Here is a 72,089-nt window from a genome sequence, read left to right as displayed (position 1 = left end):
TGCATTCCCCAGCTCCTTCTCCTAACCTTAGCCATCACAACTAAATGCCTAACCCTAACCCAGCATGAACCTAAATCTAACCTAACCCTTAAAACCAAGTCTGAGTCCTCAAGATGTCCAAAACATCCCCACTTTCCAAAAATGTCCTCGCTCCTTAGATCTGAATCTCAAATGTACAAGTACACACACAGGCGAGCTATTAATAACAAAAGATCTGAGCTATTTAAACATGCTGATGAAATCGTGTTTGTCCAAAAAAATCTCCGCAAGTGTCGTAACTCCAGTCGACACCCGTCGGGTTCTCGCACCGCCGCCGTGTCAGACACACGCATGACCTGATTCACATGACCTCATTGCGTCTTGTGCAGCGTGTAATGTGTGCAAACGTCTGCGCGCAGCATGAATGTCGGGAGGAGATTATGTAAGAGCGGGAGGAAGTCCTGCAAGACAAACACAAGCGTGCACACACACTGCGCATACATGCACAGACGAGCGTGGGCGCTTCAGATGGTTTGCTGAGTCAGACCGAAGCCCAGCGTGTGTGCACGTGAACCAAAACACAGGTCGCACATTTTTATCAAAACCGCATTTAAGACTGAGATTAAAGGAAATTTTCACCAGAAATTAACCCATTATTTAAAGTGTGACTCCATCAAAGTGTGTTTTCAGGTCCTCAGGGGAGCACTGCTGCATGTGTGAAAGAGTTTTAGGCCTTTAAGGCCTTTTGTGTGCAGTCTGATAAATTGCCTCAAGTGATGTCACTTGAGTCAGCCTCAGTTCGCTACCTCCGTAGCCCACTCCTCATCTCTGCTCGAGGCTACATTAGCCACTGTGAGCGCAACACTCCTAAATTCCTGACCAGACTGTCAGGTGCATTGTGGGTAAAACAACAAAAAAAAAACCCCACTTGATAATGATAATAAGGATGAAAATAAAATAAAGACAACGCCTAAAAGCAAACAATAAAATATTAAAATCTAGGTAAAAATAGAGTAGAATTAGGATGCGAATAAAAATAAGGATAAAGCATCAGATCATGGCTTAAAATTATAAAATATAGGTAAAAATAAATTACATGGAATTAGGGATGCACGATGACTGTTTTTTAAAACCGATACCGATAACCGATAACTCATTTTAAATCAATAAAATATGTTTGAATGAGTATTTTGTGGCACACCATTGAATGCTTTAGTAGTAAGCTGTGTTCTAAGCGGGATAACGTATAGTGAGCAGTTTCCTACAGAGAAGCGTTGCGTCGGGGTTCTATGTCATTCTGAAGAAAGATCGATTAAACATCGATTAAATTTGAGTGCAATGCTAAATCAGTGCTGTACTTTTTTGGATTGACGTCAGGGAGGATGTAACATTTCATCTACTTTGGCGTCAACATTCGTCTCATAGGTTGTTTTCTAAATTTGACCGTTAAAATACTGGTGTGGTCAGGGCCTGTAGAGATCTGATCACACAGATAGCTTCCATTCGCTCGTTGGCCATAAAAGGAGAGGAATGATGTAGCATTTCAAATGAACGCAGTTCAGATTTATTTGGCTTTTTTTTCTGTCCTTGGCTCGCCTTTTGGTGATAAAACATAGACGTGATAATAAAACACTGATAATATATGAAGGGAGGAATTTGCTCACATCTGCAAGTGTGTGACGAAAACACAAAGGAGGCGCCGCAGAACGCATCTCACCTCAGATCGAACCTCCAGACGCGAAGCAAACACACAGATATCTTTGATTTTTTAGACGAGAGGAACGAGACGGCGTGAAATAAGCTCAGATCAGGATACAGAGGGCAGGATGGAGGAGCGGTGAGGAAAATGAGACGGACGAGGAGCAGCGGAGAGGGAGATGAGATCTTATGGACTCAATTAGGACGGGAGTGGATACACGCACACATACATACACACAAAGGAACACACAGCCTAAAAGTATATGACCTTCAAGGCCAACCCAATCAAAGCTGGGCGCTCAAGGCTATCTCTCTGCATGGAGCCCAGATTGGAAACACACACATGTACAAAAACCATACACACACACACGCTGATGCTGGACTTTCCTCCTGACAGTGGATTAATATGAAATGTGTCGTCTCTGCTTTAATGAATCGGGGAGAGAAATACCAGCTTGTCACAAGCCGAGGGGCTCTAATATAAAACACAATGAGAGCCGAGTCTGTGGCTCTGCAACCGTTTTACCCTCAAACAAAATCTATACGAGAACAGAATTCAGAATCCTGCAAAGATTAAATGGACAGGAAGTATTCAAAGTAATAGTACTCAAAGCAGAACAATGTCCCCTGTGACTGTGTACTGTTATATACTATTATATATTAAATCATTAGAGTATTATTACTTACACATTAATGTAAAAGCTGTGTTTTTACTCTTGTGGTTGGTTGAGTTGGAGCTCATTTTGTACAATTTTGTAGGGCTGAAACTAATCATTTTGTCCATTAACTGACACGTTCACAGTGTTTATCATATCCAACCAAACCTCAAAATCATTAACAATACATTAAAAGTATTAAAGTAATTCAAACGAAAGTGTGTGAGGCTGGAATCACAACATGTTTTTGAAGGAAAACGGCCGAAGCAGCTATCAAAGTCGTTGCCAATTAATCAATCGACTAATTGAAACAAAACAGATTGTAGAAGCGCTTTGCATGCAAACATTTTAAGCTTTTTTGAGCTCGAAACTAAAGCTGTCAGATAAATGCAGTGAAGTGAAAATTAGTGGAGAAGAAGCAGAAAGGTGCATGAGAAGCCTGAAAAGTACCTCAAATGATCTGTGCAGATATTGTATAATTGTAAAGAGGCAGAGGTGGAAAGTAATTAAATACTTTAACTTGAGTGCTGCACTTTTACAATGCAATAATGAATGTAATAGAATGGATTAGCAAGCTGAGAGGACATGTTCTGCAGGTTTTGCTCTCTGCATCTGTCGGGCAGGAAAACATGGAAATAAGGAAAAAAGTAAATACTGACACGTTCTACTCTGTAAAGTCACATTTTCCATCATCAGACCAGTGGGCCAAAATACACTCAGACCAATCAATCCACACCTCAAACCCCTCCTCGACTAACATCTGATCTGTTCGTGCGTTTGAGTCGTAATCTGCTCGTTTTACACCTCCGCCGACACGCTCGCCCGGCCTCTTATTAAAGAAACAAAAAGGCTGCTTCTGTAATTGAGAGTTTAAGTACTTTATAAACAGCAGACTTGAGTCTCGGTGCATTCACCGGAAAATCCAACGCGCCCGCGAGCCGGCTGAGTAACACCTTGTGTGCGAGTGTGTGTCACGCAGTGCCCCCAATAAGTGTTTGACCTCTGCAAAGTTATGCAAGCTGCCTCCCACTCACACACACACACACACACACACACACACACACACACACACACACAAACAAGTGCGTGATTCACTCCACATGCATCACATACGTGCTGCTTGTCCTGCAAATCAGATCAAATGTGTGTGTGTGTGTGTGTGTGTGTGTGTGTGTGTGTGTGTGTGTGTTTGGCTGCAGGTCTTGAAAGGACTGTTCACGTAAACAGCTGCAGGCGTAGAAAGACGCAGAGAGACGGACTGTGCAGGATTCAGGAAGCTGACGCAGCTGGAAATAAAGCAGAGCAGGAGCAGGATCGCTTTCCCACGATGCACTTCAGTCGCGCGTTGCGTTTCACTTTGTTGTTACTGCAGACAGGACGACCCTCAGGGAACATGCATGAAGAAAAGATCTGCCCCTACCCTTTTACGTAGAGAGCTTTGAGTCCTCTTTAAACCTTTTAACTGCTGCTTTTGATGATTTGGAAACACGGCACATAAAATGGTGCATTCGTGTTTGCAGCAGTTAAATCTAAATTTTTTGGGCTTTCGTTTTGGATCTCTTCAACAGCTACATCCTTAAATATGTTCTTCTCCGTAGCACGCCTTCCCTGCTGGTGGGTACAACAGTGCCAGGAGATCCTTTTGGCCTGCTAAGCAGCCAGCTCGCTGATCAATCTCATTCATTTAACCCAGTCTAAGCGAAAGTTAACCCATTGATTTAATTCTCCCTCTGGCGAACTGCTCCCTGCTGTTTTTCTGTGAGTTACTTCAGCTGCTGTGCTGGCGTCCCAGGTGGCACGCCGGCCCGCTGCGGAGATAATCGAGACTAATTTTGCTCCCCGTGACACAAACTGCAGGGCATCTCACTGTCACTGCCTGCGACCCCCCTGTGGAGGGGGACAAAAAAAGATGGATTTCAGCCTCTGGGATCAACAGAGCATCGCAGGAAAAATGGCCGGACGCTGTCGGCGTATCTGATGTTGGCGTCTGTTTCCTGCTGCGAGTTAAATAGCCATTTTACTAACACTTGATTAACTGTTACATCATTGATTGACTCAGGCTGTCTGAGCAGCATGGATTAAAAAAAAAGAAAAAGGCACCATCTGCATGCGGTGGAGCACCAGCAGAAGGTTTTCTAGCATGTAGGGCACCTTGTATGAGACTAGAAGAGCACCTTAGAGGGCACTTCATCAGGCTTTGTCCACTAGAGGGCACTTTAGGGATGAAGTTAATGCTCTTAAGTGGAACTTGGATGCCCAACAAGCAGCTTACACAAAAGGACCACATCCCGGCAGAGGCAGTGTTATACAGGCAAGTTCTGTGGTGAGCGAGCTAATAGCTAAGAAGCTGAAACCTGATTCAGAAGGAGACTTTGAGATCCTTGAGATCCTTGAGCGTCAAAGCAACAAGCTCAGAGCGGAGTACATCAACCTCCCTCTGTTCCAGCTCTATAAACTACACTGTATGTTTGAACTTTACATCTCTGTTTGGGACAACCTGCAACTGACAGCAGCTCCTTTCCAAAACTGCCTCTTGCAAGGACTGGTTTCCACTCAAGAGAGACCCAAACGTGGAAAAAGCAGGATCATCATCATCGCCACCATCTGAAAGAGGTGGCAGTCAAAGAGAAGCAGTTCCAGTTATCGCAGGAACGTTAGTGTGATATATGTGTTCAGTCATTATGTATGGCCCTCGAAGGGTGTTGTAAAAGTTTAAATGGCCCCTCAATAGGAAAAAGGTTCCCCACCCCTGCCCTAGAGGGCACGTCATCATGTTTCCGAGCACAGTGGGCCACCTTAGAGGGCGATCCATCATCTGCCAAGAGGACACGTTTTGGTGGCGCTAGCAGGCCTGTAATCATGCATGCTCCTTGAATCTTTTTAGCGAAGCCCTTCATCTTCTCTGAATGATTTTTGTTCAGTGCATGGTGCACATCTGTATGTGACCAAAGGCGAGCCATACAGCTGTAGGTGTTTTCTGTAGAATGGTTAGAAAAACCGACAAAGAAACCAAAGTCAGATTCACATTACACTTAATTTAATGACCATGCACCCAGTGTATTATGGGAATTAATCTGTCATATCTCTATAATCAGCCTTAATCAACACTCTTATTCATTAATTCACTTTTCTCAAATCCTTCTCATTATCTTTCCAGCTTTTTATTTATGAAAGAATGAGCAGGATGCATCAAGGCTGGAGTGGGCACAGCGACCCTCAGGCGCAGCAAAGCTTTATTCTCCTGGTTCTCATCCGTCCATATGCCGCGTGTTAATTAGTTGATTGGCCCTGCACAGAGACATACAAGCACCACCTAAACCAGAGCTTCACCTCCCTGCTGGCGACACGCGAACCCAATCTTAATCTCTGATCTCTGGCTGTACAATCGTCCACGTGTCTATTCTTAATCATAATAATGAGGGTAATGCTTGTAAACCGTGTAAATGCTCAGATCAAACTATTGCTTTAACCTGATTCCACATGGGAGCTGGGTAATTTGGTGCATGCAAAGTGTGCTGCGGCTCACGCTTAGATGTGCTGTAATTGATCAAGGCTTTAGCCGGCCCCTGCATGATGCATCTCAAGCCTTCATGCCCCGCTGACCCCGGTGACGTTCGATCAGCCGGGCCCTCAGAGCAGACTGAACATGTTTACATCAGTGCTTTCAAAGAGAGAGCTGAGCATGAGCAGCTGTAGAGGGAAAAACTGAAGGCCAGTCATTCAAGAGTGGACTACATAGTAATCCTTGAAGGGAATAAAACTTTTTAGAGAAATAATGCACAATGAGACGTCAGCAGTGGTGCAAAGATATGTTGATCTTATAGAATATGATGCATTGCTGTAGATTAAACCAGCCAACAGGATATAAAGTAGTTGAAATGAGCTCAACCTGAAACATCTACAGCAGTAAAATGCAACATTAATGCAGCAGGAATATTAATCCACAAACATTTTTTTTACTTTCATTCTTTAAGTGCATTTTGCTGATAATAGTTGCTAACTTTTACTTGCGCCTCCGCCCTTCTCTCTCCCCCATCACCTCCAGACTACGCCTGGCCTCTCCCAAGCGCCCTGTGTCCGATCTGGATCTACCTAGACGTGCTGTTCTCCACCGCCTCCATCATGCACCTGTGCGCCATCTCTCTGGACCGCTACGTCGCCATCCGCAACCCCATCGAGCACAGCCGCTTCAACTCCAGAACCAAAGCCATGATGAAGATCGCCGCTGTCTGGACCATATCTATAGGTCAGAGCGCATGATACGCATATTTCATGTGTGAACCGTTTGACTCGTTGCATGAAAGATTTAAGAGTTTTGTATCTTATAGTCTGCTGACTCCTCATGGCAGCAAGCATAATCAACAGGATTATATTAGATCAATAACGTCTGGATTTGCATGAATTTGCTGCCAAGAGGAAGAAGACTATTGATTTTGGAGATATTCATGACCTTTGGTGCTATAGTGCCTCTTCAGATTCATAGCAATCCATAAAGGCAGCTGGACTCAGCTGATTAAAGGAGACAGGCGTAAGATTTATCGTCAATGAGAGACATGAGTGAGGTTTAAAGGGTCAGTTCACCCAAATCACAAAGACGTGCTTCACCTTTTCGCTCTTTTGGTGTGTGGCCATGCAGGTTATGTTCTGCGATATTTTAAGTGGTATTTCAAAGTACTTATAAAAAGTGTGTTTTATTGTAAGTGTATTATAAATTGCACTTTAGTGTACTTTTAAAAAGTGTGCTCAATTACAAATACTTATGAAGCGTGTACTTATTTTTGAGTTCATTATAAAACACTATTAGCAGCTTAGTTTCCATGTACTTTAATTTTACTTAATTTGAAGTATATTGAAGTATTTTTCCAACACATTGGTGACACTGCGAGTGTTTTTTAAATGCTTGTGAATCCTGATTTTCACTGGTGGACTTCAGTCCCTTTAAAGTTTGCAAAAAAGTTGAGCTAATTTTTACTATTTACACTTCAAGTATACTCAAGTATTACTGAAGTGGTACTCAAGGGCTACTTGAGTACACTTAAGTGTGCTTGAAGGCAACAAAACAGCATGAAGTGTACTTTTACATTCTTCAAAAGGAAGAATTTCAGGATAATATTTTTCCACCTGGGACATTTACCTCCGTTGTGTTGGTGTGGATTTGCTTTTTTTGTGTTTCTGTTAATTTGTCCACCCCTAACAGCCACAGAGGGCTGCCAGATTGATGACAGTTATTAAATTTAATGACTCTTTTGGGATCCCCCAGCAGCTCCTCCAAAGGTCCCCTCAGAACACCTGCTGACTTCCTGAGACAACGGGAACGCCGCCGTCGCTCTGTTGACGCTCAGAGCGTCTGGAAGCTTATCATTTGCATCACACACTCCTCTAATCTCCAGAGGTGATTGCAGCACTTCTCATATTCATCCGCATCAGAAGCAAAGACATGCAGATGAATGGGTTACGTCTTCTGAAAATTTATGGCAACTATTAGCTGCAGCAGCCGGAAGATATCATCTGTGGAGAAGCCTGCACACATCCAGACAGTGTGCGTAAAAACAGATATACTGAAGTCGCAGTTTTAATCTTTTGGACTGAATAACTAACGCTGTGAGTCAAACAGGATTAACCCAGATTAATGAGGTAGAATAAAGTGAGGCTTTAGTTGAATCTTATAGGAAAAGCTGTGTGAACACACTGATCAGCCCTGCAGCTCCTCAGCTGATTTTATGGCTTTCTGTTAATATTTAACAATTAAACCGGCTTCAAGAAGCAGTAACTCATCAGAATGATTTGTATTGCAGAAATAAACATATAAAATGCAGAAAAGTTAAATAATCTCACCATGACGTCAGTAGTCAGTAGCTGCTCTGCGGCTTTCAGTCACATCACATGAGCTTCATCAGCAGCTGGGTTTCACTCAGCCTTTAGATTTTCTTTTCTTTTTTTTTTTTTACATTTTCAGGGCATCTCGTCCATGTTTGCTCGATCTATAAAGTCAATTCCTGACCTTGGAGGCGGCAGTGAGCATGATAATCATATCACATGATCTTTACAGCCAGTTGAGAAAAAAGGTTTCCTCACTTTCCTCACTCCCTGATCACTCGCTCCCTCTTTCCTTCCACATCTCCCCTTGTTAGAGCGATCTTTTCAGCTGGATAATAGCCTGGGGTAATTGGTTTGTTGTGTGTGTGTGTGTGTGTGTGTGTGTGTGTGTGTGTGTGTGTGTGTTCTGGGGGGGAGTCGGGCCTCCCTCTGAGGAAAGTGTTGAGGGATCGGATGACTTTTAGAACTTTTCTTTTCCGCCCTCCCTCTGCCTGCCTGACCTCCGGCTTCTGTTGACGGTGTTTCGTGCCCTTTAAGACCCAGGAGGGCTCCCATGTCTTAACACGTACATCCACACACACACACACACACACACACACAGATTGTCTGAGCATACATAGCGTCATCCTAGCATACGCAGCTCTATCCTAAGTCATTGCATTAGCACATAAACCCCCTTGGGATACAGCAGTTTGTTCCTGCATGTAATGAATGCAAGAAGAAAATTCACATCTTATATTTAGGATATCACTTTAATCTTAATCCTCATGTGAGATTTAATGCATGTGAACTCACTGACCTTCATGATGATGTTAGGATGTATTTTTAAAACACAGAACAAACTTGCAAGGTACATATTGAGTGAGGGATTTAATATACTGTGTCTTTATTAGAATAACTCACTAAAGTGATGATTACAGTTCAAATATTTAATTTCTCCTCATTCAAACCAAAGTTTGAATTTCAAATAAAAGGTGACTAATTCGTGCTGTCAGTGTGGCACAAATTTCAGCCAATTTGCAGCACTTTTAGCTCTCAATTTTGACTTTTTTGCTTTCTTGCTAATTACTTGTAGTTTTCAAGTGCATTAAGCTGTTAGTCTGTCACAGCCGACTCAGGTCAGAGGGAAGCCGAAGCTTCTCCTCTGCAGCGCCGAGATATTTCCCTCTGAAGCACTTTTTCTCCAACTGTTAGAGCAAAGTTGCTTTTCCCAGCGAGGGGTTAGTTCTTGAAAGCAGCCTTGACAGATGGAGATGGCTGAAACCTCAAGAAACCAGCCTCAGTGTTGCTTTACTCTCCCCTCTCACTCTGCGCTCATTTTCTACTGGCTGCTTTTAAATCGGAAGAAAACTCAGTTTTCCTCCTTGGCTTTCGCTTGACGCCCCCCAAGAGGTTCTGCAACACGCCATGATTGAGGTCTGAGAGGGCTTACAGCGATCAGTGCTTAAGGATTAGTGAGGTAACATCCAACAGAAGGCGAACTGTATTAACACACCGTGACGAGCTCCCCTGCTCCTCTTTATCTTTTCAGCGTCTGGTCGCGTGATGCTTCCCTCCCTCTTCCTCTTCAGACTACTTAGAGCTGATGCACCGCCTCTCAACTGAAGTGCCAATCTGGACGCAGCGGTTTCCTCTTTTGTGATGAATCTGAAATGCAGCGGCCGTGCACTAATTACCGTGCGTTGAGCTCACCAGGGGAGCTGTTCGTAACTCTTCTGAGCTGAGGTTTCGGGTCGGGGTGAAGAGCGGGTCTGCATGCAGAAATGTGCATCTCGGATCAAGGACGAGATATTACTGGAGCACACTCATTGCTTTGCAGCCTCTAGACGCTAATCATTTTCCTCAGTCGAGTCCAAGTCTCAGTTTTCATTTGTATGATTTAATTCTGATCCTGAAGTTTTGCGCAGCAGTTCAACAGTCCTGCTTATCGGTGGCTGAATTAACCATAGTGACAGCTGGCAGGTCCCTCCAGAGCCGAGGCTGACAGCGAGGCTGACCTCAGTGGACAACGGGCAGTTATCTAGACCAGGTCTCAGCCGAGTCACCCCTGGAAATAATCTTCATTTTTCCACTTTCCCACTAATTTATTTACATCGCCCCTTCCCGACCCAGACAGTTTTTGGGGGATGTTTTCCTTTAGCTTCACCTGGCAGGTCCAGATTAGGAAAACAGCAGATGGATGTAGTTTTTGTGCATTTTAAAACTGAGCATTACTCTCTCCGGTCTGAAGCGTGCCATCACGCCCCGCAGGCATCTTTATTAGCTTGACAACATCTGTCAGCAAACCTTTGCAAAACGGCCTTAAAGCGACATTTTGTAACCTTTGAAAGAAGAAAAAACTCAAACTTCCTTTCAAAATAAAGGCAGTGAAACACACAATTCAGTACAATAAGGTGTTTTTCTGCTACGGCCCTACTTGGTCTGCTATGACCTTTAGCTTTATGTTAGCACACATTGGCTACTGTTAGCAAACTGGCTGCTGATCTTTTTTTTTTTAAATAAAGATTAGATTAGTAAATGCTTGAACAACTTTAGAAATAACATTTAATGTGATGGGGAAAAATAAATCCCTGAATCAGAGACAAGATTGTGACCTTTGCACAAATCAAAGTGCACCTTTATGCACACTAGAATCCTCATTTGCAACATTTGCATCTGATTTATTAATTATGCAGCGGAAGGCTGATATATAAAACCTTCTCTGCTGTCCCAGAAACGTCAGACCACCCTTCAGGGAAATTTAAATAAATAGCTTTTTTAAAAACTCCCCTTTTCTCACCTCCACTGTAATAATTTGTGTACAGTCCCTAACCTGCAAATTTCCCTGCAGCTCTAAACAAATATTTACACCAACTATCTCCTCTCAAGATCACATTTACTGTGTTAACCACGTATAATAAGTGTACAGGGATTCATCTGGGCGTTATCAGAGCAGAGACAAATAAAAAATGCACACAGGAAAGCCAACAAATCCACCTTTTGATACATATCGCAGTGAAAACACACAGTCACTGGATTTAACCAAAACAGAAAAGTACTTGTCTCGCTGGAAGATAAAAAGCAGCACTGACACATCAAGTTGATTGACGCCTCCAGACGCCAGAGCCTTACATCCTCTCTTCTTCCTCTGCAAGTCCTTCACAAGCGGCTGCTTTTAAATTACAAGAAATCCCCAGTTTTCCTGTTGGCATTTCCTTGACCCCTCTGAAGGTTTTTGCACCACTACACGCTGCCGTGATTGAGGTCTGAGAGGGCTTACGGCGATCGATGCTGAAGGATTAGCAACAAAACATCTGACAGGAGATCCTTGCAGCCGTTCCCTCTGGTGTAACAACACACTCTGTGTGACGTGCTTCAATCCATCAGGACTTGCAGTTACAGTACGACTGCATCTTAACTGACAGGACATCATATGACCTTATGTGGTATATTATAAACACAATATATATATATATATATATATATATATAGATAGATAGATAGATAGATAGATAGATAGATAGATAGATAGATAGACGGGTGAGGAATTAAAGGAAAAACCTGAATAAATAGAATGCTGATGCTTCCACACAGGTGCACTGCATGATACAGTTAAGTAATTAGCATCCAATCTGCTCTGTGGCAGGTATTGTAATGCTGATCAGGCCCAGATGATTCTGATTTTATAGACATAAATGTCAAGAGGAATTGATCTAACTGACTTTGAAAGAGTGTTCATTGTTGGGGCGCAGATGTTTCAACAGGAACAGTGATTAAAGTGGCATCTGCATGTCGATCTATGGGACAAACATCAGTAAGCAGGGTTGGAGGCTGGCTGGTGGCTGTGACGCTCGTGCATCAGTGAGAAAATCAGGAGAGCGGCTCCTGTGTCGATGCAGGACTGTGAGACAATTACACAGAGAGGGATATTACAGCGCATAAACCCTCATTACAAAGATGAATGCACATCTGGGAGTTCAGTGGGGCACAAACCGCCGCCGCTGGTCTGCAGAGATGTGGACAGAAGCGATGTGATCAGATGAGTCATCCTTCACCCCTGTTCTCAACGGGCGGGCGAGCGCATGTGTGGCGTTCACCAGGAGAATGGTACAGGTCTGAGCGCTGGACCCCTGCAGGGAGGGGATCCGGTGGCTCGGCTGTGCTGCGAGGAGCATTTAGCCGGGTCGCTGCAAATCAATACAAAGTTGTTCTGAGCGATCACCTTCGTTAATGACAGTGCCCCCATCTGCAGGGCACGGGGGGTCAATGAATGGTTTGATGGGTCTGAAAATGATGTGAGTCATATGTTATGGCCTTTACGGTCCACACGGGAGATTTTGTACTGGCATGTTGGATTGCTCTCCACCAATGAGAGAATATCTTTTGCAAGAATGATGCTCATCCCTCCAGTAGTTCACCGCTGAAAACCCTGTAAAAAGGCCTGTGGAGGGGGATGAAACAAGGCCTCCTGAAAAAAACAAAATGTTAGATTTAGTCTACAAAGCAGGAACTTCACACACATTTATTGCATATTTGAGCATTTGTGTGTTTATTTTCCTGACTTCCTTGTTGATTCTTGTAACAAATAGTCCCTTCAAACTATTCCAAACAGTCATCTTTCATGGGGATAAGCAATAATGCCAGTTTTTATCAATCAGTCTCGAAGTAAACAACCTTATCTCACAGTTTAAAAGCATTAACATTCCTAAATCCACAACTGCTCTGCAAAGAAAAATGATCTTGTTGTGCATCGTGTTTTTTTATTTAATGGCTTTGATTGAGGCTTTTTCCTAAGGTCTCTCTGACTCTTTATTTTGTCCCCTCTCTCTGTTCTTATCTTATTTCTTTGCTTATTCTAAGATTCCCTGCATTCCTTTTCTATGAGCTATGAAGCAATAGCATGCAAAGTCAAACATAAACCTGCTGCCTTGCACACATGTGCTGGTGTTTTCTCTTTGGGTCCACGGAGGCGTGCGGTGCTCACGAGGGAAGCATATTTTTTTTTAGGGCAGCTCGTACCGTGGTGATTTTCCAGATCTCCCTCTGCTGGTACAATAATCTTCCCCCAGCAGCGCGGCGCTCTAGCCGAGCCACGCTGCGGTCCGCCACAGAGCGGAGGGTGGGGTGCTCGTGTCGGCCGTGCGCTCTGTGGATTCGCAGAGTGGGCGAGCAGCTTTGGCTTCAGCAGATAACTGTTATCACCCGAGGGCGTGAAATCTGCTGAATTTTCGAGTTTAAACAGCGCGGCGTGAAATGCAAGCGGTGTGTGACTGCCAAAAGTTGCACTGTGAATGATGTCACAAAGTAGCCAGAAGTTACCCATGAGGCACTGCTCCGCCATGAGCTGGTCCATCTAAACTACAAATAAATACATTTTATCACTTCCCACCAGTGGCATCCAGCCATGCAGGCCGTTTTGGCTTTATTTGCTCTATTCCAATAGCCTGGAGGTGAATGTTTGTTTTGTTCATCATCCATCCATCCATTTTCCACCGTTTATCTGGGGTTGTGGTGGCAGCAGGCTGCAGGGTAGTCCAGCAGCGTTTTCCAGCTCCTCCTGGGGGTTCCTGAGGTGTTCCCAAGATAGATGAAATCTCTCCAGCATATTTGGATCTACCCTGAGGTCTCCTACTGGTTGAACGTGCCTGGAAAATCTCAAAAGGTTGATGCACGAACCACCTCAACTGGCTCGAAGAAGCACAGACTGCACTCCAAGCTCCCTCCAGACGCCTGGACTCCTCACCCCACCTCTGAGGGTGAGCCGAGCCACCACAGGAAGCTCACTTCAACCGCTTGTATGACCATCGGTGAGGGTCGGAGCGTAGACCAACCGGTAGATCCGAAGCTTTACCTTCCAGCTCGGCTCCCTCTTCACCACAGTGGTCCAGCACGGCGCCTGTAGCCCCACAAATGAACGTAAAATGGAAATTTTTGATTTTCACCAGTGACCTCGCTACTCTGGATAATCAGATGCCAAAGAAAGCGCTGCTCCCTGCTGTAGAGGCACAAATCAGAGATGCAGGTATCCTTTAACAACTTGCACAGCGTTTGGACATTCACAGAGGGAAAATGCTTAGAACTACTGCAAACAAATTCATGCTCCTGGGCTCCGCGTGTGCAGTCGAATGCAGCGATTACATCCAGGGAGCTGCCGCTGCTCCAAATTGCGTTTTGCCGTTGGCGCGGTCGCCAGCTGTGCAAGAGAAAATGATGTACCTTGGACTTAAATGGATTATGCCAGCCCGCTCTGTGGGCAGGACGCGGCTCCGAGAGGACCGAGATGTCCCGACTCGTCTATGAAGCACTCCTGCTGCCGGGAGCTTGAGAGCTGCGAAGACCTGGAGTTCCCTCTGTCCCCGGCGTCTGCCGGTTCGCGGGTCAGCGAGCACTTTCAGCATAAAAGCGCTTTGAAATCAGAAGCAGCACATTAGTCAGTGTTATGATCTGAGGTCAGGAAATCATCTCGGCCTCCAAAGGCTTCTCTCACCTCGGTCTTTTATTGCTATACGTCCTGTAACAGCACCAAAGCATGAACATCCATTACACACTGCTAGATTTAAAGAACTCTAACAGCATATTGATTTATAACAGGTGTAGCTCCCATTTTCCATCTAACATGCGTTTTTCTGCACATGACTATTCACTCTCATGATAATAAAAGAGACTGCAGCCCCACGAGCGTGCCCAATTTTTCAAAATTGGTGAATAATGAAGTCACGTCGCCACCCAGTGTGTTTTTGGTTGGTCATGAGGAAATTATTGAGCATTTTCCAGCCATGATTTAGAGACTGTTACACCGAAATGACCCTCCGCATTTAGTTTGAAGTAATTCAACCGCAAAATGAAGCAGGAGCTTGTGTTTTTCTCCTCTCTGATTCATGATTATTACCCTCATGGTTCACGGTTAAATTGATCCGTTTCCAGACAGGAAATCACACCATTTGAAAAAAATTATTTTGAAATATTATTTTTTAAAACAAATAAAGGGATGTTTGGAGTGGTGATGGAGGGATTTCAGCATTGTGTTCTTGTAATTATTGCTGGTGATTTCTTGTGACAATGAAGGTATTATACTTATATCATGCCTGGAATATTGTGAAACCTTGACTTAACTTAATATTGCATCATTATTATTAGCATTTATGTTACCCCCTAATTTTTATTCTTTAAATTCAAAGACTTTGGTGAAGTATTTCTTGGGTATTTTGCTTTTATTATATATATATGTGATTGCAGTCATGTGATAGTAAGTGTGAGAACGAAATGCGATAAAGAAAATTTGAGTATTTTAAGGTGCTATTTTGCCCCATTGTTACCTCACATATCTATCTCACATATTTTCATTATTTTCAGGATTTTGCCTGGTTATTATCTTGTGTATACAGATTAAGTCATGTTCATGAGCAACAACAGACACACTGGAAAACATTAATTTCTTTTACCCACCTCCTCTCTTTCACTCTGCAGGTGTGTCAATGCCTATCCCAGTGATCGGCCTCCACAACGAGGACAAGGTCTTCGTCAATGGCAGCTGCGTCCTTAACGAGGAGCGCTTCATGCTGATTGGCTCCTTCGTGGCCTTCTTCATCCCACTGGTCATCATGGTGGTGACGTACTGCCTCACCATACAGGTGCTCCAGAGGCAGGCCACTGTCTTCCTGTACGAGGCAAAGACTTCCTCCCAGCAGCCTTTGCACACACCAGCAATGACAAATACATTACAGCCCCCGGCCACCACCTTCCACCTTCCTCAGATCAACACACTGGCCCCGTCAGACTCACAAGGTAAACACTGACGCTGAAATGTGGTTTATTTTAACCACAAATCACTAATACGAATATTTTTAATCAATCTATGTATGTTTATTCGAAGTCATAAACCATCAGCAATACCCATATGTTTAATTTCTGTTAATGAAGGGTGAAAACAACTATTAGTGGTAGCTTTTATAACCCTTCTGTTGTGCCTTATGTCAGTGTTTTATCTTGTTTCTAGCCTTAAAAATCCCCAAATTAAAGCAAGCACAAAACAGAACGATGCCTTTGCTGTTCTGAATAAACTCTTGACGTCTGATTATTGCTATGTTTTTTTTTATTTTAATTTTAAAAATGACTCAACCAAAGCCCAGCCTCAATTATAGCTTAGCAGCCATAACTACAGGCACAGCGGGCCTGTCAAGCATTAGCTTTCCCACATATTAAAACCGTTAGCGTGCAGCTTTGGTGAAACTCAGCGATGAAAGAGTTGGAGGGTGGTGTATTTTTTTTAAGCCTTTCCAAAAACACAAGAACAAAAAGCATATCTGCTCTAACGTAAGATGAAACCGTTAGCATGTCCAGCTAACTAGCATACAGCCTACTGCAGCCTTTCTTCCACAGCTAAGGAGCACAACTGTTAGTTTACCTTACTAGTTTACATTAGTTTGTGGGGTTACAGGTTGCGTTAATTAAAATCCCTGTTCACTACCAGCACATTCACTGTGTAGCTACTTCCTCACTGGAAGCCAGGATGCTAACGGGCTATATCACAGTGTCGGCTAGTGTTAGCAACTCCATCTGTTCTTTATTAGATTTGGGTAAGTTTACAGTAACTGTACAGCCAACATTCGCCAAGATCCCTCTACTTTTACCAAAGAACGGTTAGTCCTCATCTGAATAGTCTATATAGTTTAAAGTGAAAACAGTGAAAACAACCAGTAGCTAGCATCCTGAACGCAGGCAAACATGGCTATATTAGAATGAAATAACAATCTGATGTGCATATTCAAGACCTCTATTACATTCTTCTTTTTAAAAAATGAGTTGTCTGTCAGCTGGAGACAGCATTTTTCGAACAACTAAAGTAGCTAACGCTAGTTTTGTTAGCTAGCTAGCTAGCTACAGCTGATGAAATCTGTCAGCAACTGTAATTTCATCTGGAAAAGAGAAGCCTGTATGACATTAAGAGCCTGTTGTTACAAAAAAAATGCTACATATTTTAAGTGGTAAATCGTGTAAACTGTAAACAATGTAAACTGCATTAAGTTCCATGTTATGGAAAGTTACTAAGTGGGGAAAGGCCACACAGAAAAGTTAGATCTCCTTCATTAAATTGTCAAAAGTTGTGGATGAGAAACAGCAAAAAGCTGACTTTATATACAGTATATCAGCTAATTCCCCAGCAGAGCACTGGTACAGATAGCAGCTATCTGTCCGATGAGGTCGGACAGCACATGGCCGGCTGCTTCCTGATTCCCACCCGATTCTTAGCTTCTCCAGCAGAGATGAAATTGCATGATGCGGCAGTCTTTAGCCACTTTCCGTCGTCTGGCACCGCAAACAGAGAAGAGCGTGAATGAAGCATTCTCCTCATGTTTAACCTTTTTCATAGTGTGTCCTCCCCCCCTACAAAATGTCAGCAGCCTTGTTAACACAGAGGCTGACATGCTTTCTCTGTAGCACTTGTCTTGGTAACTAAGTTGGAGGGAGTCATGGTGATAAGAGACAAATCATATCGTTCAATTTTGCATCTCTGGACAAACAAACTCATACTTTTGCACACAAAATCTTTTTTCATAGCCTATATTAGTGAACCGGTTCTTTTCTTTATCGTGCAATCGCATTTGTTCGACCACAAACCTTCTTTTTGGTGCTTTAGATCCTTGATCCGTCTTGTTCCCCTCCCACAGAGTTAAAGCCCCCGCCTCCTCAGAGCAGACGAAACACCTTGAGCTGTCTGAAAGGAGCCGAGCCCGGCATACTGCTCAGTGCCTCCACGCCAGACAGCATAAGCATCATCCCCAGCTCTGAGGCGGCATCTCAGCTCAGCTCGCCAGCCGCGGGGCCATCGCGCAGCGACACCTCAGGTTGCCACGGGCGACGGGGGATGATGCAGGCCATAAAGAACGAGAGGCGGGCCTCCAAGGTGAGCGCGAAGAGTGGGGCTGAGTGCTTGTCAGGTGATTTAAGGTGCTCACAGACGTGTAATGTTAAAGCCGAGACGTGAACCGATTCGTGCACTCAGAGGTGGGGCTGGGAGCAGCTTAGTGCTTTTAAATCAAGAGGAGGTTTTTGAATTGTACTCTGAAACCAACAGCAAACCAAGCAGCAACCTCCAGGGCTGATAAATGAAGCCAATGTGGAAGTGCCAAAAACTGCAGTCCCTCAAATGGCTGCTTGAGGCTGGTTTCAAAACAAGTCAATCCCCATAGACCCCCATATTAAAACTTTACGGCATAAATAAACACATTTACAGCCTGGTACGAAAAGCAGTTTTGGTCTCTATAGCTAAATTCCCCGTTCATGACAGCTGTACAGGAGTGAATTAATATATAACTCTTCATTTAAATTATACTAAAGCCTAAAATTAGGCATAATTATGGGCATGGCCCCTTTGAGTGACATAGCCGAGGGTTTGGCATAGTCAGATTTCTTGTATGTGCATGCAACCAATCAAAATCCTCAAGTAGTAGTTACATGAAATAGTTCAAGCCTGGATATTCTGTTTTAATCTTCGGTATGTTTCATGCTGTGAGACACTTTGAGCGAAGAGAAAAGGCTGGAAGCGTTACCGGAGTGCTCAGAGGCTGCTCAGCGCTGGCTTCACTGAGTTCAAATTCATGTTGGACGGAGACCAAAGCGCTCTTATAGCTATATGAAAAATTAAAATCCCAGTAGAAGGAGCACACTAACGAGGATATTAAAAAACATCAATCTGTGGGTGAGGCATGTATTTCAATTAGAGAGCATTGAAGAAGCTTAGCCACTCGAGGAAGGGCATTTTAATTTAACTAAATGGAGGAAAGTACATGTTTCTATTCATTGTTTTAACCTCCTACCTTTAAAGCTGCTGTTTTCCACTGAAAGGATCCTCCTTCGCTGTTTTGTTGTCTTTTCTTCTCTTGTTTTTTCCTCTCTCACTTTGGCTTCTGTCTCTCTGGGTCATTTTCTTCACTTCTTTTCTCCTCTTTTTCTTTCCTTCCCTTCTTCTTCGTTCTTCTCCTCTTCTGTCCCTTTTTGCCTTTTTTTTTTTTACTTTTGTTCTCTCCTCACTTTCTATCTCCAGGTCCTGGGAATCGTCTTCTTCCTCTTCCTCATCATGTGGTGTCCCTTCTTCATCACCAACGTCACCTTCGTCCTGTGCCGCGGCTCCTGCAACGAGTCGCTGCTCCACGACCTCCTCAACGTCTTCGTCTGGGTGGGCTACATCTCCTCCGGAGTCAACCCTCTGGTCTACACCCTCTTCAATAAGACCTACAGGAGGGCGTTCTCCAGCTACATCAGGTGCCAGTACAAAGTGGGGGCCAACGCAGCTGGACAGAGTTGCAAAACCCTCCTGGTCCCCCCGCCGTGCCCGTCGCACGCCATGACCCCTCTTCTGATGGGCAGTCATGGCAAAGCAGGCATGGACAGCAACAGTAACTGTCGCAACGGCGGCAGGGGGGACAACGGGAGGCTGGCGGTGGACCCGGAGGACCTGACAGACGACGAGACACAAATCGGAATAGTGTCGCAGAGCCTCTCCGAATGCCACAACGTCGGCATGCTTTCGGAAACGGAGCCGGAAACGGAGGTGGAGCAGGAGCTGTCGCTCGTCAGCTACAGCCCCGCCTCCAGAGAACACACAAGCAGCGTGTGATTGCGTGTTTCCCGTTGTTTTATGTCTCCTTTTTAACCTGCAGACGCTGGGCCGAGCAGCGATTCAATGAGCTGGTGCTGGGAGCCGTTCGTCGGCTGTAAGTGGGTGCTCTTATTGTGAAAGGACGAGTCTCAGGGGAGGAGCCTTATCCCCACACTGAAGTGCACTACTTACAACAAGAGAAATCGGATTACAAGGGAAGTGAGCTGAAAAAGAGGGATTTCTCAATGAAAGCCAATATTTCAGACGCGTTCGTTTTCTATGTGGTGTCAAAATGTTGGTTTTCATACCAGAAATGGAGAATAAAAGTATTTGTCAAGCTGTCACAAGTGTGGTGTACTTCATAAGGGCAAAGGTACCAGCTGAGATCCAGACAGGGACAAAGTGGACACGGTTAGAGACAGTCAGCGAGGAGCTTGTTCTCGTCGTTAACCTGGTATGAAGTCAAGCGGCCCTCAACGGAGTCCCACTGACGCGGGTTACAGAGTCAAGCGGCGACCGCCGAGGCCAGCGGGGTCAAACTGCGACTTCAAGCCTTCACACACAGTCGAAATGCAGTCCAAGCTCGGGTTTATGTGGATTCACCCTCCGCACCAAGCAAGCGAAACCAAATCTATTTTTGTGCCGGTCAAGCTTGACAACAGTCATAAAACACACCTGAATGAACCTTTCCAGCATATATAATCAAACTATTCAGCCGACAGAAATGGGATTTTTCTCTGAAGGAAACTTTCTTGAGGTTGCAGTCAAAAAGTTTGCCTGAGAGGACCGAGATGAAGGAATGTACAACGGCCACTGGTCTCTGGTGGACTCACAGTGCCATCTGGTGGTCACATGACGCAGAGAGGTTGCTTCCCTTTGATTGAACAAGGGGCTAAAAGAGCTAAAAACATGGCGCAGGCCTTTGGTCCAGCACAACTGTCGGGCTCTTGCTTCTGTTGACCAGTACAACCACTCTGGAAAGAGTTCAAGTCCCAACTTCTAACGGTTTTTAATGATAGCAACCAATAAAGAAAAGGGAGCAATCTAAAAGTCAAAATGTGAAAAATAAAATAGAGAGTTTGTAATATAAAAAGTTGCTAAGACGTCCTTCTTAAAAGGAACAAAATGAATAGATTTTAATGGATCGGCCACAGCTTGCTGTCATTATATAGATCGTTATCACAGATTCAGCCTCAAAAGAACAAAATAAAACTCACTTTCTGAGATCTTCCTCAGCAATGATCAAATCACACTTTATTTTTCCCCAAATGGAGGATCTTGATCCATGATGTTAACATGTGACCCACCTGCTCGTATGGTTTCAGCACATACAGTAAATCCAATTCAGTGATGAATGAGTACAGGAGAATAATAAAGATTCAGGGTTTCAGTCTCTAAATCTTTTTATTTTACAATCTGTTCAGCCTGAGTCGCCATAACAGAGTGTGACTCAAAGACCAAATACCTTTAGGTGTCATCCGTCGCATCAAACGGACAGAAAGTCGATACGCTGAGAGACGGACCCCCGACTCTCCATCAGCACAGGTGGCCACCACTCATCGCTCTGCCACGCTGATTTTCCTACCCTCCCTCCGCCCACATTTAACGACGCCTGACAGGCGGCGTAATTCCACCGCGCTGCATCTCCATCCGCTGAAATATCTGCAATATACTGCCTCAGAAAAGTATACTATGCAGGAATTGTTTCTTTTTGCAAGCGCACCACCTGCAGCATCACGACCCTCCGGTGGTGCACCTGACTACCTGCAGGGAAATGAGTGATGAGGCATCTTGCAAATATTGTATCAGGCAAGCAAGTTTAGCCATCTTCAGTCGAGTTCAGGCATAGTAGTAGAAAAAATTAGCCTGGTCGCTACCTTTTTAGAAAGTCCTGACCCGACCTGCTTGCTGTTATTGGGTGGGAACTACACACCTACTGCCCAGAGGTAGCAACCCAGAAGCGTCCCAACCACAGCAAAATAAGACGAGAATAAGAAAATGCAGGCAGAGGGCAGCGTCTCTGCAGATAAATACACAACCACTCACAACTAGTGGCTCGTAAGTGATGATTGAGAGCGAGAGAAAATCCTGCATAGTATACAAATCCACCCCTTAGGAGATAATACAGGAGATATAAGATGAAACTAGTATGCATGTAGAGATTTGGTTGTGTTGTTAAGGAACTACATTGAGAAAAGTGACGTTTTAAGAGATCACTTAAAGGGGCAATTCTACACACCAGGTTAACTCCAATGATGTCATAGTGATGTCATCGGGGTAATCTTTGAGTCAAATTTTTAAAACCTTTTTAAAACCAGAAGTGTGAGGTTTGAGAGATGTGGGCACTCAGGAGGCAGGAGGAGGAGGGCTCTAATAAAATATGCTGTCGAGTTGGATTATAAACCAATAATTGTTTAATTAGTCTGTTTTTAGTCCCCCCAACGTCATGGACGTGTCATGCTGAATTCAGAGTTTTCACTTTGTCCAGTGATCGATATTTCATTTTGCTAATTATCCTTCAGGCACAGGGCAGCCAGAATTACAAACAACACCTGAATGTACAACCCTTTTTTTTAACCCGTAATCCCCCCTTTCAAGGTCAAAGAGCAAAGGTCACAGCCTGCGGTGGACCAATCGAATCCAGAGCCTGAGGTCTGCAGCCACCTCTGCATACAATTAGAATGAAACATAAGAACTGGGAGTCTCTTCATTCTAATTCTATGCAACTCTGTATAATTTATCCACTCTTTGTATGCTACAGACTTACACAGTGGTCACTCACGCCACTTTACTCTCCACGAGGAGAGGTATACATGAGCTAATGTTGGCGAGGCCGGCGCCGATGTCGTGCATGTTTGAAGTGATGTTCAAAAGGTCCTCTCTGCCTCGCTCGTTTAAATTTTTTTTTTGTTCTCTCGTTAAATCTCGGATGGGATGAAGCAGCGCAGGAGCGAAAGAAAAGAACAAACAAAGAGCAATCAACAAAATGCACACTGCAAAACAAACTTGTTATTCCTGCAGGCGTTTCAGCTTTATCAAAATGCAGCGTACCAACATGAGTGAGTGAGAAAACAACAGAAGAGAGGACTCTCTGAACTTAGTGGAATGGGTCATGTTTGATCCATCCAGGTGTGGGAAGGAGCAACAGCCAGGCCAGCCAACTCAGTATGTTGCAATGTAATAGCTATATGTTTCCCGTGTTCCTGTGTGTGTACCAGGCCTGGCTCGAATTGCTGTCTGAGATTGATCCAGTAACTTTCCTGGTTTTTTATCGATTGCGTCTGGCACAGCGGATTGAATCGGGCCGTCCCTGCAGATGCCAATCCTGTCCGGCTCGCGGCCCAGACAGATGAAAGCAATCACTCGCAGAAAGTGTCTGGAAGGATTTCAACTAATAATTCGGTCCAGGTCTGGTGTGTATAGAAATAGTTGGAGCCGTTTATTGACAGAGTTTCATTTTAATGCATCTGAAGAGGATCAATTTGGGTTTTTCTCTCCTCTCCAGGGGCCAGGCAACGAGGCTTTGTGCAAGAACTACTCCAGAAGCTGTAGTGTGTTTGAAAGTGGTCTAGCTCTTCGAGTGATCAAACAACTGAGCACATGTGCACAAAATGGTGATGTGCTCTGCATTTTGTCTTTTCTGATCTATTTTGCTCCCCAGAAAGGACCTAAATCCAATGAAACCAAACTAGATATTCAAGAAATATTTTCCCATTTTCAGAAATAAACGTATTTGTTTTCTTGACGAGCATCCGATGAGAGTGATGAACTCTTATGTCTCTCAATATGAAAGTGGAACAAGGAGACGTTAGCCTAGCTTAGCATAAACACTGGAAGCTGAGGAAAGAGCTAGCCTGGCTCTGTCCAAAGTTAAACCAAAAAGTTGTGGTTCTACGAGGAGTTTTGTGCTGTTTCTTGGTGAGGAGCAGTAACTTCCTGCATATAACCCTCAACTTGTCTTTTGGACACTTTGACGAGCTATAACGCATGAATTTATGAGCGTTGGACAAAGCCAGGCTAGCTGTTTCCGTCCTTTCCTTGTCTTTATGCTAAGCTAAGACAGCAGCTGCTTGTATTTCCCACACAGACGTGAGAGTGGCATCAATCTTGTCATTAACGCATTAAACATTTAAAGCAAAGTCAAAGAATGTAGGTGAATCTAAGGGTGCAGCTGCTACAGAGCATGAAAATCATGATTTAAAGGTGAATAAATGTAAAAACACCCTCAACATGTTGACTTTCATGAGGTGAGACGTGCAAAGTACTTCCCCATCGTGCAACTCTGTCACTAAACAGCCATGAGCAGCATCCCGAGCTGCAGGATGTTCGAGAGTCAGCCAAACCAAACCCCTCCAGCCTTGAACCCGAGGTGTCGGCAGCCTTCGATGCACCGCCACAGCTCAGCCGTCCGGTTTGTCTCGCTCTCGTGTGACCCGCCGCTCGTGGGTTAGCTCTCTTTTTATGTGTTGAACCTTCTTCCGTTGCAGTGGCTGTTTATTTTTATACCATTTTAATTGTGAATGTTTGTCTACGACGCATCTTACGTTTATACAGCGAATACGCCATCATCCACACAATGTATATCTTCTTTTTTTTTCTGTGTGATGCTGCTATTTATTTATTAAAATATTATTCTAACGTGTGGACACTTGTCTTATTTGCACATGAACCACAAAGTTGATGTTTTCCGCTTTAAGCCCTTTCTTTCTGAAGTCTCCAGTGGACCGGGCTCTCCTGGAAATGCAAAACAGTATTTAAACATAAAAGTGGCTGAAGTGAAGCGAATGGCTGCATTTAAATTGGATTCAGCTCTCCCTGATTGAACCGTTCTTTAAACCCACCGCAGAACCAAACCCCAGGGCAACACTACAACAACTCTGCAGGTAAAAGTTAGTGAACTGCTTCAGCATTCGTCCCTGCGGATGATTAATAGCTCCACGCCTCGCTGTGTAATTTGGGGGATTTGATAATAACAGCATCGGCCGCAGCTCCAGGGTCCGCTCTGCTGTTATGTCCTTTTCTGCTGCACACGTTGGCCATCAGTGGGAGCTTTTATCCAAAGTGCTTCAGCGCAGTGAAAAGAGCTGAATCGGAGCTAATCAAACCCTGAGCCTTGGCTGTGTTTCAGTGTCACGCTTGACCCACTGAGCCTTGCAGGAATAAGTGATACACAGTTTAATAATAGGTAAGTATGCTAGAAATAAAGTGCTAAGACATATTGTACATTAAGTGTGGTCATGTGACACTTATATAGCCTATGCATTGTGTGAGTTTCAAATGATTTGATTGGTTAAAGAGGCCCAACGTGTGAGAGCTAGAGCTTCATTGCACAAAATGAGCGTAAAAATTGAATTTCCAGGGTTGCATATGAACAGCGATCAGCTGAAATTCCTAACAAGATACACTTAATTGAAGTGTAAAGAGGCTCACATGCATTTCCGGCTTTTTAACAATGAATGACGGCGCTGTAAGCAAGATAATAAAGCCTTCAAGCTCAAAAGGTATTGATTAAATGCACTATTGTGTTATTCTTGTGTTGTGATATATCGTTCAGTGATACCGTTTCTCTGACCTCTGACATTTCTGCTGTGTAGTGAAACTTGACTTTATCCATTAACAAGCCACAGATGTCTGTAACACGACGTTTCCCAGCTTTTCACACAGATTGAGGTCGATAAAGGTCATAAATGACTTGTTATATGAGACAAGTATCCTGCGCTGTGCAGCCCCTTTCAGCCTGACGACCAGGTGTGATTACCACATCCAGCCAGATGGTGGCACCACAGTAACCCAAAACAGACCATCACAATTTAACAACAGTAAACTACAACAAAGCGAACCAGGAAGTCCGACAAAGTACTACATATAATAATAAACACACTGCGACAGTTTCCTGCAGGTCTTTGAGTCTAATTTATAAACTTAATATGCAAAACATTCTGGTTTTTATAACAAGAGTGTTTCTTCCCTGGGCAGTGACTGATCTCAGCAGTCTTCTGAAATGCATCTCACAATGGAATAAATAGAAGCTGCACAGTATTATATGGTAGCAGTAATAGTGATGGTGAGTTCAAAGTGATTTTACAGTCTATTACACAGGTCGACCTTCTTGGCAGTCTCAATCACCACCACAGAAAGCGACCAGACTTTGCTTGCAGCCTCTCTTCAGTCAGCACCGAGGACAGCGACAGAGCCTGCGGAGGCCTTTCAAACACGAAGCAACAGCGCCGCTGTGTGGTGACGCTGCAGAATAGCAGGAGTCTGACCTACCGTGGCTGCACAGCGCTGCACACTGATCTTACTGAAATGTTACCGAGATGTTAAGAGACCTGCACGTTGTTGATGCACAGTAAGGTGGTCGAATTGGTCAGGGCTGGGTGAACAGGTGTGAGAGGTGGGTCTTAAAAGCAGGCCTAGATCCAAAAGTGAGTGACTGAAAACAATGTTTCTCCTTATAGTAAACATAAAAAATAGGTATTAAAATGGTTTAGTTTATCATTGGCACAGCTGGTTTGCTGAGTGGCATGTCGACATATTTGCAATGCGTGTTTTTAAGAGCAATATTAATTTAAAATGTATCAAATCCTGTGCGACTTTAACACAGACTTTATTTATGAAAATGGGCTTTCATTATATTTATACACACCTTAAAATGTCTTAAAATTAAATTAAACGTGTCCATGCATGCACCTTTGATATAGAGGAAAGGATTATTTTATTATATTGTCTATCTCTATTTGTCTTATTATCAAATAGGTGGAATGAAGTCGGTATAATTACCTGGTTTAGCTGGAATTTAAAAAATGTCTGATGATTGCTTTACGGTTTAGTTCGTTAATTAAATAGAAATGATCTTTCACATTTGTTTACACGTGTCTACATCTACATACAGAAGCGCCTCTACCCGCTCACACACGCCGCTCGACGGAGTGGGTGGTGGTCTCGGCTATCACCGGCAAGAGTCGCAGCGCTTCGGATACGCATGCGCCGTTCCACCGATCTGCTGCATCTCCCTGGTTCGTTTGAGCTGCGTCAAGCTAGCAGGCGGCACCACGAGAAATAACAGCAGTTAAGACATTTAGCGTTCAACATAAAGTCTCTTTAAACGATTATTTCTCGTTTGTACAGTAGTACGTAAGTATAAGCGCACAAAATGCCAGTAATGTGATTAATTTAGATGTTTCAGTGTAGCAGTAGCATTATCTGTAGCGCTAGCGTTAGCGCTACGTGGAAGGGCTAGCTAAGTTTGTTTGAGACAGGACCTTAAATCCTAACTTCACTGTATCCACAATATTGGAACAAAAGTACAAGCGAAAAATTTGATATTAACTGAGGCTTGAGGGTAAAACTTAAAAGCTGTTTACCACGTGTAGCCTAAGACAATATGCGCGATTAAAGTTCAGTTTGTGGAGTTAGTATACAAACATGAACCCAAGAGATGTAATAAAATGCGTTTTTTTTTTTTACCTAGTTGTACCTAAAAACCTGACAATTAAGTTGCTTTTTATTTACAATAAAAGCAAAATGGAATTTATTAAATATAGGTTTAACTAAGCTGCATATAAATAAATAAATAGTAGAACTTTCATCAACAGATCCTTAATAAAAAGAAAATTAGGGATGGTTTGTTTCACTTCCTGTTGAAAAAGACACTAGCCACTTGAAAAAACATGGATGAAATATATTAATGTGTGATACATCGAAAGCAGTGCATTTGTTAAAACGAATTTTCTTTATTAATGTTGTATTGTAATACACAAGTAATGCTTACAAGTGTTAGAGACAACAACTGTTAAAACACTGCAAGGCCTTTGTTAGTAATATGTATATTGCGCTTTTAATTTATTTTGTTAAAATGATATGTGCTAATTTGACAGAGATGATACAGATAAACGTGCAACAAATGCACCCAACTAAAGATTATTGGCAGTTACTTTACCTGGTTCGGCTTTTAAATTCAGGTTAGACAAGCTAATTTGTAAGAGAGTTTCAGCACAGAACAAACGGTGTGCATGAAGATCAATAATATAATCTGAAAAGGCTTTATGTCAAAGATAGATTACAGTTTCTTGTCTATTTTGCGTTTCCACTTCAGTTTAGCAACTTTAATTTCGAACTTTTATTTTGAAACGCACGTCGGAAGTGGTGTCTGTTAACACCAGGCTGCAGCTTGACGCGGGTCAGCTCGACGGACGCTGCCTTGGAAACGACATAAATCCAGTCCACGCAGCTGGGTTGCGAGCAGGGACCCAGATTTCCTCACTTCAAAGGCTTCTCTCCTCCTCTTCCTCCTCCTCCTCCGCCTCCACCTCGCTCCATCCATCGAGCTGCGAACATGGACGACCTGGAATGAAATGCAGAGCAGGAGAGAAGGAGCTGAGAGAGCCATTTAAATAAGCGAGAGAAGAAGAAGAAGAAGAAGAAGAAGCAGAAGCAGGTGACGGGAGAGACCGCAGGCAGGTAAATCTGACCGGATTTTAAATCGGCTTTGCATGTGACAGTATTGGTGTGGACACATGTCTCCTGTGGGCGCACGTAGATGGAGAGGGAGGGTGCGTTTGTTTTTGTTATTGCATCGCGCACAGGCAGAAAACACAATGCACCCCGCACGCACAGAGGGGCTGCATGCTTGTTAATTAGAGCCCATTCATCTGCAGGCAGGCGGGCAGGTTTTCACCCCTTCCCCACCCCCCACACCCACCCATGTAATCGTGACCGCCGCCGTTTTCCACCGCGCTGGTCAGGTGTGTCTCTGTTCTCCTGCAACAAAATGTCACCAGTTGGTCGGATGTGTCACAGGGTTTGGCAGCGAGCAAGCTCGAGGCTGCACGTCGACCAGAAAGAGAGCAGTGGGGCTTATGCAGGAGGCGTGCAGAGGATTAGTGTGTGTCATTCTGTCTGTCGATAGAGCGCTAAAATAGCACGTTTTTCAAATGGAGTTCAGTGTAGAGATAATGTCATAAACCACAAAATGAATGGGCTTAAACGTGTTTGTGCATGCACATATATTTCAACCCTATTCTATGGTAGAAATTCAAGCAGGTATCTGTCCTTTGGGGCATTCAGAATGCATTCAAACATATTTAGATTTATTCAGATATTTAAGTGACATATATTAGTTTTGAATAATCGACCTTCTGCATTCTGTACCTTCCCATCTGTCCTGCGAGCATTTGATTACTGTGTCTCGTTTTGCTGCTGCTGCTCTCGATGTTGCTCCTGTTGCTTGCTTGATTCTAGAGCTGCAAGGTTTCATTGATTTGTGGGCAACTATTCAATTAATAGCCAACTATTTTGATAATCGATTAATCGGTACAATTTTTTTAAAGAGAAAAAGTAAAAATTCTCTGATTCTAGCTTCTTAAATGTGAATATTTTCTGGTTTCTTCACTCCTCTGTGACAGGAAACTGAATAACATTGGGTTGTAAAAGGCCTGCTGTAATCCACCTGGGCTGAGCTCACCTGGATTTTTGTGGTTTATAAACCTACATGATATTTTACAGGGACAAGGGGGAAATGATCATTAAAGTGGATCAGGGAGCTCAGAAGTCAAGCAGCTGTCGGTTTGAATTACCAGAAACAAACACTGAGAAATTGTCCAATATTATAAGACATCATCATGTTATTTAATTATGATCGTTATCATTACAGGAATAAAAGTTTTCAGCGTTTTTCAGGCTTGATCGTTCACACTAGAATTCATCAATTAGCTGATCAAAAGACACAAAAATTGTTTAAGTCACGAATGAAGAAAAAAAAGCCAAAAACTCCCATATTTTAATTAATCAAATGTGAGCATCTGTTCAATAGCAATGCAGATGGAAAACTTAAGGGGTTTAGATCATTGATCAGACAAAACAAGCACATTTTTAAACTATTTTCTGACATTTTGCAGACCGAATAATTAGTGGTTTACCCCCAAATTATCTGCACATTTCCCAGTTATGTATGTTAGTGTCAGCATATTCAGACATCAGTGCAGGATGGTGAAGTCTGCGCTGTCACGTCATTATTTCTCATTTCTAAACCTCCCTCCACTGATCTGAGCCCTGTCAGAGTGAGGCTGACATGTGCAGTGGGGCTATAAGGAAGAAGATGCATCTACTAAACTGAGTGTAGCTGTTTTCAATATACATATATACATATACAGTGTGTTTGTTCAGAACTTGCAGGGCAGGTTAGCGTCATTGAACGGGGTGAGGGTTCAAACCCCTTTCATTAAAACTGCTTTTATTTAACGTTTAACCACTGAAAATGCCCGTTCTGTCATGAACAAGTATACTGAGTCCAATCTGTGAACAGCAACTGAGTCCTTTCAAGTCTAGACTCTGGCCTGGGTGAACAGTGATTAGATAATAGGTTTCCTTTGTGTGTGTGTGTGTGTGTGTGTGTGTGTGTGTGTGTGTGTGTGTGTGTGTGTGTGTGTGTGTGTGAAGCTGCTGTACAGTACAGAGTTGTATTCATAAGAGACAGTGCTCAGACAAGCTTGCGCTGATTCCTTACATAAGCGAATCATCGAGGAAGGAAGGCAAAGAAGGCTGAGCGCTAAATAAGCATAAAGGCTCTAACAGGGACACAGCACAACACACATAGATGCATAACTATACACACACACACACACACACAGGCAGTAACTTAACCGAGTGAGAAGCAAAGACAAAGCGGGGGTGATGCTGTGCTGGTTGACAGAGGAATGTTTTGCTGCTGGGGGCACAAAGGGCATTTTCCTGGTTTTTCAAGCGCTTTTTAGATGCACGCTTCTTCCCCCCCCAAAGGAATTTCTAGTTGGCTTGCATGAACATATTGTTGTCTCGTCCTAAACCCTCCGTACAGTACGGCTCACTAGTGATGATGTGTTTTTGAATGGGAGAGTACGAATGTTGTTTTGAGGACGCTTGTTCCAAAATGACATCGAAAGAAGCTAATTTAGCAACACACTTGCAGGCATGAATCATTCTGCTGATGCTGTTGTTGTTCATACGAAGTGATGTGAGAGGATTGAAACCACTCTCATGTCGCTATGGTGAATATGAAGCTACAGCTAGCAGGTGGTTAGCTTGCTAGCAACATGTAATTTTCCACAAACACAGCTTGTTCCTGTCTGTATGCAGATTAAACAAAAAGAACGGCTTAATTATTACAATGTAAAAGTGCTGGTTGGTGGAGCAAGCCAGGTTAGCTGCTTCTCCTGTATATCTAATCTAGGCTAAGCTAATCGCCTGCTGGGACTAGCTTCATATTTACCATACAGACATCAGAGCAGTGTCTGGCTTTGCAACTTTAAAGCCAGAAAGTAAATTAGCTTACTTCCTGAAATAGCCAAGCAACGACCTCCCTATTTTAGAGGAATCTGTTCTGGGTTTAAACACTGATTTATTGGACATCAGGAGAATATCTCAGTTTTCCTAACGATAATTTTGAACATTGTTGCCAATCCTTTAGCGAGGAACACGTTCTGCATGTCATGTGCCAGGACAGTGTGTTCTTTAAGTTCGTATCAAACAAGCCTGATCACTTTGGTCTTTCTCCGTTTGCTTCACTTCTGTTTCTTTTCATCTGTGAGTCCTCTTGATGCAGGCTTGGTTTGAAGCTCTCGTCATTCTTTGCTCTGGCGTAAACAAAACTTACTGCCTCTGTGCAGCGCTCTGTCGCTCCCCTACAAGTGAAGGTGGGTGGAATATCAGGCTAACTTTGATTTCATGCTTGTACCTGAGGTTTAGGCTCTCGGTCTCACCACTCAGCATGTAAATACATAAAATGTCGGCTGTGTCGTTTAGAAAACGGACTGCTGCCAACCTGACAACAGCCTTCCATCCTGCTCTGTGTGTTTTTGTGTGCCAACACCTTGCAGAGTCTGTGCTGCGGATTTAAAGCTGCTGCTTCGTCCTGAGCTGTTTCTCTGCTGAAACACTGAGGATGATTAGGATTCCAGAGGAAAGCGGCGTGTTTTCACACTAATCTGTATTTCAGGAGTTGTCCGTCCCTCAGTGGAAGGTGAACAATGCTATACGTTTTCCAGATGCAGGCATGTTTTCTGTTCTTCCTCCCCGAGGAGCTTGTTCTGTTCCTCAGCTTCCTCTTTGGACCAGATCGGGTCGATTTTTAACCGTTACCAGGTGAATGGATTAAACAGATCCCGGCCTTCCTCGGATTTCCTCCTCTAACGCGTGTTCGGTGCGACTCGTTGCGGCTAATGGTCTGAATTAACTCTGAAGATACACAGCAGCCTCTTCAGGGTGCACTCAGGCTGAGTGATGCGGCCACTTAGAGGTCCTCTCCGGGGCTATTCATAGTTTGAATAACCATCTGACACATTGAATAGAATTTGTCCGTCATGAGCTTTCCATACAGCATGTTTCACTCCGTTCCCATTGAACGATGTCGTAGTTACAGAAAAACGGTTATAGCGAAAGCCACTTAGTATAGAATGTGAAAATGTCTGCCTCCTCCCAATGAATTGGCTGAAAGCAACCCTTTGACCTCCTCTGATTTCAGTAGCATTATCACATTTTTCTCCCATGAAGTTTTTTGTCTATCATGCATCATAACTCCTCAGCTGCAGACAGGAAGAGGAAGCTGTTCAGCGTTATTACTGTCTGGAAACATATGTTTTCTGAAGCACTTTCTCTTGCTGCCGGGATCGTCGCCCGGCTGTGTTTCGCCCAGAATCTGCAGAGCGTGTCGTCCGTCTTCCACCTGGTCGCCCGACCTCGCTGCTTTAACTCTCGGTGGGACGATGCAAAGTGCAAGCAAGGCCGGTCTATTGACGGCGCGGCCGCTGATCAGCCGCTGCGTGCGTGCCTCCTTTTGTGTCCGTCGCTGCTTTGTGTGTCTCTGAGCTTCTTTAATGCCGCTGTGTGAGGTTTATTTTAAAACCACACACACTATCGGCGTCTTCATCCGTTATTTCTACCCTCACGTTTTCACGCCACACCCAAGGACGTCGGGCTTACTTGGCCATTTCTAGGCTGGTTCGTTGCCGTGGCGATCACATGTGCTGGTGGCTGTATTGAACCCCAGCTATCGATCCAGCGCCGACCTGAGCGAGCGGCTGATTGAGTGTGTGTATGCTGTATTAACTGCTGTGATTTAAAATGAAGGGAGTTTAAGTGGTAGGACCACATCTTCAACATGATGCTTTTTATTGATCCCTGTGGTGAAACCGATCCGTCTCTCCTCCGCCCACAGGGAGGCCGGAGGTAGCCTTTAGTGTTCAGTGTCTTGCTCAGAGGCGCTTCAACAGAGTGGATCCTCACAGATCCTCAAACCTCAGGAAAGGTTGTCTCAATTTTATAAGATTTTGCACATCAAAGTCCGTGTACTTGTCATTACAAAATCATGACAGAAGATCCTACATTAAAAACCAGATATGGAGTTTGCATTGCATTATGGGAAATGTAGGATCTAGTGTTGTTGGAGCTTGAGCCCTGCTCATGCCAATAAGTCAAGATGTCTTAGCTGCTGCTGCTTCTTTTTGTCATTGATCTGTCTCCTGCAAGTTGCCCAAACTAATCAGTCACTCCAACTAGTGCATAACCAGTTAGCTGATGGACATAAACAGTTTTGATAATCGATTAATCATTAATTAGTGCTCAGCGTTCGCTAATCATAGCTTCTGAAATGTAAGGATTTTGCTTCATTTTGTCTGTTTTATACAAATCATCTTTTGCAGTATTCAATCTGATGTCATCACCTTCCGCTTTATGGACTTGTGATGGACAACTTTTAACATTTTATCGTTAACCAGAGAACAATAGACTAATTAATTGTGAAAATAGTAATTATTTGCAGCCCTGCGTCCAATCCAAATCGCAGTTTCAGCCAGAAACCAGGTTAGATAATGTCAGTCAACTCCACAATATAGGCTCAAGCTCAGGGACCAGAAGAGAAAGTGGACGCTGTAGCGTTGGCGAGCGAAGCTTCCTGCCTCGCTGCTGCTCAGCAGACAGCTTGGATTTCACTCAACTTTCAATCCCTCACTTCCTGTGAGCGGAGACGTGCTCCTACGCTGCAGCAGGACTTCATTTGGGCTAAAACAGCTAATTCTGTGCGGTTTCTGTCACTGGGGGTCGGACCAGACTCCCACGCTGGCGTGTTTTTGAAAAGCACGTCGCGCTCGCTGCAGATTGAAGTCGTCTCATACAACATGTTGAGCAGGAAATCACACATTGTAGTTTGTCTGTGAGCCTGTCACAGAGCATTAAGTGATGGGAAGTACTCTTTGGAATAATCAAGTAAACTCATGGGCTGCCTCAAGGCAAGACAAACACACACACCCATAACACACACACACACATACACACACACACACATACCCTCCCTTTGTGATATCTCTCTGCAGCTTGTGAGCATAGTAGTGATGTATGAAACATTACAGCTTTGAGTCTGAGGTTTTTAAAGTAGCATAGTTTTTTAGATAAGTCAATTACAGTTGAAACTAACACAGCTTTCGGCAATATGACTATATGTGTCATTTCTCCAGTTTGTACGATATATGACGATATATACAGCAAGACAGTACAATTTGTCTGTTATCAGAGATTTTACCAAATCAATTATAAAACAATCTGAGTCAACAGGCAGCCCTGTTTAATGACCGTATTGGCTTTTTATATGTTTTTTGCATCACTGTGGTAAACTTTGATTTGTCAAGTTTTTATACACTAGCTTAACCAAAAGCAAACATTTCTTTCCAGTTATTTTACCCATAAACTGTGTATGTGTGTGTGTGTGTGTGTGTGTGTGTGTGTGTGTGTGAGTGAGTTTTTTTTTTTTTTTTCATACATCTTGATGTATCGTAGATAATTGTCTTGCAATCTTTCGAGTATTGGAGCATCGTTGTATCATGATACCATCGTTTTCGTGGGCAACGTATCATGATTGTATCATACCATTAGAGTTACATAGAAACATAGAATTACATCCCGAATCTGTTTGAATCCCTGAAGTTCCTGTGTTAAGGTTACTGGAAAATTGCATATTTAAATTTGTATGATACATAGTCAACAGATGTGTGAACGTCACTTTTCAGAGGCCTACACTACCTCACTGCAAAATCCATGTAGCTTGTTAGCATGCTAGCTTCAGCTTGTTTATGTACATTCAGTGTTTTTTTCAAAATTATATTTTTGGTGCAAACAGGCCGATGTTTGTGCAGTTTTAAAGGTAGATGACTATTTATTTTGGCGTTTTTACCAGCCCACAAGCCTCTCAACATTTCCTGGTGTCTTACTGGTTTCTTTGTCAGCCTCCCTCCTGTCCCATCTACCCCAGTTTAAAGTGGGAGCAGGGAAACTGGGACACACATCACATCACAGCTTTAATGTGACCTGTCTTTCCCTGCCTTCATCCCAGTGCCTGGCCCTATACTGTCCCCTGTCCCTGCACCAGTACACCCAGTTTGCCGTGTGTGTGTGTCTGTGTGTGTGTCTGTGTGTCAGGTCACATGGTTCTGCCGGATGACTTGTTGCAATCGTGCTGACGCCAACACATTTAATTGTGAGAGACGGGGTCGCAGAGGGGCATGAGGAGGGTTCTCACAACACACACACACACACACACACACACACACACACACACACACACACACACAGTGGAGGGCTGAATACAGTTCAGAAACATTGCATTCATTCTGTGGCTGACCTGTTTAGTAGCCACATTAGCAGAGAATAGAGTGGACTAGAAAAGCCTTATTCTGCTGATGTTCAGTCAAAATCAAGCTCTTTAAAGGACCGTTCCAGTGTTTTTACATGTTTTAGCCCTTTAGCTAAAAGCAAAATGCATTTCAGGGTTTCCCATAGTGCTTAATAGTGGAGTATATAATGTTGATATAAGTGCCTCTGCTAACTATGACACGTTTATGTAATATGGTATTAAGCTCATCAATCATCAGGAAAATCAATGTATGCATTACTCGAGCCTCTCCTGCTTTATTATGGGTACAGTAAATAATACTGCACTGGCTCCAGCTGCTTACTTAACGGATTACTTACTGTTTACAGCCTGTTTACGCTTTATTACTTCTATTTATTACTACTTGTTTATATATGTATACATCACAGTATACTGAATATATGCGTACCTGTCCACAACCTGTTCACATTATAGTTTATACATTTTACTATTAGTTACCTGTATACTGCAGTTTTATAATATTTTATATTATACATTATATACCTGTATTTTAGCTGCTGCACTATTTAATGTCTTAGATTAAAATGAGATTTTGCTGCACTTAGGTGATTTTTCTTAGTACATACTGTATATTAATACTATTGGAGATACGACAGATATCACAAAAAAAGGACTTAGCTAGCATTAGCAGCTAATGCTACTTCCGGCTTCCCTACTTCCCTAACTCTTCCCTGTCACAGCTATGTGCTGATTTATGTGCTGGGACATGCGCCCACACAGCGTTAGTGAAAACAACTTTCAGAGGATTGAGACTGACCCATTATGAGGTGAACAATAGCCAATCAGCAGCATTTTAATGAACAGTTCATCCTCCTATCGGAAAAATTCAGTATTTGAAGTAAAAAACCGAGGAAGTAGTTGCTTTATTTTAGCCACAACGTTATTAAAAACTGCATCTGAGCCTTAGCTTCTGGGCTAGCTTCAGACCTGTAGCACATTCATCACAGCAAACAGCTTGGCGTGTTTATTTTAGAGTTAGTGTAATGTTTTTCCTTAGCAAAGCTTCAGACGTCAGCCTGTCCTTGAAGGCAGCACCAAGGAGAGTTTTGAAAATGTTCTCTGCACGCATTACATATACAGACAGGAAGTGCTCATTGATGGATTACCTGCTGATTCTTTGTACTCTAGTACATTTAAGTGGAACAAATGGCCACGTTGGGAAAGTGGTTGGCACTGATGTAAAGTATGTAATGAATGTGTAGTTAATGAGCTGAAACTAGGAAAAGATGACCGTTATGCAGTTTTAAAGAGGATCCAGGATTTATGGACCGACACCGATCCTCAGATCCGCTATCATAACAGCGGGAGGTCATTAATGTCATTTAATACAAACCAGTATAGAAGGTATTAATCTCACTTGAATGTCAGTGTAACCCTGAACGTGGCCTGAGCTGAATAACTGAAAAACATTCACAAGCAGTTTTAATTATTATTTTTTGCATGGAGCACTGTGGTAAACTCCGCCCGTCTGGTACAACGAGTAGATAAAAACAAATACCACTAATGAATTGCAAATACGATTTGACTGTCAGGATGGGAACTGTGTGTGTGTGCGTGTGCGTGTGCACGGCCGTCATTGTGCCTTTGGCTCTTTTGTCTCACATGTTTTATTCACTGTTCATTAAAGTGGCTGTTTCATAACACTTCATCTGCATTCACCCTCAGTTAAGAGGTACTGTAGACACACACACACACACACACACACACACACACACACACACACAGGAGACAATGAAGTGACTGAGATCTTTTGCAGAACTTCATTGCCCCAGTCTAAACTCTCGTCTCTCTCTTCTCGGCCCTGCTCCGATGGCTTCGTTATGCAGCCAAAAATGAAAATACTTCCAAAGAAACCATGACAACAACTCCACAGAGCCAAAAAAAAAAAAAAAAAAAAAAAGATAGCGAGAGGAGGCAAGTGTAAAATCTCTCGTCTGCTCCTCTCTCCTCTCGCTACGTTTTTGCATAATTTGTTTTTAGGGAGGATTAGTGCAAAAGAGGGGGGGAAGTGCCATCGTAATTGTGATCATTTTGTACAATGGCTCCTCACCCAAGAGCATCAACAGATACAGACATCAAAGAGCGAGGAGCTGGAGGAGGGCGGGGGCATGAGGGAGCTGGAGAGTTTAGGATGGAGGAAAACGGTTTCAAGAGGAGGAGAAAAGGAGGCCAAGAAGGAAGCGAGAGTGTCGGAGTGTGTCTGGGAGGGGGGCTGGGGTGAAGATGAAGCTGAAATCATGGCGGTTTAAATTTAAACGATCTCCCTCGTTTTGTTTGAACATCAAACACAGCCGGCTTTCTGCCGTTTTGGTGACATCAAGCAAAACAAGGCGTTTTTCATACAGCTGAGAGCTCGTTGCAGTTTAATTTATTTTATTTTTTTCACATCTGCTTTGTTCTCTGTCGTTCGCCTTTGTAGGCCGACGTCTGGCGTACGACCAAGCCAAGAGCTTCCCGGCCCGCAGAGCGAAACCAGAGTAATCCCGATTCAGAATAAAACATTATCTCTGTTTCACTGTGTTGGCTCACTGTCCTGTTTTCATAGCCGTGTGCTCACTGCCTGTCAGTCAGGCCTGGATTTAAAGCCCTCACTGTTATGTTACATGGATTTCAAACTGCTTGTTATTAACTGAGAAGCCTTACCTGATCCAGAAAAGTGACGTCTGCCATCGTAAAAGTCGTAAATATTTTCCTGTGGCTTTTAAAATGTTCTGGTTTGTCAAAATCCACCCAGCTGACATCTAAGAGGATGAAAATAAGCCATATTTTGCAAATTCTCTCCCACTAATACACAAGGACAGTAAAAAAAAAAATTTTTTTCAACAAAGAATTTTTTCTTTGTTGTTTGTTGAATAGGTTTTTCTGTTTTTTGAAGGTATACAGTGCAGGAATAATAATAATAATAATGATCTTATGTAGAAAAGACAAAATGGGTATAAAACAGAGGAGAATAAAATCCACTTGATAATGATAATAGGATGAAAATAAAAAAATAAAGACAATGCATAAAACTACACAATAAAATATTAATGCTTGTACCTGCACTGCAAGTGACTGTTTTGGCAGCTTTAATGGAAAAGCTGATTCTCAAGCTAACTGAGCTAACCACGGGTGCCCACCCATCCTTCAAAAACCAGACCAACGCTCTTTTTGGCGCTGTGTCCTCTATTTTTGTAGCTTCCTCTTGTGTGTCTGCTGCTTACTGTCTTGCACCTGGTCACTATCTTTTATATAAAGTCCCGACCTCACCTGTGCCTCCACCTGTTATTGGCTGCGAGCCCAGAAACGTCCCGAGCACAGCAAAATATGAAGAAAATAATAAAATTTCAAGGTCTCACACACACTTCTCATTAGTGATGACTGAGTCGGATTAATTTAAATTATGCCTTTAACTAGTAGATAATAGTTAATAGTTCTATTTCTGGATTATCAATATTTATGCAAAATAAGTCATTACTTGCAGTTAAGTGTTCTTATTAAAGGGGTGCTGCACTGATTTTACATTGAAATTCAATGTACTCATCATGAGAAGTACTACTCAGTGACAACAGTTGTAGAGTGTCCTCCGTGGCGCTGGAGGAGCTTTTCAGAGCTTTAAAAAATGACCTTGATGATGTCACAGTGATGTCATCAGGGTTGCCTCGGCCTAGGCCTGGGTCTTAAATGTCAAACAGAAAGCCTGCGCTACAAACTGGAGGTCTGGGTTTGAAAGCAGTGGGAATTTAGAGGGAAGAGGCTGCCGAATGAAGGAAATGTTTACCAGTTGCATTATGGGAAATGTAGGATCTAGTGTTCTTAGGACTAAAACTCGGGATATAGCAGCCTCTTCTTTAAATGTTGGAAATTTGGAATAACAGGCTTGATTATTGAAAAACTGGAAACTTCAAATTAGATAATTTTCATATTTAATTGGTTGTTTTCATCTGAATTTGAAATATCTTTGATCTCTTGAATGAAGCCGACATAAAATGTATGAATTCGAAGCAGTTTCCTAAAAATTGATTTGAGTTTCATTTAAATCGCCATGTTTTCTGTACATATTATTTAACTGCTAATGTACGTTGTCTTGAAAACACAAACAAACTGAACTAAGCAGTCACGTTGAAAATAACACATTACATTTAAGTCTTTATGGAAAACAACCCTAATCCACAGAAAAGTAGGTGTCACAGCACATGCAGTGCAACCCTCCATTAAGCCTCTGTTGTCCTGCTGTCTTTTACTCATTTACATCACCGAGCGACCTGATAACACTGTTAATTATACATTCGCCTTCCGCCACTATTCTTAGCATCCATAAGCTTCACTTCTTTATTCACACATGAGCTGCGCTGCTTGTGCTAATTAGCCTGCATGTTTTACACCGTACTGCAGGGGGACGTATGTGACAGTGTATACTCGGTGGCTTGTGGAGCGTGTATCGTATCGCTGGCGTGACCGTGTGCTGTGGTTGACTTTTTGAAGTGGTTTGCTGACCCTTGTTGTGTTTCATTTCATGAAATAAAAAAATTGAGGTTCCCACACGGCTCAGGGGTTAAAACGCTGACCGTGAACTGAAATGTTCCCATTTTGAATCCAGCTGGGGACCTTTGTTGCATCTCTCTCCACCTCTTTTTTTCTTTCTTCTGTCTACCGTCAAGAAGGCATAAAATGCATCCTGTAAAGAATGGGTAAATACAAAATTCTAATACTTAAGGAACAAAATTGTGAACAGAAAAAGAAAAGGTACAGATACAAGTGATTTTGAGGTGCCACTCCGGTGATGACCCATTTTTTTACTTTTGAATTCAACAGAATTTGGTTCCTGATAAAGCAAGCCATCTTTAATTTAAGCAGCATGCTGTGTTGTCATGTGAAAACTTGCATCCCTTTTTGGTGATTCTCATGTTTTATCTTCATTTGCAGGTAAACCTTTACCAGTTTTAATCCTGTGTTATAAATATGTTTGTGAAATAATCTGTAATAGGATTCAGCTGCAGTGTTTAAATAATGGGGCATGCAGCTAGTTCGGGACTTAACAGCAACTAGCATGTAGCTGTCGCAATGTGAAATCTTGCATTCAATTTATGTGATTTATGAAGATGTAGACTCAAGAAACCCTTTAATAATCCACATCGGATCAGCTCTTTAGTGCAGGATTAAATATTCTGTTCTACTCTGAAAAATAGAGGTTTTGTCAGTCTGACCAGCCTTTATTCCTGTCATTCAGAGAAGCTACAGTGCAGCTAATCTGTTAGCGGTACATAGCCCCTTGAATATACATGCTTGCATGTAGCATGTCATGTTAGCTTTCAGTATACAGAACCAGCTAGCGGTCGCATTAAAGGGAATAGAACTCGGTCCCTCATGCAGTATATCATCTGATTATATCATCATAAAGCATCATGGCTTGTCATTTCCATTAGTTACTGTATGAAGCTAATTAACTGCGACTTTGCAGGTCCCTCCTATGGAGCTGGACTGGAGGCTTGAGTGTGAGAGGGTGGAGGGCGGGTTGTTAACCTTTCTCAGAACAGACTGAGGCTTGGTGTAGCACAGTGGGAGGTGTGTGTGTTTATATGGCCGAGCAGACGGAGCAGTAATAGCATTAGCTGATGCTTGCCCGACCGCCTGCAGGAATGATAAGTTTGATTAAGGACAGTAATTAATACTGTCTCCATCTTTATCTGTCTGCCTCACACAGACAGTCCTGTATATAAAGAAATCCACAGAAGACGAGTCACAAATGATTAATTATATGCCCAAAATACTTGAAATGTACTACAAAGTGGACCAGACAGAGCCCATCAGCATGAGCCCCCTTCCTCCCCGGGGAGGTGTTTGGGTGCAACAGCCAATCCTGGGAGGGGGGGGGGCTGTTTGGCCCAATGTCTTAGCACCTCCTCACAAACAGGCTGCTTCGGATCAGAGGGATAAAGTCTCATCTGATTACACTGTTGTTATACCCACAGCCATCAAACATGAGGAGGAGCAGAGACGGAGGAAGATTAGTTAAATGTAGACACAGACGAGGGAGAAGTGTGACAAACAGCCGTGACCAAGACGTGAACTTTGGATGCTTTCCCAGAGAAGCTCATTAGTCGTGTCACGGCGGGTGTAGTAGCGTCCCCGTGGTTACTGCAGGAAGTCGATCCTCTTGTTAATTTAAACACAAGATACTTGTGCTCAAAAAGAGGATTCATTCTCAGTGAAGAACCTTGGAGCTCTAATCTGCCTCTATACCTGCCAAAGAGCAGTGATTCCTAACACGTCTCTGGGGGTCATCAGGTGGAAACCTCCCTTCAACAGTGTTTCGCCTACTTAGTCCCACTACACCTCCAGGAGGTTAGGAAGTGAACTCCGGCGTCCCAGAGTCACCCCCCCTAGTGCCAGTTCACACTGCTCCTACACAATCCAAACAGCACCGCCACGTTCAACTGACCCAGAGATGCTCCAGGTAGTGGCCAGTACCGATGCTACCATTTAACTATTGCTAATGCTACTGCTAACCGCTAGGAAGAACAGAAGAAGACAATACAGTTCCGATGCTACCATTTAGCTAATGTTATGTGCTAACCACTACCTGCTAAGAGGAACAGAAGAAGACAATAACGCTAGATTCACCTATACTGTTAATGTTAATTGCTAGCTACCAATACTAACTGCTAAGATACTATCATACTCTCACCGCTTTAGCTATTGTTAGCTGCTACAATGCTACCACAGGCCTAGATGCCACATGTAACTGCCGATTGCCACACTACCATCATCTACCCCTGCCTCTCACCAACTGCACCAAGAAAAAGCGGGGTGGGAATACAAACCCTGGTTCGGGTAGGGGATAGAAAATAAAGAGGTAGAGTCAAAAGATGAAAGTAGGGATTGGATACAGACCCTTGTTCGGGTAGGGGGTGGAAAATTTAGAAGGTGCTGAAGGTGGAGGCCTAAACCACAGACTAGATTTAACAGCCTCTTCTAACATTTCCTTCAAGAAGCAGCAAACCCTACCATTTCCTTCAAAAAGCAAACAGAGCAGGAAAACAAACCCTAACATTTCCTTCAAGAAGCAGACAAAACAGGAAAACAACCAAAAAGATCAAAAAACAAGCCAACTCTGTGTCTTACCACGCAAACTCACCTGAACAGGCCGCATGGTCCCAAAGAGAGACTCTAGCTGGCCACACCCCCACCTTATCTAAACTTCCTGGTTCTCTTCCTATTGGCAGAGCGAGAAGATGGGGCGGGGAAAGCAGAGCAGAGAAGATCTCAGTTGCGACTGTTGTATCTGCAGCTTAGTCATACTTCAGTCAAATCTCACACAAAGTTGGAGGAATTTAAAAAACTTTTTACTTCCTGTTTACCAGATGCTTTTTGAAATGCTTTAATTGTCCTGACGTTCATACGACCTTTGAGGTGAAGATGTAATTAGTATCCACTTCTGTTCACCAATGAAGGATTGACTCATCCGTTGACGATGATGTTGCTTTGGTCTCTGCTGCAGCATGGTAGCATGAATAAATCTTACCGTTAGATGTAATTTCTTAGTACCAGCTGTAAGATGTAGGCGGGGAAATTGAAGCAACATAATATTTAAAAGATCTGAAAGGTTAAGTCAGAAACTGAACCATTAGGAAGGAAGAGATTTTTCAAGAGTAAGATGAGAAGATTGCCCGGCCCAGCAGCCGCTTAGCTTAGCATAAAGACCAGAAACCTGGCGAACAGCTAGCCTGCCCCTGACCGTAAATAAAGAAATCCACCTACCAGCACCACTAAAACTCACTAATTTACTGTTTTAATTAAGTTGTTCTTGGCCAGAGGCGGTGACCTCCTATAAATCTTACCTAAGCTAAGCGTGTTTCCCAAAAGACCAAACTCTTCCTTTAAGAAGGAATGGAAACTGGTAGCAACCTTGCAAAAGAAACCCAAGTGACCTTCTAAAACTGATCAATCAAAGTCAAAGCACTGGGCGGAAACTGTTCATCTCCAGACCTCTATTAAAGGCCTCCATTATCAGCCTCATACAACTAGTTCAATTTCTGACATAAACTCAAGTCAGAACAGCACAAAAACAATATATTTAATGTTTTAGCTCATCGGCTTCATTGATTTTTAAAAATATCTGCTTATTCTGAATTTGATGCAGCAACACGTTTCAAACAAATTCGCACAGGAACGCTTCAGAAACACCTGTTTGGAACATTCCACAGGTAAACAGGTTGAATCAGGTTTGTACCATCTCTGCTGACATTAGTTTGAACCATTGTGGCTTTTGCTACATTCTACATGTCTTCGCCTTCTTTCAACACGCTAGCAGCCAGCGGCTAACACCCTCTGACAGGGTAATTCATGCGGCTACGACTTCTCTCAGCAGTGTCCCAAAACGAGTGTCCTTTCAGAGTTTGACGTCCTGAACTGTTAGACCAGATCCACTGTTGTGCATTTCCAGTGCTGCGCCCTGAAACTCTGCAGGTGTCGGGCTGCTGTAAATCCTCCGGAGACCTACTTTAAAGTTTCTGGTTTTCACAGGGATGTCCAACCTTCCTCCCTTTACCTTGCCGTTTTCTCTCCTTCCTTATCTCTCCCTGTCCCCCTTTTCTCCGTCTCTCTTTCATACTATTTTCGGAGTCGCGTCGAGCTCCACTTTTAAGCGGAGCGGATTCCTGGGCGCGTTACCATGGCGACGTTCCCATGGCTCCACGACACACTTTTTCGCTTCTCCTTCTTCTTGTTACATCTTGTTAATTTTCTCCTTCCCTCTGTGTCTGCTGGTCCCAAAAAGTCTTAAGACTAAAGACTTCATGTAACTTAGCTATAATTATTAAGTCTCTAAAGTCAACTCGGTGAAATTTACCATCATTTGGTCATTTAGGTCAATGCTCTGAGATGTTTAATCTCTGAACAGAACTGATCAGACCACATGAGGTCAGCGTGTAAATAGCCTGATCCCACAGATAGAGGATGTTAGTAAGGACAATTTTACACTTGTAGTGTCTCACGGTGGAAGACAACTTATTCTAGTATGTGTAAGATTCCTCACAAGGCCCTTCACAAGTTTAAAGACATTTGTGGCGCTCTCCAAGATGCATTTTAGCTGTATCATCATCCTTTTTAGTTCATTTATCATGTAAAATATGTTTAAGGGACCTTGAAGAAATGCAGCTAAAAGTTGAAGTATGTTTACAGGTCTCAGTCCAAATACAAAATAAACCTGTATTATATCCAAGCGACCCACAGTGAGTGTGAAGGGTTCATGCACAACAAGAATAATGGCATGAAGGTGATAAATTATGCTAAATCATGAGTGCAAATAATTAATTTGAGCACAAAGTCTGTTGGTTTTTGTTGATGCCTGCAGGCAGGAAATCTGTCTCTGGTCGCTCTTGCCCAATCACCTTAATACGTCTTGGAGGTTGGCATCTGATATTGATCAGAGTACAAATTGTAGCCTGACATGTCTCCTAGTCTGGCATAGTGGCCCTCTTGAAAGACTGGATGTTTTATATTTAAAAGAGGAGTAAGAAATGTACCAGAGGTCATGAGGTGAAACTAAAACTGAATTTGATGTCTAGCTGCATTACAGGTGTTTCTTTGGGCCCCTCTTCTTGGTCCTTTGTCTCCTGTGTGTTTGTATCAGGCGCTATCACACCACCCTGATGCCATTTTGCCCTGCAGCTGACCTGAAAGGGTTTGTGTGAGTCGAGTAAGTGCCTTGGGTCAACATGAAGTCGGAGGGTGTGTTTGTATGTGTGTCAGAGAGGGGGAAGATCCGCATCACTTCATGCATGTAAACCAACATCACAAGCCCAGACTGTGTGGCCTGCATCTCTAACACACAGCCCCACCGTTATCCCACACACACACACACACTCAGATCAGCTCAGAGATGGGGAATACCCACTCTGTGTCGGACACCGGGGAGTGAGAGGAAGAGATATTCACCCTCGCTGATTTATTAATGACACCAGAAGATCTAGAGCGAGAAAAAACGAAGGAAAGCGAGAAAAATGCGGGGAAGGGTCGGACAGATGAGACCAATAAGAGACGAAGAGCTGCTGTTGAGGCGACGGGGGAGGATGAGGAGGAGTGTTTATGTATTATTAAACAGCCCTGGTGTTAGATTATTTACCACAGCTGGAGGGAGGGGGTGGATATTGGCGCACACACACACACACACACACACACACTCGGTGAAGCTCGATCACACTCTTAAGACAAGCCGGCGCGATCTGAGGTGGTTTGTGTAATTGAATGTCAGAAGCTATTAGAGGGAGGGGAGAGCGCCAGAGAGAGACGTAAGGAGGACAAACTCGTCACTTTTTATTAACGTGGGCACGCGTGGTTCAGTCTGGACAAACAAATTAAGCAGCACGTGAACGTGTGCGCAGGCAATTTGTGCCTGACGAGTGTGTTAATTTAGAATCGACGCCGCGCTTTTTTGTTTACCTCTGTTGTCTCGGCTTCGTTTGGCCCATCCCTGAAACACTAATTGTGCCAGTGATTATATTAGAAGCGTGGGAGACGGTGTGAGAGTGGCTCGTTTCCAGAGCGCTGACCTGGGAACACGCACACACCTCCCACATGCACATATGCACACAGTGAGAACACACACGTACCAAGAAGTCACACATATTTTAATTCTGAGACACACGTGCGACACACACACACACACACACACAGAACCATGGCCCAAAAATAACAAGCGTGTCCCACATAGAGAGTTCACTCCAAACCCAGAAGAGCCGAGCAGCTTCCTCTCACGTGTTCGCCTCCTCTTCCTCACTCTCTCTCTCTGTCTGTCATGATTATTTGCTTCAGTAGGGAGGTTAAAGCCACAGTCTGCAGTTAGTGCTGAATCTACATTTATTGCCTGTTTCTGGTCACTAATTTGATCATCGCTTTCCACAAGTGACGTATCTGGAAACCGTCTCTGTTGCGTTTTAAGGTTCTGTTTTGGAAATTCTGTCAGAATTTCCCTAACAGTGATCTGCTTCAACTCAATAGTTACAGATATAATCCTAAAATCAACATGCTTCAACCTCAGAATTGCACATTTCAGCCCAAGAAGTGCCTAAAAGAAGAAGTGTGTCTCTTCATTTTAGCCTTTAGCTAACTCACTACTGGTTCCTGAAACAGGTCTGAAACTTTTGTGCTTTGCCTCGTGCTTCTTTTAAAATGTATTTTACTTGATTTTATGCATTCTATGTAATCTATTTTTACCTTTATTTTATTCTGTGGTTTTATGCATTGTCTTTATTTTTATTTTCATCCTTAATATCAAGTGGGTTTTATTTTCCGTCTTATTTTGCATTCATTTATATTCTATGCAAAGCGCTCACTTAGTGCATGTGATTTCTTTCTTGTAAAGCACTTTGAGCTGCGATTCCTGTATGAAAGGTGCTATACAAATAACTTTATATTATAAAAGCTACAGATTAAGACCCAAAAACCCACGCTGTAACCTAAAAAATGCTAATTTCAAGCCATAAATTGCAGAATTTAACCCAAAAGTTTCATATTTCAATCTCAAAAGTTGAAAAAAAAAGCAGTTTAACTCAGAAGTTGCACATTTTGACCCAAAAGTGCCCATTTCAACCCAAATGAAATGCTTTTAAGGGAAAATGAGAAGTTCAGTTTGCCTACTAGCAATTTTCTTCATCTTTTGGGATTCTTGTGTGTGTGTGTGTGTGTTTTTAGGCTATCATTTGGCAGAATATCACAGTTAGACTGTGTTCCTTGAGCAGATGCTTTTGTCCAAAGCCTAAATGTGTAAAACAGCTACATGCTCTGTGTTTGACAAGCTTCCAGCCATTCTGTAACTTTGTCTGCTGTTTGGTTTTCTCTGGGTAACGTGCAATAAATTATGAGCTTAGAATAAGAACAGCCGTTACTTTCCCCTCGTTAATCGTGGCTAAAAGGCTCCGTAGAGCTGCAGACATTGGTGTTAATTCCCCATGATTGAGATTACATGACTAATTTCCTTCAGTGTTAAAATCAAAGGTATTGATTAATGCAGGTTTAGACACCTGGCTAATGTCTGCCTTCTGCTTCATTGGACATTGAAATTGTTTTCCAGCACAAGGACACCTGGCTCACATCTATATCAATGTAGCTCTTCCCTTGTGACACAGTCTTTCTTTCAGGCCATATTCTCTCTTTTCTCTCTCTCCATCTCTTTTACCCTCTCAAATCTGTCCTTTGTCTCCCCCTCTGCGTCCCTCGTGGTTTCTCTGGCTACAGTTGTGCCTCGTTAGCACCATTTAGAAACTTCTTTCTGGCTCATTTGCCTCTTGGCTCGTCCCAGCCGCACTGACATTAAGCAGTGTGATGAGCGACTGCACCCCACGGCGGACATGACACCTCCGTCTCCATCAGGACTCACAGCTGAGCACCAATTTTCCTCGGCTTTCTCTTCTCTTTCTGTCAGTGTGGGAGCTGTAATGCTGTCAGTGTACTTGCAGGGGATTTAAATAATGACCCACAGCATGTTACAAACCATACAGGTAGCAGTGACGGACGCCCGATTCTCCCCATAAACCAATCATCTGTCCTCTGTCTTTCTCCAGCAGTAGACCAGCATGCCGTTAGTGAAGAGGAACATCGAGCCCCGGCACTTGTGCCGTGGGGCGTTGCCAGATGGGGTGACCAGTGAGCTGGAGTGTGTTACCAACAGCACCCTGGCGGCCATCATCAAACAGCTGGGCAGTCTGAGTGAGTATCCCTGTGGTTCAGTATAAGAGCGATGATTTTGCACATGCAGTTCTGTAGTTAAAATCATGTCAAATTAATGAATTTTGACGTTTTGTTCAGATTTGTCCACCTGTCTTGAGTGACTGTGGATTTTAGCACTTTGCCTGCTAACATGCTGACTAATGCTCAAAGGCTAAAACTGCAAAATTTCACTGTGACTTCAATTCACTCCAGCGGAATCGCAGTGATTTGTAGGCCTGAAATAAATTCACTCAAATTTGTTGCATCAAGTTCAACTTTGGAGATATATGGGATATAAATGGGACAGAGAGCTGGAAAGTTCAAAATAGCTATTGTAGCATATGAGCGGTGTTGCAACATCTGCTTTGTTTGACCTTCTCCATCAATTTCTTCACAAAAGAGCAATGGTTTGCAGACAGTTTTGAGACAAGAGTCAATAGTATAAAGTAACATGATAGTAGGAAGTTTGCTAACTGACCATTAGCAGGCTTGTTAGCTTGAGGAGCTTTATTTCATTCTTCAGGTAATTTTTTATTCAATGAAATATGTACAATAGTGAACAAAATGCCAGGGGCGTGTAAACAGAACAGAACAGAGAAAACAGAGAGAATGTCCAGGAGCTGCTGTGCCTGGCTAGCAGAAACCTGGCTGGCTAACAAGTTAGCAATTAGCTTGCCAACTAGAGCAGTTCACCAAGTAGCCCAATGAGTGCAGACACTACGTTGACAAGTTTCTAGCACCAAATATTTCAACAGGATGTGTTGATGATTTTGCTGACCCACATTCTGGTGTGGCCAGACCTTCAAGTCTACAGCCATGTTAATGGTTAATGGTTACTTAAGCACAGTGGTGCTTGAGCTTAATGCTAACATTTGCATGCTAATGTTCCCACAATGACAATGTAACATTTTGATGATCAGCACATATTTACATTGCATCATAATATCAGCACATATTTACATTGCATCATAGTTTAGCGTGTTAGCATGCTAACATTTGCTTGTGTCTGACCAGCACTGTCATCCCTACAACTGCGCTGCTAACATGCCTAAAAAGACACATTTGCACTCAGCCATGCAACGAGAGAGCAGGATTGTCATAATTATCTCCATACTTGATTTAACCCAAAAGAAAAAAAGAAACTCCTGCAAAGAGCTGCAAAGATTCCAGTCAAGGGGTTCTTTGTGTTTACACTGCACCCTTCAAATTCGTCATGAGCTATCAGATCCAGAGGTGTCATCCTTAGCATTTTAAGTGCAATCACATCCAAAACTAATGAATTCAGAGCTACGTTCTAAAAACACTCGAGATGAACTTTAAATGTGGACATGGCCATGTCTGATGCTAACTATGTGTATTTCAATATTGTTTGCAGAGAGGAAGGCAGTAAGGGCAGCTGTCGTAGTAAGTTTGAAACAGCCCATTAAAAAAGGTGGAACCAAGGTGGATTTTTATGAAATCCAATAACACGCACATAAACATGCTGCCAAAATTCTCACTGTGACTCAGCCATTAAAGGTTGACCTACAGTAAAAACACAGTCTGATGAGTCATTACACTTCAGAGTCCAGATGAATCATAATCAATGAATCCTCAGATAACTTCTCTTGAATTTATTTACCCTTTGAAAGCCATGCAGATATTCACAGCTGAAGCTGCTGTGTTTTTGGGGGAGGTTGCACGGCATAAACCTTTGACAGAAAGAGATCATTCAGTGGGAATGTGAAGGGGAAAAAAAGGCTGTTTAAATTTGATTAACAGTCAGAGTCCAAATGAAATTCAGCGACAGCACACTACGAAGGAGTGGGGGCTCTGCCTCTGCTCCATCTGTCATGTGGTGGGCTGAGAGATGAGACAGAAAGAGACAGAAGAGATGAAAGACATGGAGAGATATAAAGTGCACATTTTATTTGGTTTAGAGGTGGCAGTGTTATTGAGAGGCTGCACTTCAACATCTCAGTAAATACATTTAAATATTTGCACCTTTCTCTCTGTCACACACACACACTCGCAGACAGAAAGTCCTTTTAAGTATTCGGTCCGACAGGTGCACAGCAGGAGGCAGCCTGTCCTGCTGAGACAGACGAAGGGAGGAGGAAGAGGAGGAACAGCAACGACTGACCTCCATCTCTGTGAATTTCTCTTCTCGTCCATCTCCTGTTATATTTTGCTATTTGGGGACTTTTTCCCCTTTTTTATTTGGGCTGTATCACACTGAGAATTGTCAAAGTCCTATTAATTTGTGTTGCTCGCAAAACTTTATGCCTGCTGCCCAACCTGCCCAAGAGAGCAGCTTCCTGTATTATTTGCAAATAAAAAGGCCTTTATTTTGAACAGACTGCTGTTAGACCACTTGCATCACTCGCGCTGTTATTGTACAGTATTACTTTTTTAAAATACAAACCTGAATATGGCTGCAGGCACAAACACGCAGTGTGATTTGTTGTCCAGTGTGCAGCTCCACTGGAGCCTCACCCTGTGGTGAGGAAGGTAACCATTGACCCGTTCCTCAATGCTACTATAATTTATTTTTGTTGCACTTGCAAACAGAATCTAAACATAGACTGTATGAAATATGGAAGCGCCATTGTAAACCATAAATGGGCAAAGAGGTGGCATGTGGGTGGAGCTGAGGTGGAGAACATGGGTTATATACTGAGTTATAGAAAAATCCAACTCCCTATGCAGGGAAATTAGCTACGGCGATATTTCTGCTGTGAAGTTGGGTATGTTAATATGTGGGTCTATTGGCATGGTCTTGCTCTTGGAGCCAGCCTCAAGTGGCCATTTGAAGAACTACAACTGACCTAAACCATGCTGACTGGATGCATCAATAAGATCTTTGATTTGGGGCTGATCAATCAAAATGAGTCATTTCAGTACGCCACTTCGGCCTCCGGGAAGGTGCGATGGAAGGTTCCCACTGTTTGAGATCAATGGAGAACATATTTAGATGATTAATTGATAATTAAAATAGTCATTAGTTGCAGCCCTAAACAACTTGCCAAATGTTTTATGAGTAGGGAAGCACATTCAACATATTTATTGGCCCGGAACAATGCATGTCAATACAGATTAATTAGCAGCACTGAATGTGTTTGTGTGTTGAAAAAAAAAACTCAACTCAATGTTCACTTATTAGCTTTTTGTATATCTTTTAACAGTATCTCACAGCGTTCTTTAACTATGAGAAATTGCTGTTGTGTCACCACGAGATCTGAATGTGGTATTTCAGTCAGGTGATGACACCTAAGCAAGTTCCTTTCTCTGAAGAAGACAGTGAGATACATCAAAAGCAACAACATTTTATTATAAACATGTCTTCACAGGGTCAAATATAAATCTATAAACAAATGTAATGAATAATCCGCTGCAAAATCTGCTTCTTTTCAAAAGAAAGAGAATTGTCATTTTATGCTGTTTAAACTCTCAGTGAATAATAAAGATCAGAGATGAGAGGCAGAGCTCAGCTGGCGAATGTGAAAGTGTGAATGCACTCATTTTCCCGGCAAGAAAGAATATGATTAAACCGCTACATAAAACCCAACCATGTGCGTGTCTCTCTGTGTCGGCCCAGGTCGCCATGCAGAGGACATTTTCGGAGAGCTGTTCAACGAAGCCAACAGCTTCTACCTGAGGATGAGCAGCCTGCAGGAGAGAGTGGACCAGCTGGCCGTGAAAGTCACCCAGCTCGACTCCACTGTGGAGGAAGGTAGGGACAGCGTGGTGGTCCTCACAAGTGACCATGAAAACAGTGTTCCCCACAACTGACAAAAACAAGGTTGTGTGTGTGTGTGGGTGTGGTTTAACAGATTCTTGAAGTATTTCTTTATGAACTGAGGCTTGAATTTGAATATTGATGCATTATTGTGTCACAAATGTTGCAGCTGGTAATGGTTAATAATCTGAATCTGCAAAGTACTGAAGTGCAGTATTTGACTAAATGCATGACTGGTTTGTTGGCATGGACACACACGCGATCTGTTTGTGTGTGAACTTGTGTGGTGAGGAGTGGGTATAGATGAGTGTGCACCTTGGTGCAGATGTTTGTTGCCTAGTCCACATGGGTATTTTCTTAAATCGTAGCTTTTTCTATCCGTTGTCAACTTTTTGTCAACTTGTTTACACAAGGCGTCATTTCGGTCAATGGCGGAAAATAACAAAATAATGCTGGTGCTAATCTTGCTAATAGGATTTGCATGTTTACATATACATGTACCATTACTCTTCCTCAATATTGAGGAACAAAGGAGTCAGAATGTCCTGTGGAGGTCACTGCTGCACTCCTGCAACACAGACCAGAACACTGCCGGTTTTGAACCAGAGCCGACTGGACCCCTGTTGCACCTAGCCTACAGGTAATAGCCAGCAGAGCTTTGGGTTTAGGGGTATATCTCTGCCTGGTGGTTTGGCGGTTTGTCTGTTCTCTTTATATTTATGTACAGGTATTCATCCACCTGTATACTTGTGGACTAGGCAAGTGTATGTGTGTCAGTGCTCTCCCCTCAAACTAGCCTGCAGCAGAATGTGTATGTGTGCGTGTGCGTGTGCGTTTGTGTGTGTGTGTGTGTGTGTGTGTGTGTGTGTGTGTGTGTGTGTACAGTGGGAGTGTCAGAATCATTTTCTCCATCATTAAGCTGTTCACTAACACTGAAGGTCAATTCTGTTAATGCAGTAATTGATAGGCCTACACACACACACACACACACACAGTCAGACTTACAGGATGATGTCAGAGCTGACTACGGTGGCCCCAGAGGCTCAAACTGAACTTTAATGTGAAATGTGAGAAACCTTGAATCTTCTGCTCTTTTCCTTATTTCTCTTTTTTTCGTTCTGCCTCCGGTTTTCTTTTTCTCTTCCCTCCTCCCCTTTTTTCCTCCCTGCTTTCCTCATTTGCTTCCTTCCTTCTGCTCCCTCCATCGTTGTATGCAATTTTCCTTCTTTTATTTCCTCACCCTCTCTTGTTTTTCTCCCTCCCCTGTCTCCCCCATTCTCCACCACACCTTCACCACTTTTATTTCCTCCTCTCTCCATCCCTCCCTCATCTTATTTTCCTCCCTTCTAGGTGTTCTTCCTCTTTATTTCTCTTCTCTCCTTCATTTTCTCCTAATATTTCTATCCTGAACTCTCCCTCTCTCTCTTTAATGCCTCTTCTTCTCTCCCTCCCTCCTGTGTTTCTTTATGTCTCTCCATCCTTCCTAATGTTTCCATTTCTTCTTTTCCTCCCTGTTTTTTTCTGTCACTTTCTGTATCACCCTTCTTGTCACCCTCCCAATTTCTTCCTCTCTTTCTCTCCCCCTTTCTCTCAGTTGCCTTCCCCCTTTCTGTCTCTCTTTTTTCCTCCTCTTTTCCTTGTTTTTTTCTATCTATTGCCATTTCTCTCTCTGTCTCTCCCTCTCTCTCTCTCTCTCCCTCCCCCCTTCCTCTCTTCCTCCCCCTCTCTCTCCCTGCTGATACTGCATAGTCATTCTGCAGCACGGCGGCTCAGACGGAGCGTCAGAGAGCAGCACAGACGGGCATGAAAAGGAAAAGCTCAGCAGTCCTCTGTCTTATCCTCCTCTTCCTCCCCTCCTCTCCCACTCCTCCTCCGCCTCCCTCGCTCACACCCTTTCATCTCCTCTTCTGTCCGGCTCCAAGCCTCTTCCTCCTACGCACAAGCAACCTCGTCTGTTTTTCATTTCCTAGCATACATTCACTCTGTCGACTGTTACTCATCCTTCTCTCGCTCCTCAGTCACATCTTCTCTCTTTCCTTTTCATCCCTCTCTCCTGCCCTCCTCTTTCTCCCTTTTTTTTCACCACCTCCAAAGTGGCAGGCAAGTGACACTATGAATGTTTTATGAAAGGAAGGAAGGATGGAAGGAAGAAAGAGATAGTTGAAGGAAGAAAAAAGAAAGGAAGGAAGGGACAATTAAAGGAAGAAGAAAGGAAGGGGAAAATAAAGGAAGAAAGAAGGAAGGGATGGGGGAGGAGAAAGGAAGGGACTGTTAAAGGGAGAAGAAATTAAGGGAAGATTGAAGGAGAAGAAAGGAAGGGGAAATTAATGGAAGAAGAAAGAAGGCAGAGTCAAAGGGAGAGACAATTAAAGGAAAAAAAAAATAAGGAAGGATGGAATGAAGGGACAATTAATGGAAGAAGAAAGGAAGGGACAATTGAAGAAAGAAGGGGGGAAGGAAGCGTGGAAGAAATGAAGGAAGGAACAAAGGAAGGGGAGTGACTTTGAAAAGGAAAAAGGAGAAAATAAGAAATGTAGGAATTAAGAGTCAATTAAAGGAGAAATAAAACCAGGGGGGAGAAGGCAAGGAAAGTGGCAATGAAAGAAGAAAGGAAGGAAGAAAAGGTGCAGAGCAATGAAAGGAGCAAAGAGAGGAAGAACAGAAGGAAGTGATGTCCGACTACGATTGAGTCCTAAAAAGCATATTTTTGTTTGTTGACCTGCTTCCAACAGAAATCAACCTGTTTTATGGTTGCTCATGAAGTGAGTGTCTAAATCTTGAATATAGTAAAATAAAGAATAAAGCTTAAACTGAATAATGTTGAAACAAACAGGTTGAAATCTCAGCAGAATGTTGACGGATTGTTATCGGCAGTGAGCTATAAATTGATGCATAACATTAAATTAAACGAATAGAAACAGTTGACAACTTTGTTTTGCTTGTGAGATATATGCAAGTATATAGTGATCACCATTCTGAGAGGGAAAGGAAGCCATTGATCTCAATGTTAGACCATTTATAATGGAAAAAAAAATTAAATCTTTATTAAAACAATTCTAATGCATGCAATAAAAAAAATCCTACAAAATGTTCTTGACGTATTAAATATGGTTCAGGGAAATCAAAGACTTCCAAATTAGTGTTTAAACCATAATTAGGTTTATATTCAAGTATTCTACATTTCCAGAGCCTCACCAGCGAGAATTGATCTCATTCGCTGTTGAGTTTAATCTCTGCAAACTTCTGCTGAAAAATGAAATCAGCGGGAACTTTTCCCAAACATGAGCTAACGTAAATGAACGTGAATGCAGAAGCGATATCAGGCTCCATTTGTCAAACCTCAAGTAACAATACTTTCATTAAGGAGCTCTCTGAAAGTTTTAATTTGTCTGTTATGCCTCATTTTGCTTGGATGGCATTAAGAAGGTGTTTCCTGCAGGATGAAACCACCCCTGTAAGTTGCAGGTGAATGTAAATGTGCAAGTCAGACCACTGCAAAGTCCCATAATCAGACCTTTTAATGCTTTAATCTGGTTGTTAGTTGTGATCAACATGTTTGTCTGCATGGAAATGTGCAGGCAGGAAGGTTGAAGTCAGAGACACAAGAGTTGGAGGAGATGGAGACATAAGAGTGTGTGTGGTTGGCGGGGGTGCTGGAAACGAGTGTGTGTGCGAGTGTTAAAAAAAGAGAGGGAGAGCTCGAGGTCTCTTTGAAGATGTGTCTGAATGAAAGTTGCATTAGCTGCTAGTTTTGTGGATTATTCATTTGGCCGCAGGGACAGAAGCTTAGGAAGGCATGATCAAACACTGAGCAGACAGGAGGGTGCTTCGACTGCAGAATCTACACACACACACACACACAAACGGATCAAACAGCCAATCGCTCTTCAGTTTTTGAGGAATGAGTCTTTGCAGTCAGAGGTTAAACTTACACACACACACACACACACACACACACACACACACACAGCATATACAGCACAGTCAAGTAAATCACTCCCAGGAACATATGTCACATTAACACGGTTTAAACTTTATTTTACACTGGTCTGATGTGCACTAAACCTCTGTGTGTGTGTGTGTGCAAGCGTGCGTGCGCGCGTGCGTGCGTGCGTGTGAGAGTAGCCATCTGGTAGATCGTGGATAGCATTGCAGTACTGTAGCGTTAAATCTCCTCTGGGGTTAAGGGATTGACACACATACATGCAGTACTTTGTCTGTCTCTCACTCTCCCTTTCACTCACTCACTTACACACACACACACACACACACACACACACACACACACAAACTCACATGCACACACACATGCAAACTCACTCCTGACTCCTCCGCAACACATTTGAAATTTTAACACACATATATATAAATAATTGTTAACTATATTGCTCTTGCACACACACTGCTCATGATTGCTGCAGTGTGTGTGTGTGTGTGTGTGTGTGTGTGTGTGTGTGTGTGTGTGTGTGTGTGTGTGTGTGTGTGTGTGTCTGTGTCTGTGTGTGTCTGTGTCTGTGTGTGTGTGTGTGTCTGTGTGTGTCTGTGTGCATGTGTGTGTGTGTTAAGCTGGTGCAACAAGCTCTACAACTAATCTGTCCCTGCTGTCCTATTATCACCTCCTGTGAGTGTGTGCATATGTGCAGTATGTGTGTGTGGTGGTGTCGTATCATGTGTTCGTCTGTATGCATGTATATGCAGATTGAAATGATAAGAACAGTTTAGTTCTTAATATAATTATGAAAAACAAATCAGTCAAAAATGTTCGTTAAGTGTCTGAACTTTCAACCTTTGTCACAATATTTTATCTCCTGTGTTTCCGCTTCTCTAAGCAGTTTCCTACACTCCCAGAATGCCTTTCAACAAAATCCATAAACCCATAAATCTCAGTGTCCGAACCACACGGACCAGTGCGACATTGAGGGTCTGGAAAAGCCTGTTTTTCACATTGAAGTGCCTACTTATTCTGTGTGACTCTACCTGCTAAATCTAACTTCCTTCTTTTTGTATTTGGAAAAGACGACAAAGGAGACACCGAACAGCTTATGCTGAATTTATTGCATTGGGAGACCTGGACCAATAAATAATGCAAGAAGATTTTATATATTTTATCAAGCTGCAGTGACACAAGAACTGTTTCCCACACTGCAAATACAACGAAAAACCAATGACAATGCATCTTCTTGTGTTTTTACTCTGAAAAATCACCCACTGAAGCTGAATCTTTAGCAAATAGCTTTATAAAATCTACTAAAATTGCCCAGAAATGCAATTTTTATTTGTTTTCATCTTTGACTATTTCAGTAAGACTGAAGCTGCACCTGGTGGCATGAAACTTTTAAGTTCAGCTGTCATGTCCTCATCGATTAATAAGGTTACTTCCACAAACAAGAGATCGTTCGTTCCCACAAATCCTGACTTAGTTCGGCGGTGTAAACTTGGCACAGCAGAGGACGGCGCTGCACATTCAGCCGCCGAGCCGACGCTTAAAGAGTTAAAACAGATAACGGCTGTTTTAACTGTGTGTGTTTAGGGATTATGTCGCTGAATGCTTTAAAGGATATGCAGCAGTTTCAGTACTGTCTGTCTTTCTCTTTCCAGTCTCTCTGCAGGACATAAACATGAGGAAGGCCTTCAAGAGTAGCACCATCCAGGACCAGCAGGTGGTGTCGAGGACCTCCGTCCCCAACCCTGTGGTGGAGATGTACCACCGCTGTGACAAACCACCTCCGCTCAACATCCTCAGCCCCTACAGGTCAGCAGCCGAGCCTAACTGTGTTATATCTGCAGTTTAAGACTCTGTTTGGTTTGCAGAGTCTTGTCAGTGCTTATTTATAATGATTTAAGCTTCATGTACCTTTTTCTCATTTACCAAAATCTGTGCTTAAAGGATAACTTTTGTTTTTTACAACCTGGACCTTATTTGTAGCATTAAATACGACCATTTACTCACCCAGACAACTTTGGTGGCATTTGGAGTCATTTTGAAGAAATTAGCCCCAGAGGAGCGGCGCGTATATCCGTGTAATGCGAGTACTCGGGGCATCCATGCGCAGCCTCTATATAACACATAATCTGCGGTGAAACTCGTTCATATTCCAATATTTTGTTATGATATGCTGGTGCTATTCCCCTCTGAGCCGGCGGTCGGCTAGTTTAGCTGTAGTTTGGCACAGCTATGGTTCGTTGTTGCGTATTCGTAGCCGACCGCCGCAGAGTTAGCCGCGCTGTGGCTGGCTGCTCGCAGCGCCCGGCGTTCGGAAATGACATCATCCACGTCAGAGGTAGTTGTCTAGAGACACCGGATGTTGATAACATGCCACCACAGGCTCAGAGGGGAACAGCACCAGCATATCATAACAAAATATTGTAATATGAACGAGTTATATAGAGGCTGCACATGGATGCCCCGAGTACTCGCATTATACGGATATACGCGCCGCTCCTCTGGGGCTAATTTCTTCAAAACGACTCCAAATGCCATCAAAGTTGTCTGGGTGAGTAAATGGTCGTATTTAATGCTACAAATAAGGTCCAGGTTGTAAAAAACAAAAGTTATCCTTTAAGTTTACGCTGATGAGCCACCAGGTCAGTTTTGGCAGCAAATATGATGGATGCACTAAACAGAAAGAGGACAGGAAGAGAAGCTTTTACAGTTTCTCGCAGCAGCATCGCCTCAGTGAAGACAAGGAGAAAAGCGAGAGTTAACCACAAATGACACAGAGCCTGCGCTGATGTGGATGGCATGAAGCGCTCCAGGCAGCGGCCGAAAGAGATCATGCATACTTCAAACTGTTTGGATTGTGATTGGAAGATCATAATTGTTGGCTAAATTTGTGAGTTGATCAAATTTTACAGCCGTTTCACCAGTGAGTACCCATTTAGCCTAGATTGTGGACAGAGAGGTGAGCGAGCAGAGCAAAGGCTGGCAGTAGAGTTCAGCGCTCTGCTGCTCCCACTTCAGTTTGGCTTCTTCCTCATGTGGCTTCTTGCTCTGCTTTCATAAATAACGAGGAGCCAGCCACTGCTCTGAATCATTCTCTGTTGTTGTTATCCCAGCAAACCTCCCAGTTTCAACCCAAGCCCTGTGCTCATTAAATTAGTCTAATTTTGCATTGAGTCTGGTGTTGAATACAGATTAGCCAGTTATTGAATAGATTACCATTGACGTGTTGTTGCATTTGCTCCTTAAACCCACCTCCCACTGCAGGGATGACAAGAAGGACGCGCTGAAGTTCTACACTGACCCCTCGTACTTCTTCAACCTGTGGAAGGAGAAGATGCTGCAGGCCACCGAGGACAAACGCAAGGAGAAGAGACGGCAGAAGGTGTGGCTGAGCGTGTGTGTTCGCGTGTGTGGGTGGAGTTCATTTGTGTGTGTGTTTGTGTGTGCAAGTTGGAGGTTGTTTGTATGTGCGTATGCTTTGTGCTGCGTGTGTGTGACAGATCAGTGAAATAAAATTCATCTTCTGCTTTAATTTGCTAATCTGTTTATTCCTGCCTAGATGTGTCTTTCGTTAATGCTGTTATTTCATTTTATGCTTTCCTATCTGACTGTACTCACCATTTAGCTTTGCTTTGTTGCCTAATTGGTTATTGATACAGCAGCAGTTGAGCAGGCTCTTTATCCCGAGACAAATAAATGGCCTGAGGGGAATCCGTCTTTTAGCAATAAATGAAATGAGCCATGAGTAATAATGAACGTCTTTATTCCAAGATGTGTAGCTGTAGCTCCTACTGCAAGTCATATTACAGCTGTTGCAGTACAGTCTTGTGGCATTATATGCTTCAAATGGGGACAACAAAGCTAAACAAGAGGAGTGGTACATACAAGTATGTGTAAAATAGATGTGTTTGTATATAAATAGATGCAAAAAGCTACTATGAACAAAAAATATACAATGTCTACACACAAGAGAAGTATTATTTAGATTGTGAACATGCTGTTAGATCAATTCAGTGCCTTAATATTTGTTTTTTATTTGGACTTCTCAAGTCAGATGTAACGACGGGTTTATTTGTCATTTTTGAATAAGAAAAAATGAGACGATGTGTCTAAAAAAACGTTTATACTGTATACACAAACGTCCATATAAGGCAAAAAATACTTGGCAGGTTTATGATGCAGAAGCTCTGTAATATGGAGCCTGTGATTCGTAATTAGAGACTGAAGCTTCTCATTTTGTACGAGGTTATGTTACGTTTTCTGATGCTAAATCCTTTTTTTAACCTCACATTCACGACAATCAATAACTACACTGAAGTTCATTTTGACCAGTTTAAGGATTCCAAAACAAGTTGGGACGCTGTGTAAACCGTAAATAAGACCAAAAGTGATAACTCACTGATCCTTTTTGACACATACTCAACTGAAAACTGCACAAAGACAATATATTTAATGTTTGACCTCACTGATTTTTGTAAATACCTGCTTATTCTGAACGTTTCAAACAAGTTGGGACAGGAGGATTTGATTGACGGTCACCTGGCAACAAACAATCCCACAACCGTCATCAGCTGATCGGTATTCCCCTCTGATTCAAAGTCAGTTTAAAAACCCCTGCTCCTCCATCCTGAACAGCTGCTGCTGTATTTGTTTGCTGCACTCTGTCGATATTTCTGTTCACTTTAATGCTGCTCACGTTTTTTTCTGTTCCCTCCCTTCAACCTGGAAACGTTGCAGAATAAAATCCCTGCAGAAACAGAGTAGTTTTCCAAAAAATAACAGGTTTGAGTACCAGTGGAAGCTCATCTGCTGGATTCTTCACCCTCCTCTACACGTTCCTCCTCTTTCTCTTCCTTTTTCTAATTTATCAGGAGAATCACCTCACCTCCCAACACACACACTCCCCGCCCTTCCTCCTCCTCCTCCTCCTCCTCCTCTGCTCAGTCTAACGCACCAGCTTGTCTTTCTCCCATGTTTCCATAGGGCTGTCCGGCCCACCCTGACAGGCCCCACTCCAGACAGGCCCCACCCAGGAGCCCCCTGTCCATCTCTGTAAGACAACCCCCGACCCCTAACCTGCCCGCTCTCGCTCCCCACCTCACCCCTGCACACCCCACTAACACAGAATACACACTCACCTATTATACAGGATGTACGGACTCAGGTAAGACACAGAGGCGCACACACAGGGATGCACACACAACTCACAACAAGCCAGTGGTAGCATTAAAAGACACACACGCACACACACACACACCCCTTCCCCTCTGTTTGTGTATGTGTGTGTCACGTTAGCTTGCCACCTCACCCTCTCTCTAACCCTCTGTGTTTGGTTTGGTTTGGTTCCTGTCTCGTGTTCCCAGACGTTTTTGGCTCTGTTGGTCATAGTGTGTGTTGGTGTGTGATAGCGACTGGGTGGTGAGTAGCCCTGTGTGTGTGTGTGTGTGTGGTTGGCTCAGTGTGAATTTACCCCATGGTGAAGGAGCTGGTGATGGGGTCCTGTTCTCTTCCTCTGCCCCTGAGAAATCAATAATCAATGACTAACTTTCTCTCCACCCTTCTGTCCACCTTTCTGCGTCTGTCTCTGTTCCAGGAGCAGCAGAGGCAGGTTGAGGACCCGGGCAGAGAGGTGAAGAAGGTCGGTACAGAATAATCAGCCGTTTTATATCAACACACCCTTCTGAAACTAGCATGAAATTAGCGAAGCCTTCCGAACTGAAAATTAGCATCACTGTGATTATTTGGTCACATCCATCATCAATCCATCCAGGTCTCATTGAATTTGATTTTGGTGACCTTTAGCTGGCTAATTTGCATTATTGGCAGATAGCAAACTGCCTTGGCAGTGCTAACCTTTGAGGGGATGAAGGGCCACATACAGGAAGCTATCATGTTAGCTTTGTCGCACTCACATTTATACATATACTGTAACATCTGTCTGTATAAACTCTGCATGAAATACTCCACAAAGGAGGCGTGGATTGTTGACTATTAAATATGTCTGTGTGCTAACTTATTGTTGAGCTAGCTAGCATGCTAACTGGCACGTAGCAAGCTTGGCTGGCAATCTGTTTCCTGGCTAGCGCTAGCCTGTTGCTGGTTAGTTGGCAGTTTTTGCCATCCAACCCAACAAGAAGTGGCTCCATCACCAAGCCTCCGGCACCACCTGTTTCACGATGACACACCAGTGAATCTTGTGTAGTTTCATGTCCGACTAAAGCTTTTCTGTGTGTTCTGTAATGGTTTGGTTTGGCTTTTTAGCATGTAGTGCCCAAATTATTCATAACAGCAATTTCAAGCTTCATGCTGTCGTGTCAGTTTGAATGGAGAATAGTTGGATTCTGTTTTCAGGCTATAGAAATAATATATTTTAAAGCTCTTTAATTCAGTCTCAACTTAGTTTTAGTTTAATAACAAACATAGTAAATAAATATAAGTTGAATCTTGTTCAGTAATCTCCCCAAGTAATTTGATCAAGGGATCTGTCCTGTAGTGACTGACTATAAGTTTTTTATGTCCCATGAAGACACTTTTCAAACAATGACAGATTTCCCCAGTGGTCTCTATTATCTTAAGTCCTACAGTTACAGTTCATTTGGACAAACGCCAAATGTAATGACATCTAACATCTAATCTTACTTCTGTTTCATTTACCACAGCTGTGCACACTGTTGCAGCACATTAGCTAATGGCTGAAGTGAGTGAATCGTAAAGGTGCATAAGAAAAAATAAATGGGATGCAGGTATTAAACCAACACTGAACTCATTGAACTCAACTTCTTATGAGTAAAATTGAAGCGTAGCGATCATTGCCAGCACTGAGGACACTCAATCATTTCAAAACCATCTTCAATAAAAGTATATTACAGCAATTCACTAAAGTAAAGCGAGTGAGATACGCTCCAATGCCTGTTAGCACTGTCCCTAATGGGATGTTAGAGGTACAGCTGTGCTAATTCTTCAGACCACAGCAAGTGAACCCTGAAGTAGCATGACGCACCATAGAAACACTTTTACCAGACGTAGTGCTTTCAGTCTAAATTTTAACAACACCATCACTTACATTAACATTATTCATCAGGAAAGAGACGTGATTTGTAGAAGATGTCGCAGTGACATGTATTGTTACGTACGACTACATATATGTACCTTCCTGCTGTTGTACATTTAAAGGTGCGTAAGGCTCGCAACCGGCGTCAGGAGTGGAACGTCCTGGCCTACGACAAGGAGTTCAGACCAGACGCCAGGCTCACACCCTCCCCTTACCATGGCATGTCCTCAGAAGGCTCCCTGTCCCCTGATAGCAGGTAAACACACACACACAAGCTGTCCCCATATGTGTGAGGTTTCCCTCCAGGGTCCTGTTGCCCCGTCACAGTCCAGCCTGACAACACAGACGTCACTGTTTGTATGTTGAGCTGTCTGTCTCCAGGGACAGAGGACAACAATAGTTGACGTAAGTGGTTTACGGGGATACATGCACACACAAACTCATGGTCTAGAATATTAGGATTGATGTCTCAGGGTGACGTTTTCTGTGTCTGGATGATATAAAAACATCTATCCAAAATGACCTTCAGTATTTTCCCCAGATTTAAAAAGCTTTAAATATTACCAATGGTTAATAGTGTGCAGGTACTATGGCACAACCCACTCACACACCTGTAAACTGGGATAAAGATTTAAGCAGTACCAACCCACCTGCTGTATTGTTTAAAGCTCTATGCTGCCCTCTTCTGGGCAAGGTAAAGCAGAGCATAGGAGTTCATATTTCATGTGGATTTCTCAGTGTTGCGACCAAATCTGTCGAAGAAGAAATCAAATTTTAAAGGGAAATTGCATCATTGCAGCAGTAAAGCAGGGATTCGGCCATAGAAAGTCAGAAAGTAAGGATGCAAGCAGAATATAAATTCCCACTCACATTACCTCCAACAGGTCAATGGCGTCCGACTCCTACCCAGCCAGCCCCAACCACCCCTCCACTCAAGCCCCCAGCACCGTCCACCCCACCGACCACCTCGCCAGGGACCACCTCAGTGCCGCGGCCCAGACTCAGTCACTGGATCGAGGCCTCAGGCCGGCCAACCAGCCCTCGGCAGCCGGAGGGCCCGCGGCGGCGGGGCGACACGCGGCCTCCCTTGGCAGGACCCCATCAGGACACGGGGTCCAGGGCGGTGGAGATCCGACGGTTAACGGGCCGAGGCAGCAGTCGGTTAAGGAATACCGAGCAGGGCATGGGTAGGTTTGCTCATTTAGATTTTGTGTTTGAGTGCTGTTTTCTACTATTTATACAAACTTTTGTGTTGATTTATGGTTAAAACCTTTAACCCTTCTTAAAGGGGTGGTGGGCGTCACTGGCAGTTGTTTTTGCTCGTTAACAGACTTTCCTCTTATTTCTTATGAAGACGTTGTAGCTGTTCGCCCCTCGTATCCACTGAATAAACTTTATTGATCTTATACACTTCGCGGGTTTATGAGCGACAAACTCACTTTTCTTCTTCCCCCTCCCCCTCAGCGGACAGCCCTCCACCATCCCAGAGTACTATATCCCACCTGCCCCTCCCCCTCCTCCCCCAACCATCCCCTCCGCCCAGACCGCCTTCGACTCCACCACGGCCCCGCCCTCTGCCGCCGCCTCCGCTGTCCCCCCCACCTCCTCTGCCCTCTCCCGCCCCTACTCCCCTTCCCCTCCTCCACCCCCGGCCAACTACGTGCCCTCCCCTGCCCACCCCCCGTCAGGTGCACCCCCTGCCGCTCCACCGCCTCCTCCACCTGGAGCCCCTTCAGGCCTCCAGGCCCACCCATCGCCGCCGCACGCCGCCGTCGGCCAGTCAGCAGTGGATGCGCCGCCCACGACGAGGAAGTCCACCATGCTGGGGATGATCCCGATGAGCGACGCCCGCTCCGACCTGCTGGCCGCCATACGTAGAGGTTAGTGTGTAATTAATGTTTTAAAAAGTCAAGATTAACTTTATATTAAATACTTTATGAACAACTATAAGAAGTAATTAGTTTTATTTAATACTTAATTAATAAATAAAATTAGTTTTTAGGAGTATCAGCATAATAAAAATTGGTGAATGTATTTTCTATAAGTCTGCATTCTTACTATAATAAAAGTTGATTTTGGGAATTATGGTGAGTTTTTCTACCCTTTAAGGGAAATAAGTGCAGTTAAAAAATAATCTTGTAAGGCTTCACCAAAGAAAGCTGATCGTCTTTCATTAAAAGTTTTATTTAAAATTGCAACATAGATCTAAATTATTATATTTATAAAAGTAGGAAATTGAAATTCTGACTGACAACAAACAGAAACAGAATCCACACTGCACCACATACAACACCAGAATGTCTAGTCACGTCCCTGCTCCCTCCCTCCCCCCTGCATCCTCCCGTCCTCCCCCCTGCATCCTCCCGTCCTCCCCTCCAGGTATCCAGCTGAGGAAGGTGCAGGAGCAGAGGGAGCAGGAGGCGAAGAGGGAGCCCGTCGGCAACGACGTGGCCACCATCCTGTCGCGCCGCATCGCTGTGGAGTACAGCGAGTCCGACGACGACTCCGAGCTCGACGAGAACGAGTGGTCTGACTAAAAAGAGGAAAGAGAACGAGACGGGGGCTCGGTGGGTGGTGACGACTGCGAATAGCAGGGGGAGAAACATTGAGACTCTGAGGTGGAAATGAAGGGGTTCGGTTAGTTTTAACGCTCATCAATAATCTTTGAAGAGAAAAATATTCAATAAAAGTCAGTCATACATACATTCACACACATGCTTACGTCCCCTGATGCAGCCTCTCTGATCATTTAGCGCTTCTGCAGCAACAGGTTGGTGATTTCAGTTTGCTTGGTTGCCCCTGACGACGCCTATTCTTGAACTAAAAACCCCAGAGGTTTGTGTGTCTAACCACCCGGGGTGTGTGGCGCAATGAACACACGCTGACATTCACCGCATTTCAACACCCTCCCGCCCCCGTCCGCTCAATTTTTAACCACTAACGCTCAGCTGTGAACGCACCAACCTCTCCCTCCCTGCACATTAGAGTGATAATTATCAGCAATATTACAGGCTCTCAGACTGTATGTAGGCGGGCCCCCAGTGAGTACGGGGGTAATGTGTTTACAAAACACAACGGTATAGCACAAGAAAAACTAATTATAGTGCAATCTTAACTTATTTGCCAAATGTTGAGAAAGAGTTTATGAAAACAAGTGAGGAAAATCAGGGAAAAAAAAGCTCCTTTGAGGATAACTCCACCTCTCTGGGACGTGCCTGTTTACGAAACGTGCACTCTCCTGAAAAGACTGCGCTGTCATTGTGAGAGTTTGGCTCGTTAACCAGCTTGAGACAGAGGAACCAGCACCACAATGAACTCTGACTGGCGCACATGCTAACAGACGAATAGATAGCATGTTGGCTAACTGAAGCTGTAGCTAACTGCAGTGTAACCCAGCTTGATTTTAGTGTCCGAACCACTTGGATATTGTTAAAAGATGCCTAAAATTAGAGATAAAAGCCCTTGGAGCGCCTTTGAATTGAGAATTTTTGCAAGTTGACTTCCTGCATAAGTTTTAGCTTTTACAGGAAGCGAGCTAAGTTAGCCAAACAGCTAAAGACGTGATGCTGTTTTGCAACAAGACACACAATAAAAAAAACACCAAGTTTGACTTGTTCAAAATCTTCGGATTTTGGATAAAATTCTCTACAGTTGCTTGAACGTTAAGTTTATTTTGATGAAAAATCGTGTTGTGTGTTTCTCAGCTGATTATAACTCAACAGAAAACATGAATAATTTAAGCGTGATGCTGGTTGTCTTATGATGTTTTTCAGTAAAGCCAAACTCCCATAAAGTCAGCGTTGTCTTTGAGTGCGTACCTTTAACATTGTGATGTACGGCAGTTCTCCCTCTGAGATAACGTGTAATAGCTGAAACTGTGACAAAAGACGCCACCCACCAGGTGTACGCCGGTTTGGGAAAACGAGCACCACCAGCCTCGTTGAAGTGTAGTGATGCTCATCCTTCAGCCTCCATATCGCAGCATTGAACACTGAAGCGAGCGAGCTTACGCCGTCATTCTGGTATGTTTTATTTTCATTTTTTAGTCGTTTGTAGTCATTCATAACACGAAGCCTAACATTTCAGCCAGTGACTGTGTGCTGTGGTATTGGTCTTATATAAACGCTTCCACTCTTAACCACACCGGAGCCGCGCTCACAAAGCTCGACGGCCTGACCCGGGGTCAAAGGTCACGTCCGCTCCTGCGTATGACCTCACACACTCCGAGCGACCCTGGATCAGCGCTGCCGGCGGCGGCTTTGTGAACGCAGCCCCTGGCCTATAAATACATAAGTGTAAGAGACTTGCAACAGTAATATACAGTATATTATCTCTTTTAGGTTTGGCTAATCCTCGGTATGAGCTGATTGGACTGTAGTGTTTTTAAAATGTGGTTTTTCCTTTTCAAACGTGCTGCAGTGAGGTGTTCACTTTGGTTTATTTTAGGGTTTTCTTCTCAAGGCCAGAATCGAGGTATCGGATCAAACAAACAAGCCAGTTGAAGGATGATTTTTTTTGCACCTGTTCTTAATCTAATGTCAAACCAAAGCACCTAAATATCCCGTACAAAACAGGACTCAAGCAGCATTTAATGCTACATGTGTGCGTTTTTTTTTAATATACTGCATCCGTTTCAATTCTTTGTCCAGAGCAACGTCGACTTTTCAACATTTTGAAGGTCTTTCTTGGTTTTGGCATTCTGGGAAGTGTAGTGTACATTTTGCCTCGATTGAACGGTCCAACCAGACACAGTTGCCTCATTTTAATGTGAAAGATATTCGCTGATGACGTTTAATTTTTGGACTTGAGCGACGGTTTGTGTTTGTCCTTTTACGTTGACTTCCTCGTGTTGAGGATCCGAGTGAAGCGTGCACTTGGAACAGTTTCTGATAAAAGTGTGGAACCCACTAAAAGTTCAGTCGCACTGTTTTTATGTTAAATTGCCTGAAACTTGCTTATAAAGTGAAAATTAGCACTTGATTAGAAGAAAAGCAACAATTAGCACTTCAGACTGTTGTTACAAACTGCTTCGTGTTGAAATATAGACGGAGAGATGCTGCTGAAACAAGCGATCTATGATGCTTTAAAAACATCAAATTTTCAACCAGGTTTTGCACAACGTTAACCTCGATTTGACCTGCAAATCAAATCAGCGTTTACTGGGTAATTAACCTGATCGCTGCGTTTATATACTGAGACTGTTCTGACTGCATAGCTGTTGAGGCTCTTAGTGTGACAGGAAGATTTTGGAGGGATGGGGCTCAAACGTTGTTCTTTTGTTGTATATAAATACCACATGATAGCTGAGAAACAGCTAAGTCGGTAGCTGCACTCTGTTGGAAAATAAAAATGAATATAACTGGAGGAAGGACTGGATGGTTGATGTGTTCTTGGTTGTTCTCCCTGATTGTTTGGTGTAGATTTCAAGGAACCGCAGCAAAAGCTGCATTTATGGACATTGTTATTGAAGCAAAAAAAGCACATTGAACAGCTAGAATGTGGATCTGCCGTAGAGCTGATCCGAATTTAACCAGAAAAAAACGCCCGGAGTCATAGATACAGTATACTCAGGCCAGCATCTTTGGATCCAAGCACTTCATGACAGTTGGAATATAAAGCTGTGACTGTGACACTTTCTGGTCCTGTCAAGATTTCCAAATTGGAAATACATCCCCGCAGTTTCCAAATCTGACAGAAAAAAGGCATCCAAGTCTCATATTTTGAGGCACCAAAGGCTGAGAGTTCACATCAAATGTACTTTGTGTATCTGTGGCTTCTGGCTCGTGAGAATACTTCTTTGTGTGTTGAAAATGTGAGAGATGAATCCTGTTGTATAGACTTTTGGTAAGGCCGCCTGTAAAGTGAAATACATTTGGGGTAATATAACATAGACAATGAAACAAAATTAAACTGTGTGTTGCACACTAAAGCCAACTGTTAAGCAAGTATGCATGTAACTCTAGACAATAAATGGTGAACAAAGTTGTGACCGTGTGCTTTCTTTACACCAACATTTAATTTATTACTCATTAATTATTTACTCCCCATCACATGCTTCACGCTGTTGATGTTTGTACGCTGTGAATCATCATTTCCTGTCTCACTAATATTGAACAATAACCACCAATCTAATATAAAACACGGATGATGAAGACTTGTGAGGTCTTATTGATCCTTATTTAAAAAGTAAGTCAAATGTGACGTCACCCCAAAAAGCTTCTGATTATGGTGTTATAATTTGGCTGTAAACTGTCTTTAAATGAAAGAATGAGAGATGCTTCATGCTCATGTAATTACATCATGTGAACTGATGCCAACAGACAACACAAATTCATGCTTATTTTGCTAAAATAGCAAAATACATAATAATAAAAATGTTTAATGTGTTTTTTTTCCTCAGTTTCCTTTACTGATACAAATATTGCAGGATTTAAAATGTATCTCTTTTCAGAGGTTTGGAGCTTTTTAATGTCTAAAAACACATTAACACACTGTTTTCTGCCAAAGCTTCAACAGGTTTCTGTATTTATGTTTTTGTCTGTGCTCTTCTCTCTCGCTTGAAGTGGCCGTGCTCAGCTGGGAAAAGGTGAGGTCACGTGGTGTCACAGGTGTTTTTGGAGCGTTCCACATCTTTCCCAGTCTTTTGTTGCTCCTGTCCCAACTTGTTTGAAACATGTTGCTGCATCAAATTCAGAATAAGCAGATATTTACAAAAATCAATGAAGCTGATGAGCTGAAACATTAAATATATTGACTTTGTTCTGTTTTTAATGGAGTATGTGTCGAAAGGATTAGCAGATTTTCACATTCTCTCTCATGTTTTACGCAGCGTCCCAACTTTTTTCCTGAAGGTCACTCTCAAGGGCAGTTTATCATGTTTTCTTGCACCTTTTGGGACACCATAGAGGCCACATGGGGGTCAAACATGGGGGTCCACCAGTGCAGCAAAGGGCTTTGGTTTGGAAAAATTTTCTTTGTGGAACCACTTTAATGTCAAGTTGCAGCATCAAGTTCTAAAAAGTAGCTAAAGGCCAAACTCTGGCAGTAATCTGTCGTTGATTAATAATTTCCCATAAAAGGCATCAGTTCATCGCTTCCATATTGTTATAACTCAGTGGCGTGCACGGGCGGGGGGGGCCCTCGTGGCCCAGCTTTTGAAAAACGCGCACTAAAGTGCCTTCTTGGACTCCAAAACGCGTGCTAAAGTGCCCTCTTGGGAGCCAAAACGCACGCTAAAGTGCCCTCTTGGACGCCAAAACGCGCTCTAAAGTGGCCCCTGGGAGCCAAAACACGTGTTAAAGTGCCCTCTTGGACGCCAAAACGCGTGCTAAAGTGCCCCCTGGGAGCCAAAACGCGTGCTAAAGTGCCCTCTTCAGTGGCGGGGACACGCTATATGTGCCCTTTTTTTCCTTTTCGCCCCTGCCCTTCAAAAAGTCTGTGCACGCCACTGTTATAACATGATGATTATGTGTATAGAGATTTTCTTGGATGAACAAATACCCGGCGTTCACACTCAAAGACATTGAATGATGACATTCGTGCAGCAGCGTCAGCCGTTTCAACACGATGACGTAAATCCAGCAATCATCACCGTTTCTCTCGGCGCTGGGACGCACCCACCGGCGTCAGCGTGGTGCGTTCCGGCGCCGTGCTGTTCTGGGCCTTGGCAGGCCGGAGGAGGAACCGATGGGTGCTGTTTGGGAGAGAGGAGTCATTTTGGAGCACAGATGGTGACACAGCAGAGAGACGGAGAGGTCAGTGGAAAGTACAAAAAACACAGCAGACAAACAAATAACACAAAAAATATCTGTCAGCTGAAGTGTGTTAGGCAGAAAAATGCAGATAGCGTTTTAAAAAATCCACATTTTTCAGCTGTCTTTGCTGCTTTCATCTAATTTTAGTCTGGATCTAATTTTGGAATCAAAGGCTTCAGATCAGCCTGTTCCAATACAAGATGCACTCGATGTATCTGACGTCGTAAAGGATGCGGCCGGCCTTCATGATGACTCGAACATTTTTGAGTCCAGGTTTCTGCAGAGGCACAGAAGAGATATTCACGTTGGCTCAAGTGTCACCTGTGTTTGTGTACTGAGCCGACGTCACGCAGGAGCAGCAACATGAGTCACTGATGGCAAAGTAATCTCAGTTTTATAGACTGAATCCAGAGTCTGAGAGACTGAACAGCTGTAACATCACACCATGTTTTAGCTTATTAAATTACAGTTTTTATATTAGATTATTACAAAGTGCGCAAAGACTTTAATCGATGTCACACTGGTTCATTCATTCATTCCAGAGAACTGCACTATGCAAATGAAACTATAAGTAGCTTGTGGTACATAATCTGTCATTAAACCTTATTTCCTGTCAGATCTAAGATGTTCTTTCACTTTAAAGAGATCCTTAAACATTTTTAACGTTTTTCAGAGGGTAAAGAATGGGAACTGCTGAGTTTGAAGTAGAGATACATGCCAGTGGATCCACTGTTATGACACACCTCTAGAAGTGACGCCACATGATCTGTATACCTACCGTAAGGACTTACTTTGCAGTCTAAGACGATCCAGTATGATACTAAAACCTAATCTCAACATGCTGTTTCCAGAGGTGGAAGCTCAGGTGATAGCATGATCTGGATGAATCAGTCACAAGGACGAGGACCCTACCTTTACGCAGGGCAACTCGAGGCCACAAGGAGGTAAGTCACGAAGGTGGGCTCAATTTAGATCGGAAGTCATGATCGTGCCAAGATCTCTGGTTTGGTTTTTGGTTCCCAAAGACAATCTATCAAGATGAGCGCTGAGTAACTTTCTGTGACAAAGCGAAGTATCATCTGCATAATTACAATTGTGAGGTCCATTCTTTTGCATAATTTGGCTTAATAGAAGCACGTAAATGCTAAATATAAGAGGCCCTAACATTGAGCCCTGGAGAACTCCTCATCCTGTTACTTCAATGAGTTTAAATGCAGAATCACTGCTTTGGAGATACGAGTTAACCCAGTTTTCTCTCTTGTCGTGTGGTCAGTCATATCAAAGGCAGCAACAAAAGGTCAAGATCGAACAGAAAAAACATCATTCAGCTCATAAGTGAGACCACTTTCTTTTCAAAGTAACCGTTTGAGCTACTTTCCTCAGAAAGACAGGGTTCGGGACAGGTCTGTAGCTGACTATCACAGATGTTCATCCCCTCGTTTTTTTTTTTTTTTTAGAAGACGATTGATGGCCGCGCTTCACAAAACATTTGGGAAATCACTTAATTGTAGGAG

General features: G+C 43.3%; 2 protein-coding genes across 2 annotated transcripts in view; both read left to right on the top strand.

The window, feature by feature from the left end:
• The window catches only part of htr2cl1 (5-hydroxytryptamine (serotonin) receptor 2C, G protein-coupled-like 1), a 23,490-nt gene extending 3,744 nt beyond the window's left edge, over window positions 1-19,746 (top strand). The window contains exons 2-5 of the mRNA XM_041965731.1: window positions 6,379-6,579; window positions 15,597-15,846; window positions 17,796-18,033; window positions 19,174-19,746. Of these exons, the coding sequence (XP_041821665.1) occupies window positions 6,379-6,579; window positions 15,597-15,846; window positions 17,796-18,033; window positions 19,174-19,746 (1,262 nt within the window). The remainder of the gene's footprint in view (window positions 1-6,378; window positions 6,580-15,596; window positions 15,847-17,795; window positions 18,034-19,173) is intronic.
• An 8,238-nt stretch (window positions 19,747-27,984) lies between these two features.
• Window positions 27,985-65,786, top strand: zgc:109889 (uncharacterized protein LOC553542 homolog). Its single transcript, XM_041965319.1, has 11 exons — window positions 27,985-28,188; window positions 47,965-48,109; window positions 51,687-51,821; window positions 57,426-57,579; window positions 59,035-59,164; window positions 60,754-60,822; window positions 61,364-61,408; window positions 62,944-63,077; window positions 63,706-64,008; window positions 64,286-64,701; window positions 65,201-65,786. Exons 2-11 carry the CDS (start codon window positions 47,977-47,979, stop codon window positions 65,356-65,358), a joined length of 1,677 nt encoding a protein of 558 aa, XP_041821253.1. The 5' UTR covers window positions 27,985-28,188; window positions 47,965-47,976; the 3' UTR covers window positions 65,359-65,786.
• The last annotated feature ends 6,303 nt before the right edge of the window (window positions 65,787-72,089 follow it).

The sequence above is a fragment of the Chelmon rostratus genome, chromosome 23 (assembly GCF_017976325.1).
Source record: "Chelmon rostratus isolate fCheRos1 chromosome 23, fCheRos1.pri, whole genome shotgun sequence".
NCBI lineage: Eukaryota > Metazoa > Chordata > Actinopteri > Chaetodontiformes > Chaetodontidae > Chelmon > Chelmon rostratus.
The sequence above is the reverse complement of the archived record's forward strand: the minus strand, read 5'-3'. Positions and strand labels throughout refer to the sequence as shown.

Coding starts and splice junctions, on each gene's coding strand:
- zgc:109889 (XM_041965319.1), top strand. CDS start 47,977: ATGCCGTTAGTGAAGAGGAACATCGAGCCCCGGCACTTGTGCCGTGGG. Junction 61,409..62,943: donor CGGGCAGAGAGGTGAAGAAG/GTCGGTACAGAA, acceptor GTACATTTAAAG/GTGCGTAAGGCTCGCAACCG. Junction 64,702..65,200: donor GCTGGCCGCCATACGTAGAG/GTTAGTGTGTAA, acceptor CCTCCCCTCCAG/GTATCCAGCTGAGGAAGGTG.